Source organism: Rhagoletis zephyria, unplaced genomic scaffold (genome assembly GCF_001687245.7).
Source record: "Rhagoletis zephyria isolate East Lansing unplaced genomic scaffold, Rhagoletis_zephyria_1.1 Rzeph_scaffold_00095, whole genome shotgun sequence".
NCBI lineage: Eukaryota > Metazoa > Arthropoda > Insecta > Diptera > Tephritidae > Rhagoletis > Rhagoletis zephyria.
In genome coordinates, this window is record NW_016157179.1 from 497546 (window position 1) to 549768 (window position 52223).

General features: G+C 36.0%; 1 protein-coding gene across 1 annotated transcript; it reads right to left on the reverse strand.

The window, feature by feature from the left end:
- Positions 1 to 4736: 4736 nt before the first annotated feature.
- On the reverse strand, positions 4737 to 41612 carry LOC108375818 (uncharacterized). The gene is made up of 8 exons (XM_017631968.1): positions 41534 to 41612; positions 41040 to 41191; positions 39281 to 39488; positions 35878 to 36008; positions 27474 to 27627; positions 26210 to 27145; positions 16561 to 17255; positions 4737 to 6379 (listed from the first exon to the last, which is right to left on the reverse strand). Exons 1-8 carry the CDS (start codon positions 41610 to 41612, stop codon positions 5633 to 5635), a joined length of 3102 nt encoding a protein of 1033 aa, XP_017487457.1. The 3' UTR covers positions 4737 to 5632.
- Positions 41613 to 52223: the final 10611 nt, after the last annotated feature.

The window sequence follows — 52223 nt, forward strand, 5'->3', positions numbered from 1 at the left end:
GAATCGGCATGTCTCGCAAAAGATATGCCACAAATAACGACTGAAAATTACTTTCGATTTATTGCATATAAAAGAATGAAAAATTGTCGATATAAGTAGGTATCGATACATTCGGTTTACTCATATAAATAGTATCGAAATAGCTATTTGAGTAAACTCATTTAAGTAAGTATCGATACTCTGAGGGCATCGGAACGTCCTTACGTACGACCTTTTTCAATCGAAGTATCGCCCAACTGCCAGCAGCAAGGACTCAATTTTCACATTTTTCTGAATTTTTGTGCGCAACTTTCAACCATCGGTTGGATTTACTACAGTCAGAAATTTCTTTCAAAACAACATATTTCAGGCACATTTTGTAAAAAATATTTAGTACAGATTTGGTTGAAAAAAATGTGAAAATTCGCGCCTCAAGTCTTTCTTCAGCCCAAAAAATCGATGTAAAGGTTTGCTGTAGAAACACTTTTGGGTCTTCAGAAGATAGCTCCAGGCATGCTCTATAGACCCAGAATTTTTTGTAAAAATTGTACTAAAACTTTATGAGAAATTCGCGCTTGAAGATTTTTAGACAAAAATACACCGGTCGTACGACCTTTTTGCGAACGAGGTATCGCCCAACTGCCAGCAGCAAGGACTCATTTTCACATTTTTCTGAATTTTTTTGCGCGGCTTTCAGCCATCGGTTGGATTTACTACAGTCAGAAATTTCTTCCCGACCAACAATTTTCGGGCAAAGTTTGTAAAAAATATTTAGTACAGATTTGGTTGAAAAAAATGTGAAAAATCGCGCCTCAAGTCTTTTTTTCAGCCCAAAAAGTCGATATAACGGTTTGCTGTAGAAACACTTTTGGGTCTTCAGAAGATAGCTCCAGGCATGCTCTATAGACCCAGATTTTTTTTGTAAAAATTGTACAAAAACTTTATGAGAAATTCGCTCTTGAAGATTTTAAAAAAATACACCGGTCGTACGACCTTTTTGCGAACGAAGTATCGCCCAACTGCCAGCAGCAAGGACTCATTTTCACATTTTTCTGAATTTTTGTGCACGGCTTTCAGCCATCGGTTGAATTTACTACAGTCAGAAATTTCTTCCCGACCAACAATTTTCGGGCAAATTTTGCAAAAAATATTTAGTACAGATTTGGTTGAAAAAAAATGTGAAAAATCGCGCCTCAAGTCTTTTTTTCAGCCCAAAAAAATCGATGTAAAGGTTTGCTGTAGAAACACTTTTGGGTCTTCAGAAAAGAGCTTCAGGCATGCTCTATAGACCCAGAATTTTTTGTAAAAATTGTACTAAAACTTTATGAGAAATTCGCGCTTGAAGATTTTTAGACAAAAATACACCGGTCGTACGACCTTTTTGCAATCGAAGTATCGCCCAACTGCCAGCAGCAGGGACTCATTTTCAAATTTTTCTGAATTTTGTTGCGCAACTTTCAGTCAACGGTTGGATTTACTACAGTCACAAATTTCTTTCAGATCAACAATTTTCGGGCAGATTTTGTAAAAAAATATTTAGTAAAGATTTTGTAGAAACCTGCAACCAGTCCATTTATTAAACAATAAAACACATTTTTTTTTATTTTGGCTTATATTTTCGTAAATTTTTTTGTTTTTTTACTTTTATTTATCTAATAATTTCTTGCTCCATTCATGTTTTTAATTTATGCTAATATTTATCATTATTTGCTTCGTTATAAGTAAACAAGTAAGTTTATAATTTCTCATGTTAACGCAATCTTGTCATCACGCTTTTTTTTAAATAACATTTATTTTTATTATTAATATTTTTGGATTCGTTGGAAAGGAAAAATAAAGAATACTTCTTTTCTTTGCTTAAAAACAAGAACTATATGAATAGATATATGTAAGTTGGCTTAAAATTGTGTTTAATAGTGCAAAATAAAAAAGATAAAAATATATAAAAATTTAATACAACGTATAATTCAAGAAGCTTTAAATATTTATACAATTATTTATAAAAATTTTAAAACGTATTCGAAAATGCTTAATTTATAATTTGACGCATGAAATTGCGCACATATTTCGAAAACAAAAAAAAAACTGTGCACTTTACTTAAATTACTCATACAAGCTCAATACGCTTTTTAATACAATACTTTTACTTTATTTTAGTAAGGTACGAGTTTAACTTAAAAAAAAATTATAACAATTTTTAAGCCACTAATAAAGCCTAAACTGAATAAAACTTGTTGCGTTTTCGGTTGACGGGGAATTAAAATTTTTCACTTAGGTACTTTGCATGCACATGTATGTACATATATATGTGCAAGCAACTGTGCAAACAATTTTTGCTTGCTTTTGCTTTAAAATATTTAATTTTTCAATTTTTGTTATTTTTACTAAGACATACATATGAATCCTTTTAAGAAAAAGCACTTATTTTCATCCAAACACAAACAATACAATGTGGTAAACTGTGATTTGCAATAAATATAGAATTTGCATAACAAGTCAACAATTTTTAAATGCGATTTTCGTCCATTTATAGATTTTTTATTTTTTTGTATTTGTTTTGTAGGTAGAAAAATTCATTGAGTTTCAATTTTTGTGGGCGGGAGAAAGGAGTATTTGATTTACTTACATTTTGCAGTTACTGCTTTTTAGTTAAATATAGTTTTTATGCTTGGTTTTGTTTTGCACATATATTTCAAATTGCCTTTTTATGTACATTAAATTTTTCATTGTTTTAATTTCGTTACTCCATAAATTTCTGCTACAAAAAATAGTTAAACAAATTATATTTTAAAGAAATTTCAATTTAGCTACTGTAGTGTTTTAACACTAGGCGTTTTTTACATGCAGATTAGTTTCAATTAGGGGTTCCACAAGACATTTTAAAGTCGTAAAGTCTTAAAGTCGTAAAGTGTTAAAGTAAAAATGTTTTTAAACGTATAGAAAATATATCATTAGCTCTTATTATGCCCCGCGAAATTCGTATTATCATTTCGACCGTTCTTCACATTGAAACATTTTACGACTTTAAAACATTACGATGCTTAAGTCATTTAGTGTATCCCCTAAATATGTGTTTACACTATTTTTCGGAAATTTAATATCTTCTGTTTTTTTTAGTTTTTAATTTTAGAATGCAGTACAATTGATTTTACAATGATTTTTTGTTGTTGCTGTAAATATACACATGTAGTTAATTAGTTTGTGTTAATTGATTTTCATATATTACTTAGTTTGAATGTACATTTGTATTGATTTAGTACAAAGTATTCGCGCAAGTAAGTCTTTCCCCGTTCTATTGTAATTTTGTTCATTATTTTGTTGTGGCTAACTAAAGTTTGGTATGTATGAGTGCGTCTAAGCGCGGTCATAAATTTACAGCTAGTTATTGAAATATTTACATATCTGTATGCATACATATACATATGTACAACCGAATGCTGCTTATTATTGCGGAAGGCTGCAACATACAACCTCAGCAGGTGGAAATAGAGCTGCTGGTCCTTCCCATTTTCTTACAGCGCAATTCGCTTGAATGTTTAAGAAACCAGTGTGTTATATGATATTTTCATGACTAACCGTTTTCATGCCTCTTAGGCGCTCGGTAGCTTATAATTACCGCTCGAAGTCAGGGTGTTGAAGGTTTCGAAATGTGAATAATATTCCCTAGCTGCTTAGGTTTGATCTCAACCGCCTGAATGTGCCACTGGTCGATATAAAAAATTACAAATTTGGTGCAAGTACTAATATCTATAGCTAGCTATTGGTCGAGCTTCAGCTCAAACCAGTTGATGTCTTTAATAGGAAATTTTTCCTACCATTTGAAACCTCAAGTGGCTGAGGCCCTGAATGCCGTAAGTAGAGTTGTGCAATTAAGTACTACCTCTAGTTGCCAAATCTAAACTAGTCCAGAAATTAAAAATTTGCTAAGTTTTTGGCTGAGCTTTTGCGCCTTGATGCTGTCACACAAACGTGTTGGACTTCCAGTTTTAGGCCACCTCCGAACAACAGATGGCTTTTATGAGCAGCTTACCCATGAGAGAAATACACTCGGAGATTTGCCATTTCCTACCGAACGCGAAAGTTGTTACATCGAATGTTTGGCAAAGAAAGCGACCATAATTTCTATCGTGAGTGCTGAGTGAGGTCTGGCTACTTTGTATCTTAAAAAGCAATGAAACCAACTGACTTAATAGACTTTCCATGAGCTACAGTTCTTTGTTCTGGAAAATAATTTAGCAATTTTAGAAGAAAGCCAGTTCTCAAACGACGCTTCAATCTGATAGGGTAAGAGTTCTAAATTTTTTTAAGGTTGGGCATTCACTAGAGAACGACACTTGAGATTCAAAAATCGATCAGAGGTTGAAAACTTTTTTTTTGCTGTTTTTGGAAGCATGTGCTTTTGAGGAAATACTTATATATGTACATACAGCACACAAAGATCATGTTGCGCAATATTAATCACTGTGAGGTGTGGATTCACACGTTTTGTCTAAGTTTTCGGTGCTATATACGGTGGCGGGAAAAGAAATAGGTACGCGACATTTTAACAAGTTTTTCCCTCTTTTCTTTTCTTTATTTTATTTTTTTAATGAAATTCGACGAATCTCAACATATGTTCATCAAAATTTCAAACTTTTTATTCAGATTTTTTTAATTCTAGTTTCTAGTTACGTAGCCCATTATATTTTTGTATGTAAAAGGCAAGTTTCCAGATTGATTTTTGTTTTATGTGCACTGTGATAAAAAAAGTTTGAAATTTTGATGCAACTTCGTCGAATTTTCTTAATTTTTGTACAAATTTAAAAATTTGAACTTAGAAAAATAATAAACACTGAATTAGCAAAGGAAAACTAACCGAAACCGGTTAAATTGTCGTGTGCCTATTGCAAGGACTCACCCTGTATTTAGTAACATATTTGTATATACTTATGATACAAACTAATTAAGTTTTGCGCGTAGGTACTTCATTTTATGCCTTATTTTTTACTTTTTCATTTTTTAAGCCTAATTTCGTATACTAACTAATTCTAAGTGAATTACCCTACATGGATTACAATACATACATACAACATGGCTGCCAGTTCTACCAGCGCTTCACGATTTATTTCGTTTGGAAGTCTTGTTGTTTTTTGTTCACCTTGACTTAAAAATTAGAAATCTTCCCAGGCTATTTTCAGAAAATATAATCGCAATACATACTCATGCCACTATGCCGAAAATTTATATGTATATGTAGAAAAAAAAATATTTCAAAAATAGACATTTATTTTTTCTTAATTTAAAATATTCGTAAAAATTAGAAATTGTTATATTTTCTTTTGAAAATGCCTGAATTAAAATTGCCGGCTTTTACCTTAGGTAGCGTTAAGCGAATACAACGAAATTTTCAATTCCGCAACTCAGCATTGATTTGTAACTTTTTAGCGAAAAAATTTTAAACGAAATGCTTAAAATAAACATACTCACTTACTAAATATTTAAATTACAAGTTTTTACACAATGCGCCAATTTTGGCATCAGCTTCTCCTCCTGCCGGCTCCCCTTCCAAGCGATTGTCACACTAGACGATTGTGGTGCGCTCCGTGTTGCTCGTACACGTACTGCTCCCACCGATGCATACAAACTGACACTTAATGTCCTCTTTCGGTAATTCTCATGAGCCCACTGTCTCATAGTTGCCGCTACCCAGCAGCGCTGATGATGAGTTGAGCAGCGGTGTGCCGGCTGACGTTGTTGTAGCGGACGACATTGCTGTCGTATCCATGGCAACACCCGAACCGGCACCCGCACCGGCACCGGCAACCGCACCCGTGCCCATATTCATGCCACTTAGCGATAGCGCACCCATGCCGCCACCAGTGGCTGCATTGTGCGTGCGCGGTGAGGTGAGCAGGGTTTGTGTAGCGGCGAGACTTATATTCCCCGATGTCATCGATGAGGTGAGCGCGGTTGGTATACCATTTGTTGCCATTGAAGCCATCGCTGCGACTGCTGCTGCCATCGAGGCGTGATGCTGCAAGGCGCCTGGATGGGGTAGTGTATTACAATGCATGCCGCTGCTAGCGTTGCTATTAAGACTGCCGCAAACACCGGCGGCGCCTACACCACCCGAGCAGCTGCCCTGTGTGCTGCTATTCGTCTGCAAGGAGCCGTTCGATTGACCGCCCAGTAGTGGCATGGTGCAAGTGGTTGTCGACCCATAGGGGGAGGTGGGTGAGGTGCGCGTCTCATAGGCGGGCAGGTAAGAGCGACCGGGTATGCGCGTGTAAATGTTGGGTGGAGTGCGTGTGGAGAGTAGTGGTGGTGGCGCGGTATAGACTGGGCGTTGGGCAGCAGGCGCGCGTTGTGGTGTATTGTAGAGGCTGTAGGCGGGATTGGTGGTGAGCGAAAGTTCACCATACTAAAGGAAGAAAGAAAAGAAAAAGGGGAGAAATGAGTAAATTATGATAATCTAATATGTATGCTCATAAATAAATAAATAAATAAGTGGAAGTGAAATGTGCGAGCTATTAAATATTTTTAAGTGCTACTTATGTAAATATGTAGCATCCTTATATGCAGCACCAATTTTACACACGTGTTGCTACCTAAAATGGACTTTATTAAGTATTTAAGTGCTTCTATGTGGCGAGTTTCTAATACTTAGCAGCTATTTTCCTATTCATACAAACGCCCTTCCAACATTATGAAAAATATATGTAATTTATTCTTTAAAAACCTCTTTTCAAGCATCACTTATCATTTTTTGCATCTAAAAAATATTAAAAGCAAAAAGGTAAAATATTCTACGCTCCTGAGCTTGCTACGCAACGCTAAAGTGGTGCTTCTTCATGTTACTCATACGCCCGGCTGGTCACTTACACTTCAATGCCTTTCATAATATTGCATTGAGTTTATATCCCTGAGGCATACAACATAACCTCAATAGCAGCTGTGGCATAGCAGGTTGTGACATACGTATTTACATTTATACTTTGTTGACTGCTGAAAATATATGTTTGTAAATATTTACAACTTTAATGCATTTTTAGTTTCATAAATACTAAATTATGTAAAGTGGCCCCAATAGCTACAACATACTCACTCCTCCCATTTGGTAAGTATCTAGCATATGCGTATGTATTTATGTGTGTTTGTTTTTTTGCTATTAGCTGTTAAAGTTAAGTTTCTCTTCGACCTAACAAACCGAACTCACACTAAATTGGCTTGCGAAAATATGCTGGACAACAATCCTAATGCTCCTTGGAACAGTTCGCATAGCAAATGAGTTCAAATTGTGGTGGTTGCGTTGCTCGTTATTTCAAATCACAAAATTAGTAAAGGACTAAAGGCACGAAACTAGACGAATGAATGGAAATAAAATAATAGAAATGGAATATTCCAATGTAACAAAAAATGAAACTATGGAGGAATTACTTTGTTGACTGTACAGAAGATTTGGTAAAATTCGAGTCAGCAATAAGCGAGTAACTTAAATGGAGAACGATTGTCAAAAAGGCGGGTATCAGGCTTACTAAACCTATAAAAGGGCCTTTGGAACCAATCGGGAATTACGGTACACATGTCGAGCCCTAACCGTCAAAAAGACGTTAGCGAAATTTTTTGTTTAATTTTCTTTTTGGTACAGAAATGCATCCAGTTGCGCTAGGAACATTTCTGCTTCAAAAAGAAAATTAAAAAAAAATGTAGCTTACATCTATTTAACGGTTAGGGCTCGATACCTATGCCAGGTGGGGCTGGCATAGACCGATTGCAACCCATCGATCTCTAGTCTAGTAGGAAGCTACACATAAAGGAAGTAACAAGGAAACAATTTCGAGTTATGAATATTTAATTGAAGTCTCAGCATATTGAGTGTGCGGTGTGTAAAACTCCTCAGGAAGGGCTTCAAAAGACCCTTAGCTTGCAAAAGCTGCATACTTGCTTTCACGTTGCGGCTATAAAGGGCGATCTCAGATCTCGGGAAGCCAGCCAACTTAGACTTTGAACTAAAACCGAAAAAATCACGCCGGCTTGGTACTATAGAAAATTGAGAGAAAAGCCTACATAAAGTAGTTTATGGTATAATCATTTACGGTTATGGTGCAAAAATGGTATTAGTGACCGGCGACAGTCTCTACTCGGAGGACCTGCTGCTCAGTCAGTATTACCTTCCCCCAGACGACTGCTGAGAATTATGCTGTTTAACACCACAATTTCAGCCGGAAAAAGTCACTACCTTCTTCGTTAGGGATGTGGTTTTCAATGAACAGGCAATCAAGGTAATAAAACCGGGGACACTAAACGAATATGATTGTGAAGTTAGGGGAGCTGGCATGATTGTGATGTCTGAAAGTCACTATAGTGGAGGTTAGGAGTTCTTATCGGCGTCTTCACATCGCACTGCGCAATTTCAACAATGCTCTAACGATGGCAAATACCACCGAGGTTTTTCTTCAAAAACTGCTGCAAGTACAGAGACGATTCCGACAACTGGGATCATGCTTATTCTCTAGTATGAAGGTGGAATTATTAAAACTTATAAATTTTATTTAGGTTAACAAGTCGCTCATAAGATTAATGTATTGATTATTCCTTCCTTTATCTTAATAAGAAAATGCCAGTAATGATTATCAAAAATATCACTCGACTCTTAGAGGCTGTGGTGTAGGGGTAAGTAGTGCGCGCTTCCACTCCGAAGGGCCTGGGTTCAAGCCCTGGAACGGATTTTTAGGACCTAAAAACCTATAAAAAAGGCAAAATAAAATAATGAAATAGGCTGGAAAAGGCAAAATAAAATCGCGAAATAGGCACGAATAGGCACTAAAAATCACAAAAAAGGCAAAAGAAGACACTAAGGCAATCCGCACATTAAGCGCCTAATCATAGCAGTGTAATCGTTTCGGCATACTAAAGTATGAAGCTTTTATTACGAACACATGTATTTGAATGATGATCTGTACATTACAATTCATAATCATGTCTTCGCCTAATCATAAAAGCTTCATGAATCGAAGCGCCCAGCATTCTAAGGCGCTTGCTGTTTTGAAATCGTCATTTGTTTACTTTTTTGTGTTGGAAATAAAAATTATTTGTCACTTCAATAGGAAATAATTGAGAATTAATGATTTTGTGCTAAAATTCGTGCTAATTTTACTAAACTATAAGCCTTTATGGAATATTTTTCTGCAGAAATATTCGCGGAAGTGTATCATTGAGAAAGAACGGCCAGAAAATATATAATGTGTGGTATATGTGTGCCTCAAGGGCTTATGCAGAAGTGGAGTCGTCATGCATTCGTTTCGGCATGTCGAAACGATTACTCTACTAAGATTAGGCGCGTAATGTGCGGAGTGCCTAAGAAAGACAAAAACCGAAAAATAATCATAAAATATGAACTAGTTTCATTATATGAAAAATTTTTGTTTTAAAACTTTGACTATTTTCTCCTTTCGAGTTTTAACTTACAAAACTTCAATCTCTATAGTTGCAGAAACATTGAACCATGATAAAAACATAGCAAGGTAGAACCGTTCTCTCAATTTGTCGGCCATGATTTTTTTTTGAAGTTTGCCAACATTTTAAAATCATATAAAAGTGAAAATAAAAAATTGAAATTGTTCGAAATTGTTGTTGCTTGAGATTGAAAATGAAAATTTGTGTAGGAGTTTGTGAGTAAATTTAAAAATTAAATTGTTTGGAAACGTCAAGAATTTTAAAAGTGACTCTCAGCGGTTCTACCTTACTATATTTTTATCATGCATTGAACCACAAAACGCATTTTTAAGTTTTCTGGCAACATTTTCAATCGATTCTCGCGAAGAAAAGCCTTGATTGTACTAAACGTGCGCTCAACGTGCGTTGATACAAGTGACACCCAATTTAAATATGGAACGTTTGAAACTTTAATATTATCGGGAATAAGGGATTTTTCCTATAATCACTTTCTAAAGGTAGAAAAGACAAATATCTTAAAAAAGGCATAAAAAGGCAGAATCAAACGTGTATATATAATGGAATCTGGGAAAGCTAAATCGTGGACATTCTTAATCGAGTATACTCTATCTCTTTAGCAGAAAAAAAGCAATTTCCATAACATCCGTCCCCGGGTAATGGCTAATTTCCACTAGGTATTAAATGCAGAATTTGTAATGACCAAGTTCATTAAAAAATACCCGTGCCAATGCGTTAACAAAAATAATCGTTATGCCTGTTTTCGCATGTTGTTTTTTTTTTTAACATACATTTTCTGCCATTCGAATGCCTAGTGGAGAATCAGTACAAGTGATATGCGAATTTACTTTGAATGCCTTTTTGATAACATTACAACTGGCAGCCAAATACACATGCTCACTTTATGAATACTTTATTCACTCATTCACTTGTGTGCCCATAAATTATTAAGTACTTTACTTACGCTCACTTCTGACAGAGTTATGAATAAAAACATATTCACATACAAAACATAACAATATTAAATTTTTACATTGACACTTTTATTAGTTTGTTTGCAATATTTCATTTGTGCATAAATTTATTTACCTTCCAGGCAGATGAAAAACAACAACTAAAAAAATCAGCCTATGTACTGCTCGAATTCAGAGCGTTAGCTGGCATTTTTCCAAAGAAGCTGCTTATTATTTGCGATGAATTGCTTTTTTATTTCGCTCTTCTTTTGCTTTTTTTCTTTTTGTTATTTATTTTTTGTTGCATGCAACATTGCTCGATTTCGGTTTGTTGTTTTAGGCCATTTGCGTGCTTGTCGCTTGTGTCACTAAACTTTTTACTTGACGCTGTTAAAAGCGCGGCTGCGACACCTGTCAATTTAAGCTATTGAATGTGTGTTCGCATGTAGGAGTAATATTTTTTCTTTTGCTTTTCCGTGACTCAATACCTTTTGCGCCACTTTTCTTTCAAGCTGAAATGCTTGTGTCTGAATTTTATTTCTTTGAAATCATTTCTGGGCATTTTGCGCCACCTTTTAGCTCGCTCTCCTTCATGCTCAGTTAGGCACATGTCGCAGTTGGGTTTTGTGTTTTGTTTGTCGTTTTCTCTTTGTCAAAACTATTTTGCTTTGTTCTCAGCATTTTTTTCTTTTTGCACACTTTACTGCTGCTATTTTCCTCCCATTTTTCGGCAGTCAAATAAATAACTTCGCGCTCACACATTGCCTCTTCAAAGCAGCTAAAGCTATACCACGGCGCTCACACTTCCCGCCTTACTTTGTATTGCTATTTATTATTCGCACACGGGTACGCGAATTTATTTGTCCAACTGCTGTGCGCACACCTGGTAGTGTGCTTAGTCCGCAGCTGCTCATTTTATTTGTGTGTAGGGGATTGGTAGCATTTGCACATAAAAAGTGACTTTGAAAAGTTGCAAGCACTGCGTGACAAGTGTATTAGCCTACGGATCAAGGAAAAGCACATACAAGCTCAGTTTTTTTTTTTTTGTGAGAACGAAACCAACGCTCAGCATGAAAAAAGCGTTCTTTTTAGCCAATTTTTTTTAGTCCCTTAATTTTGGCACTTTCGAGCGGCTCTTTAATTACTTCTCAGCAGCAGTGCTTGGTTGGATATGTTTTCGGCTGCCATGGCGTATGAGTAACATTTGCGAGTATATGTACTTACAAAGCATTTTTACAAGCTTTTTTTCCAGCTGTGTTGCGACAATTCTTTTTCTATTCCTTTCTAGTTCGGTCACACCTTTTGGCACGGTCTTAGGTGTATATAGATTTAATGCTCACACGTATTCCGAATCTATTTATAAGTGTATGCATATTTTCACAAGAATATTGCACAACTGCGACATAAAATCGATTGAGCGTGTTCGCTTGCATTTTAGCTGTATTCAAGTGGATTTTATATTTGCTATTTTGTATTACCTTTTTAAAGTTTTCCTCGATATTTTTGTTTCTTGTCAAGGCACAATATAAAGTATATACATTAGGGCGGGTCAATTTGTATGACCAATTTTTTCGACTATGCGCGTATATCACAGAAGCATTCTACGTGTATTTCTAAGCAAATTTTCCGAAGAAACCATGAGCCTAAAATCAATTTGGAGTTTTTCAAATTTTGTCTTAAAGAAGTGCTTAAATTTTTTATAAAAACATGTTATAATTTGTGCACTCATCATTTTCTTAAAACTTTGACCACATTTTCTTCGACACATATTTTTGCAATTTAACAAACTCCAAACTGATTTTAGACCCATGGGTTCTTTGGCAAATTTGCTTAGAAATACACGTAGAATCATCTTATGCTATCCGTGCGTACAAACAAAAAATTGACCCGCCCTAATAGCCAAATAAAAATTGTTGTCACGTTCTATCGGCTCATAAAGCTGGCACTCGCNCACCCAATTAAACAAACTATCCCAGATGAAGGCAGATTATTATAATTGTATTGCAGGATGGGCAGAAGGATACCTCCGATAAGCAACTACAAGGATATTTAAGATTAAAACACCTACGCACACGAAAATACTATTAAGACATATTGTAATAGGTCACAGAATAACTTGCAACAATTAACCGCAATTAAGGCGCTTTAATTAAGGTCAAAAAAAGCAGAATGGGAAGCATCGACCAACTTAATTTAAATCTTCATACATACATACCTATTCGTTTACTATTTCAAGAGAATAATGCTTTTGCATGCCGTGCGCTTTATTATGAGCAAACAAAGCAAATTCTCCAAAGTGTGTCGTATCTGGCCAAGGAATGTTCGTTAAGAGTTCGGCACGAAATGACAGACACAATTGCCGTTCGCTGCAGACAAACAATTACTTATGCATGTATATTAGTATGTACGTATAAATACACTTGTAATTATTTGGAAATGCGAATATTTGCTCTTGTTAATATTGTCAACATAATTGAATCCTGGCAAATGAGTTCACAAACACAGACGGTTGTCAAACTAGAATAGAGCACATTTTTTCCTTATATAAATAACATACTATAAGTACATATGTGTGTATGCCGTTGTGTGTTAACAGACCATCATAATCAGTAGCGTGCCGTCAATGTTGGGTGCTTCAGTTAGTTACCAAAATATGTAGCATATCCAGAAGGCGGCGCGCGGTTTGTGTAATACATTTAATCGTATATATATACGTATATATACATAACCAGAAGAACTTAAACTTATTTAAACAGCAGTCTCAATAGAGCAGTGTACGAGGTAGTGGAGAAGGGCAAACACCATCATTCGCGTGCGTAACTGGGCCATTGCCATTGCTCTTGCCTATTTTGCTATTCTAGCATTATTGTTATGTTTTCTTGGAATGTTCGTGCTTCGCCAACCGCATTTCTTACAAAGGATTTGTTTACCGCTTCCGTAATTTTTCCCATCCTTAACAATGCTGTTTTTGACGCGNTTTGCTATTCTAGCATTATTGTTATGTTTTCTTGGAATGTTCGTGCTTCGTCCAACCGCATTTCTTACAAAGGATTTGTTTACCGCTTCCGTAATTTTTCCCATCCTTAACAATGCCGTTTTTGACGCCGGCATTCTCGCCACACTTCCGCTCTGACACGTTTTTATACGGCCAAAGACATGCTTCAAGTTAAGTGCTAAATAGCATGTAGCAAGTACAGCGAGAGAAAAGTAAAAGAATTCGGCTGGCGATGGTGTGACCAATGAAGGAGGTGACTGCCACAATTTATATTGGGGACTTGGCAATGGCAATTACTAGTGAAATAATGACGCTTGATAATAAATTCCTTTTGTATACAAAAGTCGATCTGGCTCTTTAAAGTGACGAAGTAGCCAGTGTTACTTTTGTTTAAAAATATATGGCCGTATTCATAAAAAATAAAGTAGGTTTAAGGAGCTTTTTAAATTGACGTTTCAATACCGTAACCATTGCCTTATGATACATGGGTGTTTCCATAAAAATGTAAACCGAAAGTAAATGAATTCNATAAAAAATAAAGTAGGTTTAAGGAGCTTTTTAAATTGACGTTTCAATACATTTTTCAATTTATAAACCTTTTTTAAAGCCACTTTATCTTTTATGAGTAAGGGCCGTAGTATTTATACACCAAGAGGAAAGGTCAGGTAGCTCGATGCGATATATGCACGGAAATTGGGGGCTCAGGATGTGTCGAAAGGAAAAGGGCGGAAAAAGTCAGATTATTGGCATCACAGCAGACAGTAAACAAAACCAAATTACAACAAAAACAACTATAAAGCCGAAAACAAAAGCGCTGACGATGACAGCAAAGAAAAGATGAGATTCAATAAAAAACCAACACACACATACATACTTATGTATGTACTTATGTAGATACATATGACACCAGGATTCTTATATATACGCACTTTGATTGCGAAGGGATATCGACGCTGACAATGACGATTATAGCAGAAATTTATTTCACACTTTTGACAGTCAATCAAATTGATTTAGTGGATTGTCGCAGCTCGGAGGAATCGTAACCATTGCCTTATGATACATGGGTGTTTCCATAAAAATGTAAACCGAAAGTAAATGAGTTGAAACGGCTTTATAACCTTAAATTTCATATTCAAAAATGAAAAAAATTAAATAAAAAATTAAATTATATACATATGTACTACTAGTAAAAATACTGTACGGTGAAAATCTGTCACTTAAAAGAAACACAACTGGGTTAACTTCATAATTTTGTAAGTCTTCAAATGTTGAGGCAACAACAGACGCTGTTGACTTTCTGGAATTGAAGATAGGCGAATATACCACATTATAGGACAATCCTATACCACAGTACCCGAAGTTCCTCTATCGATAACGATAAAAAATCTCGGTAAATCCACCTATAGAAATAGTGGTAAATATTTATTGATTTAAATATAATTGTATCGATAATTATTACAAAAAATTAAGAATCGGTAGAAACATCGGAACGTTAACACTCGTCTCGCCTGAATCAAATTGCGAACTTCTGCGGATTTACTGAATCACAATATATTTCCGTAAATCCTTAAGTTCTGCGAATGTTCCGACATTTTCCTTAAATTCTTTCTAAAAACTTTCAGTTCCCTGTGCAGCGTCTTTAACCTGAGGGCTTAGTTGGCTTGAATGCCGTAGAGTTTACTAAGCTCTCTCTCTTAGTATGGAGATATAAAGTAATCCGTGCAGATCTTGGGTTTTTAATTTAAAATAAGACGCTTAAAACAAAACTGGTTTGTTCTGTCCGCGGCCAACATTTGAATGAAATTATTTTTAAGAAGTAAATGTCAGAGAATATTCTTTAGGGCAATAATAAAGATTCCGACATACAATTCTGTTTTAAGTGTTTTATTTAAAGATTAAAAAAAGATCTAGATGCATCATCCCATACATACGGTGCACCGCGGTAGCGATAAAATATAAAAGGGGCCCGTCATTTTAAAAACTCTTGGCTATTTTTTCTTTTGTTTATGTATTTAAGTCAAAAGTTTTGAACATTTTATTGAAAATATGCATCTAGACAGACTAGTTTTATAACCCATTTTAGTATAACAAGGTAGGTTGAGGTAGCTAGGCATTACCGTTAATATTTGATAATTTTTTTGCTGAAGGTGTTGTGCTTTTTACTCCATATAAAAAAATTGTCGAACATACTTTGTATGGAAGAAAATGGGTGACAACGTCAGCACAAAAAAAAATCAACGGTAAGTCCTAAGTACTTCAAACGTGCACTTTACATTATACTAAAATTCAAAGGGCTAGAAAGCTTCGTACCAAAATATTTTCTAAAACTTTGTCGAATTTTCCAAATTTGTGTACAAATTTAAAGTTCTTAATTATTTACATGGTCTTAATCAGATAGTGGGCTATACTTTCAGTAAAAATAATAAGCATTAAATAAACAAAAAAAAAATTTTGTTTGCTCCTTTAAATAACCAGTCAAAAACACCGTTGGCATTTTATACACATTCAATGCATGCATATTCGCATGGCTTGTAAGGGCCTACAAACTTTTATAAAACTTTTTACTCCTCTCTTTGTGGTCTCTTTTTGGTAGGCCATTCATATGATTGTTTAATAAGATTAAACAAGAATTCTAGGCACATACTTTAAGGCGTTGAAGCCGAAGCGAAAAGCCACAATGCAAGGCAACTTTAGTATTTAGTATTTGATTTTCACAAACTTTTGCCTAGTGCAGGATGCGGCTTCTCTAAGCTTTTACCAAAGATTGTTGACATCAAAACTAATTAGATAAAATCCCAAATGTAGGTTATATAAAGCGTGTCAGTTGGCTTATGAATATGCAAAGAGATTGAAGATTTGAGCCAACGCTATGTCTAAAGGACCACTATGTGTGTGGTAAACGCTTTAAGTGTGTATGAGTGTGCGTTCGAATGTGAGGTTGACCAATAAATTTTACTAAATGCTGAATAAGCATGGCTGACAGGCATTTGAGTGGATCGTAGTCGTAATTAAAAAAGGTCTCAAATGAAATTATTTGGAAAAAAAAAATATTTTTTCGCATTTTTTCACAATAAACTTTTAAATGATCTCTGAGCAAATATATGGCATGTGAAGTCTTTAGAGTGGCTCTGAAGACACCTTCTATATGTGTATCTACTTATGCAAAACAAAAAGAAAAGTTTTTTGCTTTCAACTCACCTGCTTGCCAAACGCGGGCGATAGAGACGGCGGTGGCGGCGATGCCGTACTAATGCGCGTCGGTGGCGTGTAGAGTATGCGCTGCGATTCCATATTCAAGCGATCGAATGCCTTCTCCTCCAAATGAAATTCGTCCTCACTATTCGCCTCTTGAGGCACTACATCCGGATTTTTATCCTCCAAACTCGAATGACTGCCCAAATTGCGCGACAGCGGTTCGGCGCTGCCCTTATCCGCATCCGTTGTAGTGGTATCACTATTCGGACGACGCGTTGTTTTCGGACGTACACGCAGAAAGATTACTATGCAGATGGCTATCAGCACTACCGTACCGAAAATGCCCAGCAGTGCGCCGAGCAGTGGTGTAAGTTGTACCAGTACCGCTGTAGAGGAAGCTGTGCGCAGTAGTGGCGCCGATAGTGTGCGTTCACGCACTCGATACGCCGATTTGCTGGGACCATGCGCATTCACCGCCGTGATGCGTATCACGAAGACCGAATCGCTGGGCAGTCGCTTCACTGTGAAATCGGCATACTTGTAAGAGGTGTTGTAGAGTATTTGGTTGGTGAGCTCGTCCTTGACTTGCACGTGAAAGTGCTGCGGTATGCCGCCATCGTAGCCGGGCATGCACTGGATTTGTATGGAGTTGGCGGTGGCGTTGTAGGCCGTGCAATTCTTCACTGGTTCGGGGAAGTCTGTGAGAAGGAAAAATTAAAAATAAATGCAGTTGAAGATAAAAAAAGGTACAGCTGAAACTTTAAAACTATTGAATGATGCAAACAGAAATCTCTAGACTCACTTACTCGGCACACCTTAATAACTGCTGCTCTCCTTAAATAACAACAAAATCATCGGCAGCTCGAGCGCACAACTAAATCATGCAGTAAGCTGACACTCAAATATGTGCCCAAAAAAATTCGCACAAAATAAACGCCTACATCGTTTAAGCCAAGGCGCACTTGAGCGCAACGCTGCTTGGCAGTTGCCAAAGTCACACTGCCTTTTAGGGTCAATAGCGCACTTGAGTGTGGCACAAAAAGCACGTCGAGTGATGGCTGAGAACATCTGAGCAACATTGCTGCCCACACATGCCACTGCCATCGCATGCCACACGGTAGTAGATGCCTTGCACTTTAAACCATAAATGGTTAAGCGCAAAAAACAAAGACTGCTGCCGCCCTCCCCCTTGTTTTGCGGCATGCAATTGCGGTTTTTTGTTGTTTATTATTTTTTTTTTACTTTTATTTCTCTAAGCGAACTTAAGAGCTACTGCGCTTGAAAAGGATAAGCAAAAACAAAGTATGTACGTAGTACATGAATGAAGAAAGAAATTAAAACAAAAAAGCTTACAAGTAGATAGACAAGCAGTAAAATTGAATCAGAAACCGACAAAACAAGCAGGAAAGTAACCGCACCAACAAGCAATGGCGAAGAATGGCAAAAGAGGTATACATATACATGCATACCTAGAACTGAGTACGTGCTAGTGTGCGAGCAGAAAAACCAAGTAAGAAAATAGCTCATCGGAGAAGCCACACATAAGTGACTGGGACTCACTACATTAACTTTCTGAGGAGGCTCTTTTAAAACCACGATTGCGAAAAATGGAATGAGATAGAGTCATAGAATGAGATATTAGCTAGAAGATCGAGAACATATTGAGTAGGAAGAGAAAAATGGCTATGTGAAGTACTCCTTAGGATGGTGTGCTATCTCCTGTAGTATGGGATCTTGTATTGAACTAACATCTACTTCGAGTAGCAAGTAGCAAGGGCAAGTGGCCAGAAACCAATGGTCTGGCGGTTACTCTCTATGTGGTTTCTAAACTATTTCTCACTTAGAGATTTTCTTAAACTTTCTTGGAAAAGAGCGGAGAATGAACTGTACAGCAGTAGTTAGAGCTGTTCTCACATATACCGCGTTGGCCGGTAGGAGGCGGTGGACTCCAAGTCATGTCCAGTACGGCCCCGTCTCAAACGACATTCTAGCTATAGGCATCTGCGTGAAAAGTGCGCGCTCTGAGATATAGGGCGGAAACCATGGCTATGACCTTAGCTTCGACATTTACTTTCACGACAGAAGTGAGTGGGAACTTGGTATCATTCTAAGCGATGACGAAATAAAAATACGTATTTAAAGATCGATCCAAAATGAACGTTGAATCATAAGCTGTTTTTGAGAGAGGTTTCTAGACTACCCATAACTGCAGATTATTCCTGGCTAAAGTTTCAAGCAATTCCTTTGGGATGGTAATGACTAACTCGTCAGGCGTGCAAGTATGCCGAAGAATCCACCAAAGTCTTCCGCAGATATGGTGAATGTATTACATATGTCCCGAGATACGGTGGTAATTCGCGAAATAAAGATGCAGGCAACTACGTGAGAAATTAATTTTAGTCTTCAGAGTTGAGGAAATAGCTAGGGCGGCTACCGAAAGCAAGTGGACGGATCTGCACACATGTACTATTCGCCGCAACCATTGTTCAGTTTCTCACTGGAATCGTTGGCCATATGACCGCCAGACTTAGAATTTTACTTAATTATTGCTGTAGAAGCTATATATGTGAAAAAGGAATAATCTATTCCCCACAATCCGGATGCGGAGGAAACGTAACTAATTGCTGGAGGACCACTTCTTTGAGAACTTGAACAGTTTAGGTAAAATTCCATTAGAGGGTATAAACAGATATGTGGCAAGATGCGCAGGCATCACATTGGACTTGTGAGGTCTCGGGGTGCACTCGATCTAGAAGCAACCCAGCCCGTATAATATAATGGGTGCTCGTCGCCATGCCTGACGAGAAGACAGTGATGTCTGTTAAGAAATGCCAGCGACCAGTAAGCTATTAACTTGACAGCCATATGTAATGTGGCTTGCATAAGGTCAGGTGTCGGTTTCCAACTGGGAATGTATGCGTGGCTACACTCGAGTGCATATAAAACCACAAAGTAAAAGTTATCGTAGGTATACCGAGAAGTACTTAGATTTTACCGCCTTTCTTTTATTTTACTTGCATGCTGCGGCTGGCTGCATTCCCGTAGTTGTAAAATGTACTTAGTTCGTTGGCGTGTTGTTCTGTTAGCTAGGCAAATACGCTTTCAAACACGCGCTTAGACACACACATACTCACACTCACACACACGCATGCGTTTACTAAGCCAATGTAACACAAAGTTTTTATTACAAAGTGTTTGTTTTTTGTTTATTTTATTCGTACTCTTCTTCTCTACATACACTCCGCCCACACAATTCGCTTCTGTTACAAAATATGTAGCTGTAAAGCCCTAGAAACCAACACTTGTGGTCACTTGAGTTGTTAGTCTTAATTATCAAGGGTAGCTTGACTTGTACGCTTGCTTCGTTTTCACTTTTTTTTGTGAACAACACCTCACTTGGAAACTTACGCATACACACATTTGTTTTTATTTGCCTTGGGTTGATAGCAAATATAAAAATAAATATGTGGCGCTTTAAAAAAAAGGGTTGCGAAACGCTTGATGCAAAAAAGCGTAAAAGATAACTGGGTGTTGTGATGAGTAGGGAAAAGTGCTAGTTTGCCATCCAGCAACTTTGATCTTTGGAGAAAGAAAAAGATAAGAAACTAGGTTAACTGTGATCAATTAAATGATGGCTATGATGCGTTTAAGTACATACACTCGGCTTACTTAGATGAAACAATTTCTTTAGATTGTCTTTTTGTAAGTTTTTCTAATAAAGAATATAGCTTTTTTTCTCAAGTGGCCTTTGAAATTTGTATATGTCCTTTTTAAGTACAAAGTTTGTTTTTAACGGGCGGATACATTTTAAAATTTAATTGAGAAAACGGCCCTTATGACGAAAACGTCTCAAATCTTCTAAATGGAACTCGCCTAAAAGCTAATTATGAGTTCAATGATCACCATACTTTGGAAATACAAATTTTTTTTTTAAATTCACTACATATACGATCGAAGGGAAAGGCTATCTCTGAGACCACTGAGCTACAGTTTAGTGCCTAGTAGGGAATTCATGGAATTTGGTTTTTACATGACTTTAAAATATCCTAAAATTTGGACGAATACAGTCAGGGCTTTATTTCCTCTGCGCATTTCAACTGGATAGGACGAAAGTTCTCCAAGGTTCCAAAGAAATCTGGTGTTCCAGTCAATAAGGGGACATGGAATAAAACGAAATCTTTCTTAGCAGGACCGTCGAGAAAAAATTCGGGCCCAAACTGAAAAAGCACGGCCCCTATACACAAATTTTATTAATTTAACAGTATGTGATAATTTTCTAGAATGTATAGAGTCAGAAACAATCAGCACGAATCGGAATATATGTATAATAAAAGCCTATAACAAAGGGGCCTCTCCGTCTCGTCGGGCCTGCTTCTTAGTAAGTCATCGTTCTTTAAGAATCAAATTTGGGGAGGTGCCAATCACCTTTCAAGCAATTAAAGAATGGCTGGAACATCAAACCTGCAAGCCAGCAGAAGATGCGTTGCAAGGGACACATTCTTGTAGAAACAGGATGTACGAAACCTAAACTATTAGTGAAATCGCTGATGGCACGTTATCCGTTAGCAGCTCATGAATTGAAACTTATTACGGATGAAAGGAGGAAACCACTGAAAATAATTACGGGGTTCACTAAGGGTCGTATTGTATTACGTCAGAAAGTTTTGTAGAGGTTGAATAAAATTTTAAGGGACTTGAAACCACCACTAACCCTTGTTTAAGTGTGTGAAATTTAACAATATGACTTTTATGGTACCTTACGAACCCCCTACATATATCTTTAGCTACATAAAATGTTTACGACATAAAACAATACGACATTTACTACACCCTTGTGAATACCCCAATAATATGCATGCGCCCAGTACGCAGCGGAGCGCTACTTAGAGTTCTCGGAGAGGTACAGCTTCAGAGTCTGGAACTAGCAGAATGCTACAAACCGTGAAAGGAACCAAAAGACGTGGTTTTCTCACATCANCAGCGGAGCGCTACTTAGAGTTCTCGGAGAGGTACAGCTTCAGAGTCTGGAACTAGCAGAATGCTACAAACCGTGAAAGGAACCAAAAGACGTGGTTTTCTCACATACACCGAAGGTTCGACAGATTTCGAGAGATTTTGACAAGTATAGAGACTTTTTAAAGTTTTAAATCTATTTTTAATATACAGATTAACTCAATTTTTCAAGTGTTTTTCTGCAATGAAATTCATGCAAAATTAAAACAGAAATTCTTACAATTGATTTATCTCTAAAAAGGGATTAATCAAAAATTTATGGACATTGCCAAATTGCGGTTAGTTCGGCAATAAGAAATACATACATATGAATATTGCACTTGACAATTACATGACATTCTTCATTCGGACTCAAGTGCATGGAAGGCAAGGAAATGTAAAGCAGAAATAAAGCAAAAACCAACAAAGCAATAAACTTCTAAGTATCTCCGGGAAAAGAAAGTACAGTAATAGCAAATAATAACAACAATAACAATTTTTAGACGAAATGATAGTTTTCAAATCACTTGCTAATTTCGCCTAGCAACCATCAGCAACATCAGCCAGCACTAAGAGGAAAAGGACGACAAGGACAATGACACTCTCTTGCGATAGTCCGCCACATGGCCAACCATGGCGTGCCGTTGCTGCCATAAGTGGTGAATAGTATTCTCAGTTTGTGAAAATGCCAGCAAAAACTGTGAATTTTCCATTGTAAATATGCAAAATGAAAACAATTTGCAGACAATTGCTGCATATGGTGGAAAATGGAAATAAGTAAAAGTAAATACACATATATACATACATACATATATACGCAGTAGCTAGTAGAAAAATTTAACTAACTTAACTTAACTAAGTTAAGTCACTGCAGTACCGTTGCAGTGTTTGTTGAATGCTTTCCGGTGTGGAGATACATTAGGGTGGTGCTTGAATTATAAACAACTAAATTTTGTACGAGGCACACCTCTTATGTTTTTCTGCGTACAAAATAAATATGTTTATTTCTGAAAATTTTAGAATAATTTTTAGCGGAAGCAAAAATTTGCCAAATTCTGCACTTGACAAGCTATATCTCAGTAAGTTTTTTCCCGATCAAATCCAATATCGTTTAACGCGTATTTGAATTGCCTTTCCCACGAAGTACTGTTTGTTATTGATCAGACTTGTCAGTTTAGTCATGAATCATACCACAAAAACACACAAAAATATTATAATCTCAAAAAAACCAAAAAAAAAAACGTTTTGAGCTCAGGAAGATCATACAACTGTACCCTGTATGTGAGGTTCTCGGTATTTTTTCAAGACAAGACTGCACTTATTCAAAAAAAAACTCAAATAAATGGCGTTGTTTGGAGTTTAATATAACATGATGAACCTATTTGGCGATGACTATGAATTTATATGGATGGTTTTCCATAATATATAAAATTAGAATTTTGTTATTTTAAGGATCATCCTAAGAGATATTTTTACATAGATATGTATGTACACACAACAATTACTGATGACATTTGCACAATTGAATCAGAGCATAAATGAAAGAGACAAGAGATTTGATGGTCTGCAAGTGTGTTTGAACGCGTGAAGTTTTGCGGTATGCATGTAGTATATGAGTGCATTAAAATAAATATTCATGCTTGGAAAATTATCTTTATGATCTACTATCATAAAAACTGTACTACAAAGAAAACAGTGGCCAAAGAAATCTTAAGAAAATGTAGAAAGTTGTTAATTTGAAGAAGATTTTCCAATTTTTATTGTTCTTTTTTTGGAGTTAAAGAGGTATCTGCAGAACTAAAATAACAAAAACCTAATAAGGTTTATTTTAAATTTTTGTAATCGGTCGTTGTGGCTGATTGGTTACAGTTGCGTACTACCACTCCATAGCACCTGAGTTCGATCCCTGGTCCGAAAAGTTCTTTATAACACGCGCGCCCTTCGGCAGGCAATGCCAAACCTCCAAGTGTATTTCTGCCTTGAAAATGTTCTCACAAAAACCGTTTGCCATTTGGAGGCTGCGTAAAATTGTACACGTTTATCACAAATTGGAGGAGAAGCTCAGCCAAACACTTTTAAGCGCCAAAATTTAAATATTATACTGCCCAACAAAATTCAGTTGAGTAAAATATTTTAGCCGATTCTTATAGGATTTTTCCCGAAGAATCCGAATCTGACCATAAATATTTTGGATTGGCTCTAGTTTAGATTCAACCATACCACTTGCACTCGAATCGGTATCTGACATGATGCGCTAGTTAGGGAATCTCCCTTTCAGTCACTTCGGAATACTTTCTAATTGTAGTCATCTGGGTGCCACGACAGTACTGTTGAAAGAACTGGCTATGAACGAAGCCTTGAAGGCGTCTCACTGAGTACTTATTGGATGAATAGGACCAATGTGAATTACAGACGGGTGAGGAAGTCTGTACGGTCCACAAAGCCGTAGCTATCCCTAATTCTGATAGTTTTGAAATATCGCAGAGATTTTGCTGTTATAATCAGAATAGCCACAGCTATTTGAGGGATGATGAGGTACAATCAACTCTGTATTTTTTGGAAGCTGTTCCGATTTTACGAGGCTAGCTTTGAAACATCTCGTTTCTCATGTATTTCTCAAACAACCGTGAGAAACTTTCTGGTAATTAGCTGAATTTTTCGGGGTGGCATTACTCACTGGAATATTGAGAAAACCGCCAAAAATCTACCGATGGAGTCTGAGTATGTATTAAGTACGAGTTGGCGCCGCGTTAGCTTTGAAAACTGCTGTGAGAGAATGATTAATTTTTAATTGTGTGTGCTCACGTCTATGCCACTTATATGTATTTATGCCTATGAACAGCATGTGTGAGCCACAATTGACGTTCTGACATAACTTAATTTGCACAAAAAAGCTCTACATGGCATAAGTGCGAGCAGCAGGTTGCTACCCAATTGTAGCAATACTGAATTTTTAATTGAATTTTTTTGAAACTGTGGTATGAATGCCTGCAAAGTGCAGTCGAACAAGGACTGCAAAGATAATGTAGCATGTGTGAATAATATGAGCAGAGAGTGTGGAAGTACACACATACATACATATACACACACACTTGAGATATTAAATCAAATAAAAAACTGATTTAAATTAAAAACAAAGTAATGAAATTAAAGCTGATATTTTTGTATGGGGACTTTGAATTCGAGTATTAAAGCTGGTGAAGAAATGAGTTAAAGGATGAAGAAGAGATTTACTAGTAAGCACCGAGAATTTAAAGTAATGCCGAGATACTCTTGGAACTAGTTTTTATATACATTTGAGTAAAAAGCGTCATATAATAAATTCCTTAGGCTTTAAAAACTACCCTTAGGAAGTACTCATATATACGAATTCCAATATAGTCCAATAATATCACGGATAGAAAAATTTACGAATACCCGGATTTTATGCATTGACGAGAAAATACGCATCACAAAATAGAAGGAATATTAACCGGGTATCCGGATTTATCAGTATACACGAATATCCGAACCCATATCCAAATATCTTATCTTAGGGCGTAATGGATTTTCGAATAATATAGGCGCACTTTTCCACAGAATTCTGTATATTCAATATTCTTTGATTAAAGCTCGTCGGCGATTTCAAGCATCCGTTGATGGTTACCCCAGCAACCGAGGCAATCGGAGATCGTCGTGTCACACGTACTTGTTGTCGGCTCGCGTTGATGGAAAATCAAAAATTTTTGATTTTCCATCAACGCGACCGCTTGACAAGCGGTCTGTTTGATAGTGGCGCAAAGCGTTGACAAGCATTAGTGTGTTAGTTTGTTGTGATATGTAAAATGAGCAAGTTCGCGGAAGATAAAGATTTTAGTGGCAAGTAGCAAAAAATCGTCATCCGATGAAGACATTAGTTGTGTTTTTTTTTACAAATTATCCAGTAACTTGCCAGTAACTCTCCAGTAACTTTATTTCTAAGAATTCGCTCTCATAGAAAAAATTTGAAAAAAGTACGCGAACGCTTTTCCAGTAATAATTTGCAAGTTTCATGAACATCTGATAAATTGGTGGTTTATTCGCAGCATATTCCCAATAAAACGATATATTTTATATTTAAATATGTTTGTTTTGAAAATTTCCACAATAAAAATTCACAAACAGTTTCCTTATTAGTTTAAATTTCATACAGCAACATGCGATCAGCTGTTTTTCGTACTGGCAAATTCTTACAAGTAAAAATTTATCCAGTAAAATCCAGTAAAAACTTGCAACTTCAGCTGTCATTTTTCGCTCTCTCAATTTTCCCTACTTTGCAAGTTTTTGCGTACGAAAACGCCAAAACATGAAAATTCGTAAAAACTTTTACTGGATTTTACTGGAAATGAGTAAAAAAACGCAACTATGTTTACGTCCGCCCACTACGAAATTTTATTGCAAATGGTGTTGACGCTTTATGCTTGAGTGTCGCCGGGCAAGCTTCAAGCACCCGACATTCAACCCGACACTCACACATGTACTCGTTGCTGGGGTAACCATCAACGGATGCTTGAAATCGCCGACGAGCTTAAAGAAATACACGCGCACACATACACACACAACTATTCTTATCTGAATACGCTATGTATATGTATATGCGTCTAAGTACATTCAATATTCACAGCGTTTACTATTCACTCACCTGCCGGCTGTATGTGATACCAGCAGGGCCCACTGTGCCCCATCTCATTGCTGGCCATGCACGAGATTGCGCCAAAGCTGTCGTACGAATCTATGTGATAGCTGTAGACGTTATTGAGTGGTGGCGCCGTTGGCGGCTGTGTAGTCATTGGCCCTGCGCCCATTAGGCGGTGGTGTTGTTTCTTATGCTGCGCTGCCGTTAGACGTTTGCGCTCGGCCAACTGAAATTGATTGCCATGCGGGAGCACTTCATGGGCAGCGCCTGCCACAACACCGCCACCGGCCATGCGGCCTTGTTGCTGATATATGCATGCTAACATATGCTGTTGTTGTTGTTGTTGTTGTTGCCGGTTATCTAAATGATTTTTATGAATCATATTTGAATATACCATTTGTGTGTGCGGTCCATGCGCTGCATGCTGTTCTTCATACAACAACTGTTCCTCCTCCTGCTCTACTAAGTCGCGTTCATCCTCATCGTTCTCGCTGTCGTTGTTGTCCATCAACTCGCCATCATCATACTCATCGACATATTGAGTGGGCGGTATTGGTTCGTCGGCATCTTCGAAGCGTATGTTGGACGACCATCGGCCGTCCAAAACGCTGCTGGCAGCCGCAACACGTCCATGCCGACCAAGCAGAAATTTTTGTGCATGACCATGCTTCCGCTTGCCTCGCTGATAAAATCCGGCGGATGTGTGACCTCCAGCAGCTACAGCCGCAGCAGCTGCGCTATCCGGATACAGCAGTAGCGGCATAGTGGCCGGTGCTGTCGCCTGCGCTGCGGGCAATTCGATGAGCCTCTCCAGTGAGTTGTTGAAATGCCATCTGTAATTTAGATTATCAAGTGGATTCGAGTCCACTTGGCACGTAATGTTGATGGTCTGTTTGAGTGCGGCGCGTATGGTGGTCGACTCAGCTTGGCATACGGGCGGGTCTGTGGGCAAAATATGTAAATCGTTAGAAATGCGTGTAAGTAGATGGCGGGCGACTGAGCAGATGCATAAATTAGATATGTATAGACTGTGCGCCTATTTAATTGAATATTAAATAACTATGTGTAGCTTTAGGGTATAGGCGGATGTAAAACATAAAATAATGCGTGATTTAACGGATAAGCTGAAAATGATAGCAATGCTTTGGAATTTTTAAACTATTGCTTATGAGGATGGAGGAGGGAAACAGCGGGAGGCACCATCAATGAGAGCGCCAAAATATCTTCCAATTTTTATACATTTTTTTTTTTTTAATTTTCCTTTACTTACATTTAACATCGAGGTACACTTCATTGCTGGACACACTGCCCTGTAAGTTGGTGGCACGACAGAAATATTGACCATGCGAAATTTTCGATATGCCTTGCAGTACCAGCGTTTGATTGGAAATAATAACGCCGCGGGAGAGATGAAGTTGTTTGTCCTGAAATGTGAAAATTTAGATATTTTTAAAAGTGACTTAGTTTTAATGCAGTTATGTGAAAATGTGGTTTTTGATTTGAAAACTTAATAAATTTTTTTGTTTTGAAAAGTTCAAGTTTTGAACTTATGCAAAAAAAAAAAAATAACAAAAAAATAAAAAAAACAATCGTTCAAGTAACGATTTTTTTAGCCGTTGATCTGATTGTATTCCTAATGAGGCATTGTAAAAATCGATAATTCGCTTTACTGACACTTTTACTGCAATGTACAACACATGCATTCAAGAAGGAAATTTTCCTACTAAATAAATGGAAAGTGCAGAGTGTGTTGACCGACCCGTCTTATTTTCGAAGTCTCTGCATGCTTGATTTTATGAGAGAGATCCTTTAGCGTATTATAGACCACGGTCCAAATAACTTCGTTGAAGATTCAAGGAAGCTGCAAGGCCGAACAATAAAAACTGTATGATAGACACCCTTTGTATATAAAAATGCATTCAGCTCGGCAAAAGATTCTATAGGCCCTTGTGTAGTTCTCCACGTCCGCCAACTATCCAATAGGGCGGCAAGGAATGCAAAATGACCGGTACTGGTATCTCTACTCTGGAACATCTCAACGGCTCGAAGAAAGCCCCTAAGTATTGTAGATTTTCCAGACAAAATATCTAAGTATATGTATTACTGTTGTGATAGTAGCTAATCATGTAGCTCAGATCTCTACTGTAACTAAGTCCTACATATGCGGTCTGGGCATTTCGTACAGCATTCATATAACCAATAGATCTTTGAGCTAGGGATCATTTTGAAAGCACCGTAAGAATCACTACCCTTAATACTGAAAGATAATAATGCCAGGAAAGCAGCTCTGACGAATTGTCGAAAGGCAGTGAGCGCAAGTAGCTATGGATGCTGGACAAACCGCTTAGTGCCAAATATGAAAATGTGGATAAACCACGCTCACGGCGGAGAGTTTCATATAACTCAGATGCTTATAGATCGAGGTTTTTTCAAGGCTTACTTAAGAAAACCGTCTCCCGACGAAATACTAAGCGGTAATACGCGAGAATAGGTACAGGACGGTAGGAGTTCTAGCATACACTTTCGCTGCTTCCTCCTTATTTTCGTTTATCCAAAATAAAATCATCTTAATGCGGTATGGGAGTAATAAAGCGAAATATGAAAAAAACAAAAATTAGCTTTTAAGTACAAACTTAAAAACGTCCTTCCTAAATCAAAATTTTGTTTTTCTCTTGTTTTAGTTACATATCTGTCACGTTTGTATCCTTACGGAAGCGAAAAAATATCCTTTCCCTACATAAATCCCTAAACTTCCTCTTGAAACTTTCAAAATAAGCTTCATACAATCGCCATAGAATTATTGTTGGATTGTAGAAAATGGCAAAAAATAGCGTAATCAATTGCAGCAAGGCATTGCTTCCCGCTGTAAATTCAACCCTTTTCAAACTATCCATCAGCTACTCAAGCCAACACCTGTCATTTAGTGGTTGCTTAGGGCCAACGATTATGGACGAAGAGAGATGACACAAAGGCAGCAAGAAAAAAGTTATCTCCAACTAACAACAACAATGACCACGCTTGTGTGTTAGGGGCGACACACAGTGAGTGCGGCTCTGAGCTGGAAAGCTAAATCCTATTTATAGCCACAAAACACAATTGCTTTTCATTCAATTTCTTCGTATTAGCATCACAATATCTACTGCAATAGAAAAATAAATATGTATATGGGGGATTCCAGCCCAAATCGAACACAATTTGGCTTTTGCCTCTCGGATTTTTTTTAGAATTGTTTATGTTATAGTACCAATTGAGAAGGGGCTCACTGATTTAAAAATTTTTTTTTGTCAAGCCGTTTGAGGGATATTGATTTTTGAGAAAAAAAAATATTCCTTACTTTTAAATGGCCATAACTTTTGGGGGCCCATTGAATTATGCATTTTCCAAACTTTTTTTTTTCATATAAAATCGAAAAAACTTAAAATTTTTTTTAAGTAGAATTTTAAAGTGTTTAATATGTTGATTTTCAAAAAACACGTACTGATCGATTTTCTAAAAACAATCTCTTAANTAATTATAGCGCATATGAATATATGCAGTGAGTGGGAACTGCTACCTAATTCAGTTGCAACTTTCNAAAACACTGTCCGCCATTCCACAGCTCTTAAGCCTAGTCCGATACCACAGGTTTACAAAAAAAAAAAAGTTTCCGCATATTGAACCAAACACTCCATATCGCTATGTTATTCGACGCGCTGAATGCGAATCCGAGGTCTGTTAGCCACCATCACGTCAGGTACGACGCATTCATGGCGTCGAATAACATAGGGGTATATAGGTTTGGTTCAATATGCAGAAACTTTTTTTTTGTAAACCTGTGTAATAGGATGTATTTTTTCGAATTTTTTAATTAATAAAAAACCAACAAATTTGGTGCGACCCAACGCCAAAAACTCTGACTGCGTCAAATCAAATGCCTTAATCGAACAAATTAAATTACCACATTTCAGAGAAAGAAATTCTCTACATAATTGCAGTGATGACTTATTTTTATCGAAATTTATCAGATTTAACATAAATTGTATCTTTCGAAATTTTTTCGATTTAAAACAAATTCTTTCCTTAACCTTGGAGGTTACCCGTTAAAATTTGTTAAAATTTTTAAAAGTTTCGTGGATGCCTTTATTCGGTACGCATAACAAAGTAAATAGGTGCTCCATACAAAACTTAGATTCTGCTATTTTTAAGGATTACGTGTATATTCCGCACGCTTTCCTCCAACATAAATTAAATCTAAATAAATANTTTGTTTCAATATTTTTGCATTTTGAAGTTCGATTTTTTTCCTTCCAGCGATGTGGAGAGACCTAAAGCTAAGTAAAGTGGGTAAAGGAAAACAACGGTCATCCGCTGAGGCTGCAAACGTGTCCAGGGAGTGGAGAAATAGAGTTGGTGTGACAGAGCTTAATGGATAAAAGCGAGCAAGCATCGGCGACATAGCCTGCAGTACAGCATGAGTGAATAGCGATATAAAACCTGAAAGGATAACCAAGCCCAGTGCATACACAGCGTCAGCGATAGATGTGCAAGGCAGTGAATAGCAACAAATGTAGAGAAAAGCGAAAAAGAACGAAATGGCCAGGATAACAAACCAGCCACTCCTGCTGCATAAATTTATTGGCATTGTATGCAGAGCAATCCATATGTGTTTTTGCTTGCTTCCGTTGAATATTGGTTTGCTGCAACAACAAAAGGAACATCAGCGAAGACGACGAATGATGGTAGGAGAAAAAAAAAACACCAGCTTCGGATCAGTGAAAAACAAATACGTCAAACAAGTTAAATCAAATATGCGAGCAGTCGAGTATCCTTGGCGCTGGGAAATGCATAAAATAACCGCGGGAGTAGGAAAGTAGCAAAACAGGAGTAGACGAAGTGCAGCGCAACACAGTAGGATTTACAAACGCTCGCCGCAGTAACGTCAGTTGAGTGCCTTTATTTATTACTTATTTATAAGCGCGCTGCTGCTGCTGCATTATTTACTAAGAGGAATGCATGAAGAAGAAAAAACATCCCGGTGGGTAATCTTCAAAATGTGCAACATAAAATGCACTTGTAAGCCAAAGTCATTGCCTGGCATTGCTCGGCGCGAATTTATGCAGCGTTTTAATGCACATAAAATGTTTGCGACTAAATTTATGTATGTACATACATTAGGGTGCTCCAAAAATAAATGCGGATACAAAATTTTAAAATGTTAAGCTTTCTCCCGCCCTAGGATTTTTCTAAATGGAAAAAAGAAGACCCATATTTTTTGTTAAAAAATGATATTTACAGCCAATTTTACGAAAGCCATTTAAGTGAAAAATGATTTTAATTTCTAAAATTTTATATGGAAATTGACAGAATAAAAAATCATTTTCCAGAAATGGTATAGAATTCTTAAAAATCAATATTTTTCGATCGGAAAACCCTGCTTCTCTTTATGAGACTTCCAACAACAATACCCTATTTATTTAACCATTTTTTTAATATTTTTGTAGATCTTACATAAATCCCAAAAAAATTCAATGTTAGTATCAAAAAATTATAAAACAAACAATTGGGCATCATTACTGGAGGTCTCCTGAAGTTAGGCAGAGTTTTCCGATCGAAAAATATTGATTTTGAGAAAGTCTTTACTATTTCTACGAAAAAGTGTTTTCCCCTATATAAAATACATGGAAAACTTCATGGACTTTGAGGCAGTTATAAATGTGATTTTTTTTTGTTAAAAAATAAGCGTACTCTTTTTTCCATTTAGAATGCTCCTAGGGTGAGGGTGTAAAATTTTACACTTGTTTTTTTACCACCCTAATGTACATACATACATGCATTTGCATTAAAGTAATGTACAGGACATTTTTATGTTTATTGAGACAATTTTTTAAGAATTTGTCGTATGCTTATTTTCAGATTTTACATTTCTTATTTGTCGTCAGCCTCCAGCTGAGTGATTGTCTGTATTTGAGTCTGACTAGTCACTTCAAAAAGCTGGGAGATGAATTATAGAAATGCATACAAATTCGTACTTATATACGGGTATATTGTATGTACAAATGCATGTTTTTCTATGAGTTGGCAGCTGAAGTGATGTTATCTTTCCGTGCAGAGTACCTCAGAGTGGCAAACATAAACATAAGTATTTGTGTAATTCCGTACAAATAAGGGTAAGTGCTTAGATATGCATTTACATACCTATACATACGTATACACGAATGTATTAGCACAGTGTTCGCAGCGTTATGTGTGCACAAATATTAGCTCAAGATTGCTCTGTGGACTTCGTGGATTCGAGTATTTGAATTGTAAAGACATGTAAAACAGGATCAAAGTAAAGATGCAAGGCTGAGTATTTTATCAAAAAAAATAAATAAAATAAAAAACAATTTGTTTTTTTTTTTGAAAAGCAGCGTAAATATTTGTTGAGGTATCAAATATCGCAAATTTATTTGCAAATATTAAACATCTTCGGTTTCTATTGGGCACAGTTTCATTCAGGGCCAAACATAGTACAATAGCAATGCACTTTAAGACTTAAGCGGCTGGGAAATTGCAATATAATGCAATACAAAATCCACACAGAGAATTGCTAATTGGTATGGGAGGTATTTTTATTAAAGAAAATTGCTGTTAAAACACGAATTGTACTCATATTCCAGTATGAATACGACTACGAACACAAGTGCGAATACAAAAATATAGTAGAATACATACGAACAATGGTAGGAATAAGAAAGCGAGTACGAAATCGAATAAGTGTGTATTCGAGTACTAGTACGACTACGATTAAGAATATGAATACGAGTGTCATTAAAAAAAAAATACAAATGCGAGTGCAAATACACCTTTGGAAACGAAAAAAAAATACTAATTCGAGTACAATAGTGATTACGAATATTTATTTGAAAAAAAAAAGAATTTGTTTTTGTTATTTTATGGCCTTATAACAATTATATGCAACAATTTTTATTGAGCTTGAGGCCATTTTTTAATGAAAAACTTATTGTGGAAAAGCAACAGTAATTTAAAAAATGGTAGAAGTGAGAGTTATATCGGAAATCACCACATTCCCTCATCAGACTTCTTTCAGTAGGATTCGAACCGACGATCCCACTGACTCAGCCAGTTGCCTACCACTGTGCTAAGTTCGCCTTGTGATAAGTTTTTCATTAAAGAATGGCCTCAAGCTCAATAAAAATTGTTGAAAAAATTAGAATTTTTAGAAAAAAATTAGTTATAAAATTTTATAGCCCTTTAAGTTTTTTTTCCTATCCCAGTTGAGTCATGTTACGATTCACCTAGTATGGGTTGAATAATAATAAGTAACCCAATAAATATTTGGCTTGGAGATAAATTGGAGATCCATACAAACTCCAAGGTCAAATGTTGATATTCAACCAACCTATTCTCTAACAAAAGGGCACATTTTTTGTCTTCAAAATAATCTGAGTTCTCCACTTAGAAAAGGTTGGATATCAATTAGAATTCAAATATTTAGTCAAATCTTGGGAAAAATATTGGAGAAGAATGTTCTATATCCAATTGAGAATGAAGAATTTCTCTAAGAGTGGAAAAAAGTTGGAAAAATGTTGCCTTGTGCATATTGGAAATTTCGCGTAAAAAACATTTTCATTGTTGTTATTTAGGTTAGATTGACGATATCTGATTAAGGTATTTTACGCTAGTCCGTAAGTGTACGACAGACTAAGGCCAGCACTATAGAACGTTTAGGGCCAGTTTCTCAATATCTGGTTAACACTAACTGAAGGTTAAACATCGTTATCACCTTCATAACATATAACAGGGAGTCAATAATGTCGATAACGATGTTTAATCTGCAGTTAGTGATGCGAGAAATGTTTTAAAACCCAATTGACTTGTTTGTGTTTCATGTTTGCCTGTTTAGTCTTACGCTGAGCTTGGCGACAAACTTTGTCATTACCTGCAAGCCCTTCAACTCTTCAACGACAAAAAAACACGTAACACTTAATTCTGCAGGATTGGAAGTCGCCGACGAAATAGCACAAGAAGGCACATCGTCTGTCCTTATGATTCAGATTCAGTTGGTCTTGCAAGACAAAATGAGTAAACTCAAACAACAACTGAGGAGGGGTAGCAGCCATAGGCCGACCAGGCTCTTTGTTTATCCTCGCCTGGAAAGGACATTTGTACATCTTTTGAGTAATAAAGCCAAAAAATTGATGATGACTGGGTATCTAACCAGCTACATAGTTTAGCATATGTACGAGCATATTATGTACCTCATATTTATTTTCTGAAAATCTCAAACGAAACAGTGTTCTTATCGAAATTTTCTCAACGATTTCTCTATTTATGCCTTCATATTTGCAACCTTTTTTCATTAAAGCGCTCTGAGTAAAATGCCTTTGTTATTTAACATTTTTAGTGCAATTCATAGTCAAGCTAAACATGCACATATGAATCAAAGACGTCGTTAAGATTTCACTGAAATTCCAATTTAAAACACAACATACGCTGCTATTCTTTTGAAGAGCTTTTGCTTTCGCAGCAAAAGCAATTTGCAATTGCCAACACTATGGCAACCAACAATAATGCCAGCCAGCACAAGCGAATGTGAAAGAATTGAAGTGCATATTAAACAGAGCCGGCAGCATTTTTACGTCTCAAGTGTAATTGTTGTTTTATTGCCGAAGAAAAAAAAACACACATACGAATAACAACAATAACAGTGAACAAAGGACGACGAAATAAGTATGCAAAAGGAGCGAATGAGTATTAGAGATCGCAAGACAGAAGGTGAAAAAGTCGCAGGAGTGGCAAATTCACTCACGCAGTTTACCTTATGGGCGTGTGTGTGTGTGTCTCAGAGTGCATGACTGGGTGAATAAAGGGTCACATACTCAGATGTGAAAAGGAACCTTAGCGCCTATTTAAATGCAAGAGCTCTGGCGTGGCTGTGTGAGGATCTCTATATACAATCTATGCATACATATGTACATACTTTCACTACGTCTGGCTACGCGAGCGCATTGTTTTAGCGCGTCAATGAATTTTTTTCTTTCATCCATTGTGTGCAAAACTCTAAACGAGCTGCTGACATTTCTTTCATTGTTGCTTTTGTTGACTGCTGCTACTTGAGATTTTTGTGAATGCATTATAAATGCAGTCTGCTAAGACGAACATACACACACACACACAAACTGAATGCACATTCATACATATTACATATGGTTTAGCACTTCTCTTACAAATATGAGAAAAAAATGACTCCTCTCGTTTGAAACTTCTACATNCCAATGAATTTTTTTCTTTCATCCATTGTGTGCAAAACTCTAAACGAGCTGCTGACATTTCTTTCATTGTTGCTTTTGTTGACTGCTGCTACTTGAGATTTTTGTGAATGCATTAAAAATGCAGTCTGCTAAGACGAACATACACACACACACGCAAACTGAATGCACANGACATTTCTTTCATTGTTGCTTTTGTTGACTGCTGCTACTTGAGATTTTTGTGAATGCATTAAAAATGCAGTCTGCTAAGACGAACATACACACACACACACAAACTGAATGCACATTCATACATATTACATATGGTTTAGCACTTCTCTTACAAATATGAGAAAAAAATGACTCCTCTCGTTTGAAACTTCTACATTGGCATGTGTACTTCAATGCTTGTATGTTTGTGTTTAACACTGTCTTACTTACATTGTGATACCACTCGACCCGTGTTAGGCTTGGATTCGCCTTTACATCGCATTCCAAGTAGACATCAGAGCCCTTAAGCAAGTTGTTGGGATCCAAAGGAGCGCCTAGGCGGAGTGAGACAATGGGCGCGTCTGCAAAATAAAATAAAATAAAATAAATTAAAGGTGCTTGTTGAGCTCGTTGAAGTTAAAAAGTACGGTAGTATTTAAATGAATTTATTTAATATAGAAAAAATATAAATATTGTGACAAACAATGTAATAAAATAAGGCACAGAGAGTCATTCAACCGTAATCCCAGAGGATCTAAAATGGACAGTCGCTTTGAAACAAGGATTTCTTCAAAAGTACTAGATGACTTTCGGCACGACCACTTCTAATACGGGCATTCGTTATTTAAAAAATAACCGCCACTATGAATACCATTTTTACATGAACAGCACCGCCCCATAAATATTTGGGTTGGAGGCCCAGTGGATATGCAATACCTATTCCAATTTCCAATGCTAATTTCAACTGTACCTTAATTGGATAACCAACACATTATCAAACACAAGGACACATTTTTTGTATGCAAAATAATTTGAATTATAATTAATTAATTAATTAATAATTAATTTTATTANGAGCGCCTAGGCGGAGTGAGACAATGGGCGCGTCTGCAAAATAAAATAAAATAAAATAACTTAAAGGTGCTTGTTGAGCTCGTTGAAGTTAAAAAGTACGGTAGTATTTAAATGAATTTATTTAATATAGAAAAAATATAAATATTGTGATAAACAATGTAATAAAATAAGGCACATAGAGTCATTCATCCCAGAGGATCTAAAATGGACAGTCGCTTTGAAACAAGGATTTTTTCAAAAGTACTAGATGACTTTCGGCACGACCACTTCTAATACGAGCATTCGTTATTTAAAAAATAACCGCCACTATGAATACCATTTTTACATGAACAGCAACGCCCCATAAATATTTGGGTTGGAGGTGAAGTGGAGATGCAATACCTATTCCAATTTCCAATGCTAATTTCAACTGTACCTTAATTGGATAACCAACTCATTATCAAACACAAGGACACATTTTTTGTATGCAAAATAATTTGAATTATAATTAATTAATTAATTAATAATTAATTTTATTCAAATCTTTATTTGGACCTATACAATTTTTTCGCTTAAGCGGCAAAGATGATATATCTATGTCAAATGGCTGCCGCCCGTACCCATTTTATCGCATTTACCAAGACTTTTCGCTTTCTTAAGGGCTGCGATTATCTCAGGCTTGTTGACATAAACCCGCGACTTAAAGTAGCCCCGAGACAGAAGTTTGGGATGGTTAAATCGGGCGATCTTGCTGGCCATGCCAAATCGCCAAACCGGGAGATTACGTGACCAGGAAACGCTTCCTTCGAAATATCCATTGTAGCCCTGCTGTGTGTGCGGTTGCACCGTCTTGTTGAAACCACATGTTCACCAAGCCCCGCTTATCCAATTTCGGCAGTAAGAAATCGTTTATCATCATACGCCAGTAACAGTGACCGTATTGCCGATGATATCCTCGAAAAAATATGGCCCAATCACTCCACCCACGTGAACACCACACAACACAGTGGCTTTGAGTGGATGTAATGGCTATTCGTGCGGATTTCAGTGCACCAGAAACGAAGATTTTGCTTATTGATGTAACCGCTTAAGTGGAAATTCGCCTCGCCGCTCATGATGGTTTTCGACACAAAATCGCCTGCTTCGTTATTGAGATTGTAGAAGGCTTGAAAGTAATTCCCACTCGGCTGACGGTCAACAGGCCTTAGCTGATGCACTGTTTGCACTTTGTATCGTCCGTCTGGTGATGCCTAATTGCGTGGCCCATCGTTGGGTTGATGTTTCTTCGTTCTCAGTGACATCGGCAGCCACAGCCGCGATATTATCGGTCGAATGACCAGCTCTCGTGTGATTCCAGTCTGTTTGAGTCGAGCAGCTAAGCCTCGGATATTCACGCTGCGCCTACACCCCCAACCGATTATTGGTAAAAAAAATCTACACAATTATTCCATGCTCTTGAGGAGTATAGCGCTGCATTGCTTGTCTGTAACTGTCAAGATCATAAATGTCTAATATGATTGACGTACGTCGCCATTTACAAAAATTATAACATTTCTCGATAGCATGATTCCTTTTCAGCTGCCATGAAGAACAGCGCTCTGCGAACCACAATAAATGTTTTTGCTTAGCTTTGCACTTCTTTACCGGTTGCTAAGGTATTGCGCTTAAAGTGCCGGACAGTGCGCAAGACACCAGCAGACTTTGTAGGTCACTAGCAGCCATCGAGAGAAAATGGTCGATCCATTAATGCATAAACGGCTTGCCATCCACTCCCCACCGTTGGCGCAAACCACAGGTTGATCCAGCAGTATATTTCCTGGTCGCTCACCGTCACCAGATAGCGCTAATCACTATCTCTGGCACCATTATCGATCCTGCTGTCAGCTTTTGAATCCAAAATTGGTCTCTTGTTCCCTAGGTAAGACCATCCGCCGTCTTGCATAAAACGTTGTGTGTAATTGAGAAAGTAAGTAATTGAGAAACAATTTTAATTTGGTGGGATAAGTGGGACCTCAGCTAGACACTGGACTGAATATTACCTCAGCCGTCGACCGTACCCACCTCATAAATATTCCAGGCCGATGTTTATTACTAAAGCTGGATAAATAAATACCTCAGTCCTATGAGTTCCCGACACTGCTACATAAGAGGCTCTTTCTCAAACACATATGTAGGTCAGTAGTAGAGCAAGTGACTAAACCGTTGCCCTATTCCCTCTAAATTCCTATGTTAAGTACAATTGAGAATTACAGATTGCTCAAATGTTTTTTCTTATATTCTGCGGAATAAAGTAATTAGTATAGCTAAGCTAATTTAGGTTGGGTATCACGCGAGAATTTCGAGAGTAAAAATGTTCTCATTCGTGCACAGGAAAACCAATTAAAATGAATTCAAATCAATCAAAATCTTAATTAGTACAACCAGGCAGCTTAGAATGGGCGAAAAAAGTTGTAAGCAGTGATCATTACCGAGAGCTTAATATACGTTTCATAAGTGCAAGTGCATAAATGCTTAAGCACTTAGATACATTCATACATATTTGAATTAAGATGCATATGTTTTCAGCAAGTGCAAGTATTATGTATGTATGCAATTATAGCATAGAATTGCACTTATGAAGTGCGCTGTTAAAGTAAAGTGTGCAAGCGAGTACGCGCACTTGAATACAACTACACAGCTCAAGAGACGCCCAACTAGCTTATTCAGTAAGTATGTATGTATGTACATATGCATGCATAGACTTAAAGACAAATGTAAGCCTGCGTTAACCAACAGCAAGCAGCATCGACAATTGACTTACGTGTCACATTCAGCACGCGCGAATCCTTTAAATATAATCCCATATTGCCATTGCTCAGTGATGCCAACACTGTGGTATCGCCCTCGTGCAGTTGCTGTGATGTTATAGATGGATTTAATGAAATGGAGCAGACTACTTGACGTTCGTCATCCTCGGGCACCGGTATAAGCATCAACTCGGAGATGGTGGTGTTGCCATCGCTAGAAGTCTGAAAAGGATACAAATTGAAAAATGGGAATAAATAATATGTAGAGAAGGTGAATAAAAATTTGTGTGTATGTAATTGCATAAGTATGTGTTTAGAGTATATTAAAGCCTTTAAGAAGTATTTCATACAATGACAATAAGTTAAGCAGATAAATGAAACACTACATATAAATAGTTTTTTTATGAGCACAAGCCACTGTTCTAATACATATCTAAATATTTATCCATCAGGAGAGTTGTCTTTGGAACTTAGGTCAAGATTTTAAACTACAATAAAAAACATTTAATATAAACGATTTATTAAAAGGTGATGAAGTCCTTCAGTAAGTGTAAATCAAAATTGCTTAAGTCCGTTCGAGACTGATATCGATGATAGTTAACGTCGATTTCAAATCATTATCGTCGAATACGGCAATAAATATATCCTGACAGCTATATCGGTAATTATCTATAGATCTTGAAGTTATCGATAACATGCCGATAACTATTTCGATATACGTTAAAAAAATATTTTTCTAAAAACTCAGTAAATATATCGATTTGTAAAAAAAATCGATAAATGTATCGATGAAAAAGTATCCAAGAGGGATTTAATAGGCACTCGACAACTTATTAGGAGTTTTATTTATTTGTGCTCGTTTTAAAATACATAAAATACAATAAGGGTCGTTTTGTCAAGTGACCTTTAATTTAAAGCTCACTTTATATTCAAAGGTTGCTTTAAAATTTATAGCTATGTTTAAAGTTAAGCATTTCTACTATCGTTTTTTAATGTATATATGTTGATTGGTTGTAAACCAATTTAAAACCAATAATAAAATGCTTTACTTTAGACACAACCATAAATTTTAATGTAACCTTTAAATAGAAAGTGAGCTTTAAAGTTAAAGGTTAATTGAGAAAATGGCCCTAGACCTAGAAATCGGCTTTTCATACAAAACTAAGTAAGTTTGCGAGATTGAAGTGGTTGCGAGGCACTTGAGCGTTTAAATGAATACCCCTAATATATTTTTGTGCAAATCCTTTCAAGGTTAAGTAGACAAAAAATGCAGTGTATTTTCATTAGTTTATACTTTAAACCTTGCGTGCCAGGGACCGTAACAGGTGCAACTTTTATTAAAAAAATCGCTCTTTGAAAATTTTTTTCGACTTTTATTTAATTACTCCTCAAATAACTGTTTGTTCTGTTTTTTTTCTGATTTATTGATGAAAACTGTCATTGAAAAATTCACTGTGAACTAAAGGTCTACAACTAAGTGATACATACCAATCGATTTTTTTTTCACCTAGAATCAAGTTTAAAAATAAATTTTTATTTGTAATTTAGACAAAAATCAAAAATAATTATTATTTTGGATATATAAAATAAAAATCAAAAATAATTGTTATTTTTTTTTAATTTTGCATAAAAATTACAAATAAAAATTTATTTTCAATGATTGAATGAATGAATTTTTCAATGTTAGTTTTCACCAATAACTGTTGTGTTCGGTCCCTGCTTCTTGCATATCATAATAATTGCAGTAAAATATTTTCCAAACTGAGAACTTACCGAGTGTGTTGCCCCCTTGACCACCTGGCCCCCTTTAGTCCAGACAATTTGTGGTGCTGGTCTGGCTCCAACAGCAGTGCAGGTTACATGAGTGCGCGTACCAGCGATGAGCGCATGATTGAGGCCTTGTAGCAGTAAGCTTAGTGGAGGTACTAAAATATAAAAGGAAATAAAAAATTATAACTATTAGTTTAGGCAAAACGTGAGTTTTTTTAAACACATCGTTTGATATGATTATCGAGCTATTATAAATATTTGAATAAGTTCTAATGAAGTACTCGCGTTTTACAAAAATAGCGGCAGCTGAAAAAATCGATTTTTATATTTTCTTACTAAACACCTATGTACATAAACTGCTTGAAGGGGAATAAAATTTAAATTGCATCCTTCAAGGCTCTCTGCGCGCGTTATACTCAACTTGTGTATTCAAAGCTTTCATGAAAAACGAAAATTCTTCATGATTTTTATATTTATGGCCATTATTTACAGCTCACAAACATAACGCTCGTCTAATATCAGCTTACTCTTACAAGCAATTGACATCAATCTTTGACCGCATTCGCACTCATACATATATCAGGATATCAAATTTCTTATGCACATCTTAAACTATTAAGAAAATATATGTTAGGGTGGTTTTTAAAATATCAACATCTAAATTTTATATTAGACACTCTTTTATTTTGTACGCAGTATATTTCAAAATTAAAAAAAAAAACACTATAGGTTTTTGCAAATTGAAGATGGACTCAATTTGATAAATTTGACGCGCAGAGTTATAGCTGTTCAAAGTCAAAATTTTCTCAAAGAGTAAAAAGAATAAAATTTTATCGAGATTTCTAATATTTTTTTTTATTCTAAAATTTTTGTGGAAGTCATTTGTACGTAGAACAAAAAAAACCGGGGCTACATAATGCTGATATTTTGAAGACCACCCTAAAGTGGGTAATGTATTTTCATTTACTCGCCAGCTCTAAAGAACGAAAAACTGTAATCTGCGATAAAAAATGCAAAGCTCTCAAGGTTGAAGTGTAGAAAGCGAATGACTTGCAGAAGAAATTCGGCACACGCCATAGCCACTACATATTTATGTAAGAGTATTTGTATGCGTGGGCAGGTGAAACTTGAGCATAAATCTGAGAAATCTTTTATGTAACAAGCTAATCTACATACATAGCATAACACGCACATATGTATCTGTACAAGTATGCGTGCAACACACAAACAAAATTTTGATTGAAAAAAAGCCACCAAAAATATGGATATATCTTTACACAAGTCTACGTCACACACATAAATAAGTATGTAGGTATGTACATACGCTCATATCCTTGAGCAAATAAATTCATCTACTAATATACGGTAGCTTAGACTTCTGCTGTGCTGGGTGTGCGCTCAACATATTTTTATAGTCGTTAACTAGGCGTTGCTTAGTGCTAGCTTGCTTGTAGGCAAATAAACTTAGCTACTTATGAATGTATAACTAGTTTTGGTTAGTGTCCATATCTACTCATGTGTGTACGTATCCTAGCCTATGTATGAATGAAAGTATAATATTGCCGTAAAGTATGAATAAATCCAACGAATTCCATCATAGCACTCGTTAATTAGTTTTTTTGTGTTTTTATAGACTGCTTAAGATATTTTCTGACTTATTTGCTGCATTTGTCAGAGAAATTCAGGCAAATATGAAATCGTATATCATTGCACATATCCACTCAGATATTGACAGACAGCATATGTCTAAATTTCCTTGCACTCTACTCTACCTAGCATCTAGCGCAAACGCCTGCAAATATGCTTAGTTTATTGTTTGTTGGAGCAATGCTAACCTCTGATTGTTTAGCTACTATATATGTATGTACATATGTATGAACTTACATGGCATTTATATGATTTGCTTGAAATGAATGTACAGATTACATTTTTATTTTACTACTGATTGTAGACGATACTTTGCTTAATATATGTATACATACAAATGTACAGATCGTAAGATGGTTTGGTATACTACATACATACATACATATAAACATTTGCATAGTTATGGTGTGTTTGCTTAGGCAAATAAACGAAAAATGCAGTAAAATTTGATTACACACATTTGCAGTGACCGAAAATATCATCGAGGACATAAGATAATTGAAAGTGGTAATTTAATTGGATATCTAAGCATTAATCGATTCCAAAAGTCGGCATACATATATGTGTACATATATAGTAGCTAAACAATCAGTCGATTATAATTGTGTTGTTTGTCGGAAGAATTAGACTAAAAAATGTTTTACTATCATTCCAAAGCCATTAACAGACATCACTCAAGTCAGCTGACTTTGCAGTTTTATAGATCATTAAATTTTAGTACAATAAAGTGCAAGTTGCAAGTGGCTGTGAGGTCGCTTTGAGTTTTAAAATTTTTTTTGTTAACATTTCGAGCTCATCCGCAAGCCAAATGGGAAATAAAAGCGTTTGACAGGTTTTTAAAATCAACTAAACTCTAAGCCTCTTACAAAATGCACCTTATGATACTTAAATTTAATGATTATAAAACTGCATATCCAAAATTTTTCTAACAACCAAAAAAATAATTAATTTTGGTGAAATTAGGAAAATTTTTTCTAGAAATATAAAATTTTTTTTTCGTTGGGAAAACCCTACAATTGATTCCAACTATGTAGTTTTTGTTAAATATGTAATATTTATTAACTAGAACAGGTGAATCGATTATCTTCAAAATTGTTACTTTTGCCGCGCTTTGCAATAAACAGTTTTTTTTTAATCAAATAAGAATTCAAAAATAAGGCTTAACTGCTGGTCTCTTGTAAATTTTATTAGCTTTCATAAAAAAAAAAAATTAAATTCAGTTAAAAAATACGGTTCTGGTGAATTGTAAGCACTAAAAGCCAGTTTTGAATCACTGTGCGGTGGTCAACAGCTCGACTACATAGACGAACTTTTAGTTCTAAGTGCTCTGAAAAAAAAATAATAACGTAAAAGTACTACATGTATACCCCACAAAATTTTAAGGAAATTTTATTCCCAGCTTTCGACAGCAGCAAACTTTTGATATGAAACAAAATGGTTTGGAAAGCTTTCAAGGGAAAATATACCCATTGACCAACAATTACTTCTTGACCTTAAAAGAGTGGTGAAAAATAGTGTTCTTCGAAAAAAAACATGCAAAATCCACCGGATTTATTCAAAAAAAATTATTTTGACTTTTTTATTATACTAATATTATAGATTTTGAGACGAGAAACACGATTTGAGCCAAGGTAAAAATCTCTAGGCCTCTTGAGAGCCAAATTCTAACGATTCTGAAGTTAAACTTCGAAATTTCATTCGACATTTTACGCATTTTCTTCCTAATNAAAAATAGTGTTCTTCGAAAAAAAACATGCAAAATCCACCGGATTTATTCCAAAAAAATTATTTTGAATTTTTTATTATACTAATGTTATAGATTTTGAGACGAGAAACACGATTTGAGCCAAGGTAGAAATCTCTAGGCCCTTTGAGAGCCAAATTCTAACGATTCTGAAGATAAACTTCGAAATTTCATTCGACATTTTACGCATTTTCTTCCTAATTTCGCAGTAAAAACAAGTACAGCAGTTTCGTAGTTTGGTTTAAAATTGTTATAACTTGGCGCTAAGAGGGGCTAGGCACTTCTACCATGACTCAAATTAAAGGTCTGGAATTGCAATTTTTATAGTTTATATTTTAAATAGGACATAACTTCTTTTGTTTTACTTTCTGAGGTGGAGTAAGGTATCAAGGTGAATCGCAGTAGACTTTGCGCGATATTCTGGAATACCGCTTGATATTTGCTTTGAAACACTTGAAAACTATAGCCTTGAAAAAATAATAAATAATAAGAGTAAAAAAAATGTATGGGTATAAAGTGCTTTAAAATCAATGACTACTCATATTTTTAAGACAATTATAAAAAAAAATCGCCGGGCACACCAACGCAGCTTATCACAAATCAAGGCGGAAAAGGAAGCGCTTGAAAAATCCGCTCAGAAAAGTATTAACCAAAGGGGAAGTTCTACTTATGCCAAAGCATGTAAAAAGACGAAGTGCCTTCAAGCAACCAAAGCGCACTAATTATTGGTAATCACGCACTGTGCATGCGAGTGACATACATACATACAATCAAAATCAATTTTTTCACTTTACAAGATCAAAAATGCGCTTGAAGCGCCAAAATGTGTAGTGGAGCCGTGTAATGATGATTGCTTTGGTCGCGATCTATGTATTTAGGTGGTGTTTTTTACGTTATGCAAGGGCGCCGTTAAGACTACCAACACATTCTAAGTACACTACAGCACCCTGATGACTGCTGCGAAATTACACACTCTGCTGTCATTAATGTGTTGCGGAAATGGCACGAAAATAACAGCATGTGTTGCACGATGCATCACGCAAAGTAATCACCAAAATCGGAGTGAGGGTGGACTGACGACTAAATATGCACTCAGAGCTGATGAATGAATAGACGTGCGCGCTGCCAAAAAAAGGAAGAAAAGCAAAGCAAAACTCAAACACAAAGCGGCAAGGATGTAGGTAGCACAAACTTATGTACATAATATATATGTATGTTTGTATGCATGTTGTTTTCTCCAGTTGCTTCGCATTTTATTACAACAAAAACAAGTGGTTTCTGCATATTTTTGCATTATCGTATTGGCAGTGTTGCCGCCACCACCACCCTACGCGTGCTTATTTAGCACACTCTAGTGGAAATCACAAGCAGGCGCTTGTAAGTTATTAGTACATATCTGTGCGTTTTGTGGTTAGTATAAGTATTTATGTACATTAGGGTGGTCCGAAATGAGTAAAGTCGGAATTTTAATGCTCTCACCCCCTAGGATTGTTCTTAATATATCGAAAAAAATATACCCATATTTTTTTATTTTTAAATCAAAAAGTATTTAGAGCTTCACTCAAAGCGCTCAACGTTTTCCATGTATTTTATATGGGGTAAAAAACTTTTCGTAGAAATGGTATAGAATTCTTAAAAATCAATATTTGTCGATCGGAAAGCTATGGTTCCAAGAGACTAAATAAATAATTGAGTATTATTATTAGGAATCTCCTGAAGAGAAACAGAATTCCGATCGAAAAATATTTGTTTTCAAGAATCCCATACCCTTTCTAAGAAAAAAGTTTTTTTTTTCATATAGAAAACTTTGAGCGCCTTGAGCGACCCAGAAATATTTTTTAATTTCACAATAAAAAAATATGGTTATATTATTTCTCGCTATACAACAATCCCAGTGGGTGAGCGCATAAAAATTCCAACTTTACATTTTCACATGCATTTTTGTACCATCCTAATGTACATACATACATATGTCATTGCGTTAGCTCTTTGTTCGACTTTTAATTACAGTCACGCGCTCTAAATTATGCAACCATTCTTCTGCTTGTCTTGACTTCTCATTGCTTGTAACTTATCAAATGGTGCGTTGTTTTGTTGCCTACTTACAGGGGTGTATAGCGTACAGCCTATAGAGTCACTGCGCTGCGCGCTGTTTTGCTAATTGAAAAGTGTGTTTTTGTTTGCCGATCTGCGCGCTGAACTCCTTTCTTCTGCTTTGTTTCATTTGCCAATTGTAAGGGAAATGCGCCTGGTGCGTGGTTTTGTACGTACACATTCTTGTTGTTGCTGGTAATTAAACAAAAGCAAATGCTGGGTAGGTGATAGTAGTTGTGTGGGAGGGTGCCAGTGTCGTTACTTCAGCGCGCAGACACTCCAATTCAGTTTCATGCTCGATTTTAACTTCTTAATGACTGCTGTTAGCCACACACCACCTCACTTTTTCTACTCCTTCCACACACTGCCAAAATCCGCTCTGACTTTTTACTTCGTGTTGCTGCATTTTGTCAATTTCACAAAAGAATTAAACGTGCCACCAAGAACACGCAGAAATTAGTGCTCGACTGGCGTGCGTCAGTGTACTCCTCCCTCTTCCGCACTTTGACTTCCTGTGTTTAACACACGTTTTACTAATTTTACAAATTCATGCTCTTATGGGCCGATAAACAAACAATAGACGCAATTTGCTTATTTGCCTTTGTTTTGTTTATTCCAATTTGGCCTTTTGTTTAATTTTGAGCTTTTCTTTTTGACTACTTTTGTTTTCGTTTCTTTTTTTTTAATTTTCGAATGTCAAATATTTGCCAAATTGCGCTTAATGCCTGAAATTTTCCTATTTAATCTCTTAACTTGACTTCTGTGCAAACTTTTGAGCAGCGCGCAACTCATACTACGAGCCAAAGAAGGGCGAGAGCTTGATTTCTCAAAATCGTGGCTTTTGTGCTTTATTTTAAGTGCGATTAGCGTACGTTCAAAGGCAGCCAAATCAAGTATTTAATACGCTAGATTGACTTTTTGTCTAACCATCAATTGTTTGTCTCGAGTGTACATCTAAATCGAACAAAAGCCGCCTAAAGTATGCACCAGGATAATAAAATCCCTGCTTTCTATTTGCAATTCTTGTTGAAAATGTAAGCCGTTGTACTTGAGTACATAAATGCAATATATTCCTGGGGGAACTGAAAACCAATGTCTTGATTATACGAGCAATACATGCAGTGACGTCATATAAATAGGGAAGAGCCATTTTAGTATTCTTTGGCCCTTTCCCTTTCGATCATTTACTCTTTATTATTTTTTTTTTTGAAATTGTAGCTCGTTATCTAACAAAAAAACCATGTAAGCCGAAACTTCAAATTATGTACAAAAATTAGCGAAATTCGACAAAGTTTCATCAAAATTTTGAGCTTTTTAATTAGATTCCTTAGACAAATTTTGGGTATATATTCTAGTATAACAAAGTGCAAATTTTAAGTAGCTAGGACCAACAATAGATTTTTGGAATTTTTTTTGTAGAAGGGATTGGAAGAAAATGCGTGAGCAAAAAATTGCATACATTGAAAATAAGCTGAGATAGGTCAAACCTCCTATATCATGTGGTTAAGTATTTCCCTTAGAAGTCCCAGCAATTCTACAGTGAGGTAATTATTGACAAAAAATATTTAGTGAAAGCGAAAAGTGATGGAATTAAAGTTTTACTAGAATATTGTCAAAAAGTTTTCGTTGATAAGGGCGTATTCCTCATTCGAATTGCACGTACTTGTTGCTGTGTTTCTCTCTCTGGGAGTACACCTGAGAAAATTTTTGAACGGTTTTGAGTTTTTGGCTCAACTTCAACTTTAGTTCAGAACTATTACTATTTGCTATTTATCTGAATAAATTCGTTTTCAAAAGCTTTAAGTAATTATATCAACGACCCAAAATGTAGGCAAGCAAATTTCTGCTTTCGCTCCATAGCGTTAGTGACGCTAAAAGCATTTTAGTTATACTTTTTTTTTTTTTGGTTAAAACAAATTACTCTACCGTTTCAAATAAAATTAGCTCCTAATACTTATGTGACCTGAAAACTTCTTTCTTTCACGTAGCATGGCAAAATTCATTTTCTGCAAAAAAAGGAAAAATATTAGAATTGGCACTTAACCTAAAAAAGCGGTTGCTTGTTTTAGTAAAACGTAATTACGCCAGTCGAAAATTGGGCAAATGTTACATACATATAACAGATCTCCATGTTTTATGAGCTCATATACGCGTACATGGAAATAAGCAACTAAGTCTGTACATGCATTTGTAGCTACGTGCATATTAACTTAATACCTTCCTCACACACAATTTTTTTTTTCCTGAGCATACTTTTTATGTTTTCGCATAAATCTTCCAAACTTACACGGTTATTCCGCTCTGTTTCATTTCATTTTCACCTATCCTTCGTTGCTTTGTCCTTTCATGTGACATGGCAAATAATTAGCTTCCCTACGGTGCTCCTGTTTTCTGTATCACATCAGCGGACTGGCCTTGTGCGACATGTTCTTCCACTTAACTTGACTTCACATATGCACATGCATTTTGATACAAACATATGTATGTACGTATGTATAAGCAGATTTTATTTGAACGTTTGTGGGCCTGCTATGTTATGTAATTACGAATTCTGTAGTTGACGTTTATGTGCCACTACTTAGCATACAGTTGCATGTTTAGTGCATATGAATGTAGAAAATGTATGTACATATGTAATTGGTACTAGCTATACGAGAAATACATAAATTTGTACACTTATAGGCTTTTACCTATGCAGGTACTTGCTTTTTTTTTTTCCTATTTTGTTTGGTATTTTTAATATGTGAGGAGTAATTAGTAATGAATGCCATTTCAAAAGGATTTTCCGGCGTCACAGGGTGGCCTGCCGCATATCAACTCAAAGCTAATGTAGGGTAGAATATGTATGTATGTATGTATGGACATGCGTGTAAATGAGTAAGTACAAATGCCTGTTTGGGTGGGAAAGGAAAAAAATGTAAGCAGCGCTTAAAGCTTTAATATTTGTGCATGTGTGTGTATGTTTTTACTATGTACATGTAGATTAAGTAAACGCGATGTTTAACTAAGGCAGCGGCCGAATAGTTTATGCTAACCTGCTAATAAGGATATACATACATACATACATACATATACAGAAATAAGGAAAGTAGCAATTAAATTAAAACTTTTCTTGGCGACGCGAATGGGAATGTGAATGCATGGCTCTAAATGAATAGAAGTGTTATTCTGCAGTGGAATTCAGACAATCAGCAAACTGTTGTCACCGAAACTAAAAACGGTGAACCTTAAGGGCCGGTTACTCAATGTCTGGTTAACACTAATCTCCGGTAAAACATCGTTATCGACGTTACCGACTCCATGTTATATGCATGGAGCCGAACACGTCGATAATGATGTTTAAACGGATATTAGTGTTAACCACATATTGAGTAAACGGCACTAAAAGTTAACACATGCAATGTGTAATGAGAAGACTGCGGATTTTTATGCAGAAAATGGAGCCAAATATGTACCACTTAACTATAAACAAATTGTGTACAAATTTATACACTTTGCTTATAGTATATGGTACATATTTCTAGGCTCCGTAGTTTGCATAAAAATTGGGATTTTTGGCGATAGTGAATAGTGATAGCGCTGAATTGACCAATACAAATTTTCAAGAATGTCAACTAAAGGCTCATTTTCACCACTTCGAATTCAATCGCATTTGTCGTTAAACTAGTGAAAACTCATTGTCAAACGAGGCTGAAAAACAACATATCGACTAATTAGGGTCTTCAGTCGTGCTGATGCACTGCTAAATAAGTAATCTGCTTGGTTTTGAACCACAATGCTATCAGTCGTATTAAAGGGAATAAAGCTGTATTAAAATGCATCGAAAATTGTTTCCTCAAATTATAACATAGTGGAAACCAGTCATAATATTGCATAACGCAACTTATTATTGACTGATTTTTAAGTTTAGTTGTTTTTCGCTTTGTCCTGGCTCTATTCTGGCTCTTTTAATTTACCTTTAGGGAATTANTGACCAATACAAATTTTCAAGAATGTCAACTAAAGGCTCATTTTCACCACATCGAATTCAATTGCATTTGTCGTTAAACAAGTGAAAACTCATTGTCAAACGAGGCTGAAAAACAACATATCGACTAATTAGGGTCTTCAGTCGTGCTGATGCACTGCTAAATAAGTAATCTGCTTGGTTTTGAACCACAATGCTATCAGTCGTATTAAAGGGAATAAAGCTGTATTAAAATGCATCGAAAATTGTTTCCTCAAATTATAACATAGTGGAAACCAGTCATAATATTGCATAGCGCAACTTATTATTGACTGATTTTTAAGTTTAGTTGTTTTTCGCTTTGTCCTGGCTCTATTCTGGCTCTTTTAATTTACCTTTAAGGAATTTACAAAAAAGATTTTCATACTAATTTTAAGGACTTAAAACTAGATAAAAAATCAACATTATATAAAAAGCTTTTAAGAAAGGATGAACAAAAAAAAAAAATTTGGCATAAAATAAAAAGAAAAATCATAAAAAATTAAGTCCAAGTTTTTTTTTTTTAAGGTGAAGTACTGAACCTAAAAAATACTCAATATAGCTCTACCCAGAATTGCAGCGGTCGACGGTTAACCGCTGTCAAAATCGAAACACACGAAGGCATATGGAATGGCACATAATTGCGGCAGCAGCATTTTCACCGCCAACGTTTTTTGGTTGATTTAAATTTATTTCTATTTTCAACGTCCAGCGGGGCGGCACATTGTTGATTGTAATAATTTCCATTATTTTCACAAGTTTGCAAATGCACACACGCACGTACCAAACAAATAAAAATATTTTAATGAAAATTTCCAAATCAAAATGACAGTTAACGGAAGCCGTCCTCAGACGCAATTGTGTTTACTCGGACGGATTTACCGCGGTCCACTGTTATTCTGGGTAGAGCCAAAAAATTAAATTTTTTTTACTTTCTTTGCATTTGAATTTTTAAACCTCTTTTTAACCAAAAAAAGGAGGAGGTTACCAATTCGTCGGAATATTTTTTTAATTTTTTTTATGCATGTATGCTACTGCATAACTTTGGACCACGTTAACCGCTTTCTATAATCCTTTTTTGGTCCGATATTAATTTGGTTTAGATACGATCATAGGATTATGAAGAAATTAAATGTACTCTTAAATTTGTAAAGGAGAATTTAAGTCGATTTGTTTTTTGCTTAAAAATTACTTGTTTCATACATTTTTGTGAGTCTTTTAATTTTTATCAAGAACCAATTTATTGAAAACATTAACTCAAAAATTTTAAAAATTAAAAACTTAATTGTTTTAATTAAAGTTTTTTCAAAAATTTAAGTTTAGGGCCTGTGCCAATTGATAGAAAAGTTCTCTGGATAGTAAATTTTTGACAGCTATGAGGTGAATAAAAATGTTTGATACGGCAGGGCTAGTGAAAAATTTGACAGCAAGAATTATCAAGAAGAAGAACGAACAACGCACGTATACACATAGGCTGCATTTCTTTATTCATTCTGAACGTTTGGAATAAACTTTTTTGTTTATTTATTCTTTAGAACGTTCCTGATGATATGTTGACGTATATTTCAAACGCATTCTGTTTATTCCGGCTGTGAAATGGGATTATCCGGAATGTATAAAGAAACGCAGCCATAAATTAAAGAAAACAAAAGCGAGTGGAAATAAAAGAACATGGTCCCGCCGGCAAAAAAAATAAAGAAAAGCTATAGGTATAACT

Bases quoted from the DNA above. Each gene is read 5' to 3' on its own strand.
- LOC108375818 (XM_017631968.1), bottom strand. From the start codon at position 41,612: ATGTATGAGTGCGAATGCGGTCAAAGATTGATGTCAATTGCTTGTAAG. The intron at 39,489-41,039 runs GTAAGTTCTCAG...TATCCTTTTCAG, and splicing joins TCAAGGGGGCAACACACTCG to ACTTCTAGCGATGGCAACAC. The intron at 36,009-39,280 runs GTAAGTCAATTG...TTTATTTTGCAG, and splicing joins GCGCGTGCTGAATGTGACAC to ACGCGCCCATTGTCTCACTC.